The 68,194-nt window shown below is 54.7% G+C and overlaps 4 protein-coding genes across 8 annotated transcripts; 3 read left to right on the top strand and 1 right to left on the bottom strand.

Annotated features, from left to right (window-relative positions):
* Positions 1-211: 211 nt before the first annotated feature.
* MYO1G (myosin IG) lies at positions 212-13,589 on the top strand. 3 transcript variants are annotated; one of them, XM_030307614.1, is made up of 22 exons: positions 303-394; positions 1,825-2,033; positions 2,158-2,251; positions 2,891-3,056; positions 3,231-3,284; positions 3,679-3,774; positions 4,012-4,131; positions 4,696-4,920; positions 5,031-5,176; positions 5,612-5,726; positions 5,840-6,010; positions 6,192-6,262; positions 7,353-7,427; positions 7,620-7,752; positions 8,307-8,473; positions 8,765-8,972; positions 10,517-10,740; positions 11,191-11,335; positions 11,920-12,024; positions 12,179-12,292; positions 12,831-12,985; positions 13,348-13,589. In XM_030307614.1, the coding sequence occupies exons 1-22, from the start codon at positions 303-305 to the stop codon at positions 13,502-13,504; spliced, it is 3,042 nt and encodes a 1,013-aa protein (XP_030163474.1). In that variant the 3' UTR covers positions 13,505-13,589. The 3 variants fall into 3 exon arrangements, with proteins under 3 accessions (XP_030163476.1, XP_030163475.1, XP_030163474.1); XM_030307615.2 differs by lacking the exon at positions 3,231-3,284 and having other exon boundaries at positions 213-394; positions 13,348-13,504; XM_030307616.2 differs by lacking the exons at positions 10,517-10,740; positions 11,191-11,335; positions 11,920-12,024; ... (1 more) ...; positions 12,831-12,985; positions 13,348-13,589 and adding an exon at positions 9,402-10,047 and having other exon boundaries at positions 212-394.
* Positions 13,590-33,351: 19,762 nt separating this feature from the next.
* PURB (purine rich element binding protein B) lies at positions 33,352-41,719 on the top strand. The gene has a single exon (XM_030307610.1). It carries the CDS (start codon positions 33,352-33,354, stop codon positions 34,261-34,263), a length of 912 nt encoding a protein of 303 aa, XP_030163470.1. The 3' UTR covers positions 34,264-41,719.
* On the top strand, positions 37,128-58,737 carry LOC115508670 (histone H2A.V). 3 transcript variants are annotated; one of them, XM_030307612.1, is made up of 7 exons: positions 37,128-37,133; positions 49,143-49,148; positions 53,432-53,509; positions 55,736-55,849; positions 56,549-56,662; positions 57,649-57,778; positions 58,408-58,737. In XM_030307612.1, exons 2-7 carry the CDS (start codon positions 49,146-49,148, stop codon positions 58,467-58,469), a joined length of 501 nt encoding a protein of 166 aa, XP_030163472.1. In that variant the 5' UTR covers positions 37,128-37,133; positions 49,143-49,145; the 3' UTR covers positions 58,470-58,737. The 3 variants fall into 3 exon arrangements, with proteins under 3 accessions (XP_030163472.1, XP_030163471.1, XP_030163473.1); XM_030307611.1 differs by lacking the exon at positions 37,128-37,133 and having other exon boundaries at positions 49,098-49,148; XM_030307613.1 differs by lacking the exons at positions 37,128-37,133; positions 56,549-56,662 and having other exon boundaries at positions 49,098-49,148.
* Positions 58,738-64,955: 6,218 nt separating this feature from the next.
* On the bottom strand, positions 64,956-67,651 carry PPIA (peptidylprolyl isomerase A). Its single transcript, XM_030307608.1, has 5 exons — positions 67,530-67,651; positions 66,435-66,465; positions 66,267-66,355; positions 65,879-66,051; positions 64,956-65,292 (listed from the first exon to the last, which is right to left on the bottom strand). Exons 1-5 carry the CDS (start codon positions 67,596-67,598, stop codon positions 65,160-65,162), a joined length of 495 nt encoding a protein of 164 aa, XP_030163468.1. The 5' UTR covers positions 67,599-67,651; the 3' UTR covers positions 64,956-65,159.
* Between the last annotated feature and the right edge of the window lie 543 nt (positions 67,652-68,194).

Below are 68,194 nucleotides of genomic sequence, written 5' to 3'. Positions count from 1 at the left end.
CACAGAGGGTCCAAGCTTACTGAGGCAGTCAGCAGAAACCTTCCAGAGCCCCCAGTGCCTCCACCGTCGGGAGACCGCCCTCTGGGTGGGGGAACCAGGAAGCAAGGGTGAAAGCCCCTCTCGGGAGGGAGTGGCAAGGGGGGAGGGCAGCCCCTCCCCAGGGCCAGAACCCACTTCCTCCTTTACCACACGCGCCCAGGGAGACAGGCCCAGAGGGCTGGGCCTGCTCCCAGCACCCTCCCCTCTGTCCCTCTGCACAGGAAGGTCGGGGCCACCTGGCCCGGGTGCCTCCCGCCAGCAGGATGGATGAGGAAGGCCCTGACTGCGGCAAAGCCGACTTTGTGCTTTTGGACCAAGTGACCATGGAGGACTTCATGGAAAACCTAAAGCTCAGGTGAACGCAGGGCACCGGGCCCCCTCCCCCACCCCCAAGCTCCCTGGTCCCTGTCAGCCCAGGTTGGGGGTTGGTGCTTACACACACACACACACACACACCCGGACCGCTGTCTGGGTTACTACAGGGGGACCTGGCCGGGCACGAAGGACAGTCCTCCCAGGGCGAGGGTGGCCAGCCAGTGATGGGCCGGCTTCCCAGACCCCTGCCTTCCACACAGTCTGGCTGCCTTCTGCCCCCTCCTGCCCGGCAGGGACCGGGAGGGACCGGCAGGTGCCAGCCCCGACAGGGCACACAGTCTCTCTGGCCGGCCAGGGATCGTGCTGGGTGCTGGGCCCTGCCCTACCCCCCCCCCCCCGCCGAGGGAAGCGAGCAGGCCCTGTCCCGGGGTGTAGCTGAGATGATGCTCAGGGGGGCGCATGGGGTGCTGCAGGGCGTGGCTGCTAGAAGTGACATGGGGTCTGATTTGCCCTGCAGGAGCCAGGGGATAGGGAGATGGGGTGGCCGCCAGGACCCGGACAGCTGGACGGCCAGGGGGAACAGAAGGCGGCTGTGGAGCTGGGGGGCACCACCCGCCCGGCACACGTTGTTGAAGGAGGAGGACAGGAGAAGAGCTATTTTGTCCAGGGCTAAGCATAACCTCACTTCATTCTGACAACCTAGCCCATGAGACGGGAGGGCATCCCCAGCTCCATTTTCATGATGGAGCACTGAACCCGGCCACATGGTTCGCAGGGGGCAGATCGGGCGACAAGAGGGTGTGTGGAGGGAGCTGAGCTGGGGGACTCCCTCTACTGAGGCGGCAGCAGAGGAAGAGGAACCCCTGACAGGGACGGGCCACAAGCTGCTGGGGCAGGGCGGGTCCCAGACTGCTGGGGAGCAGGCAGCCCCGGGTGCCTCCCAGGGCAGAAAGGTCAAGAGGGGGAAGGATGTAGGTCTTGGTGGGGGGTCCCGAGAGGAAGGGCTGAGAGGTCTGAGGACGTGCAGGGGGAGGGGCCGCAGCCCTAGGCCCCCTCCCTGCACTCCTCCCCAGTCCCAGCCATCTGGGTGGGGCTGGGCGGGGGCCTCAGGACGGAAGCAGCCCGAGTCTCCTCCCACTGCCTCCCAGCCCCTTTCTCCTCTCCAACCTCGACCACCTGGCTCCACCTTTCCCAGTGTGGCCTTGGCAAATCGGCCTTTCGTGAAGTGGGTGGTCCTGATTCCTGGTACCCCCGTGGAGAGCAGCGTGGACCCCAACGTGACCCTGCAGCAGGGGTGGGGTTCCAGCAGGATGGCACCGGGAAGTCTCAGATCACCCCGCACCCGCTTCCCACTCTCAGCCCTGGGGTGGTCTAGGGCCCCTCCAAGGTTCCCCACAGCGGCCCACGGCCCCAGCACCTGGGTGTACAACCCCAGTCCTGAGCGCTGAGGCCCAGCCCCTCCTGTGCCAGGTTCGAGAAGGGCCGCATCTACACCTACATCGGCGAGGTGCTGGTGTCCGTGAACCCCTACCAGGAGCTGCCCCTGTACGGGCCTGAGGCCATCGCCAAGTACCAGGGCCGTGAGCTCTATGAGCGGCCGCCCCACCTCTATGCTGTGGCCAACGCCGCCTACAGGGCGATGAAGCGGCGGTCCAGGGACACCTGCATTGTTATCTCAGGTACGTGCCCCGTCGCCAGGGCCCAGGTAGCCTAGCCTCCCCAGACCCGGTGGAGGGGGGTGCACAGGGAACCGGTCAAGGGGAGCAGCCGCTAATTCTGTCTGACTATCCGTCTGCCCGGCAGGGGAGAGTGGGGCAGGGAAGACAGAGGCCAGCAAGCACATCATGCAGTACATCGCTGCCGTCACCAACCCCAGCCAGAGGGCAGAAGTGGAGAGGTGAGAGCAGGGAGAGCTGGCCAAGGGGTGGCTCTGGGTGTAACGCCTAGAGGGGAAGACCCATAAGAGTTCAGTGGGCTCATCTGTCAGGAGGGCTCCAGGTGACCCGCGCAGGCCCTCTCAAACCCCGGGGGAGGCAGGCCCAGTGCCAGGGGGATCCACCGCCAGGAACATGAAGAGGCAAGGTGCACAGGGCCGACAGACAGACGCTGGGCCCTCAAGCTGACCCCACAGAAGGGAGTAGTTGCCCGGACGGTCAGGAAGGGCCTGGCCCAGATGAAGGCCCACCTGTCCACCTCCTTGCCCGCTGCTTACCGGCTGTGACTGGTGGGGCCACGTGGGAGCAGCTTCCTGTGTGAGAGCCCCAGTTCTTCCTGGGCCCTTCCTGTCGAGAGGGCCAAGGTGGAGTTCCGGGGGCTGGGGCCCAGTGCTGGAAATTCTGGGCCACCCCGGGACTGGAGGTGCATGGAGGTGCAGGGCGGGGTATGCTGTCCTCCCTGCAGGCTGCAGGTGCCTGGGAGGCAAGGAGGTGCACTTCCGAGAGCACCTGGCAGGTGGCCTTCCCAGCCCGCAAGATGGGAGGCAGCAGGCAGGGGTGCCGGGTCTGCGGCCTCCAGCCTGGCCCCCCTGCCCCGCCAGGGTCAAGGATGTGCTGCTCAAGTCCACGTGCGTGCTGGAGGCCTTCGGGAACGCACGCACCAACCGAAACAACAACTCCAGCCGCTTTGGCAAGTACATGGACATCAACTTCGACTTCAAAGGAGATCCTGTCGGGGGGCACATCCACAGCTACCTGCTGGAGAAGGTGGGCCCTGCTGCCTGGGGTCCGGGGGCAGGACGCACTTTCTGGGAGGTGCCAGGCTCTGAGGGGGCCCCCTCTGCACCAGGCCTGCCTCACCCACTCTGCCCGCACCACCCTGGGGGCTCTGGGAGGGGTCCCCTGCGTGGGGCCAGGGCCCAGCTGCCCTTCTCTCCTCAGTCTCGGGTCCTCAAGCAGCACGTGGGCGAACGGAACTTCCACGCCTTCTACCAGGTGAGCCAAAGCAGGGGTGTGGTGGCGCTCAGGAAGGCCTTCTGACTGCCCCATCCACAGCCCATTTCCCTCCCGGTCTCCCGTCTGCTGTGATACCGCCAGTTCCCTACCCACCCTGCGGCTGGGGAGCTCCCTGGACACCATCGGTACGGTGTCTACACTGGGTGAGGCCCCCTGAATAGGATCTTCCTGGACTCTGGTGGTGTTTATATCATGCCTGACTGCTGAAGCGGGATATTTCTGTACTCCTGTGGTGTCTACAGCATGTCTGACCGCTGGACTCAGGCAGTGTCCACACTGTCAATGAACTCCCTCGGTTTTGTCCTCCTGCACGTCTGCGGGGGGAGTCCTTGGAGTTCAGAGGGCCTGACGAAGGGGTATGCCTGACCTCCAGGTCCTGCGGGGCTGTGAGGACTCACAGCTGGAAGACTTGCACCTGCAGAGGAACCCCGCCCTGTACAGCTTCACCCGGCAGGGAGCGGGGCTCAATGTGAGTGGGGGTGGGGCTCCGCAGGAGCACCAGGGTGCCCAGGCTCCATGGCGCCAGGTGCCAGGGCACTGGGTATAGGCAGGCGGCAGGACCACAGAGGCCCCGATTTGACGGGGATCCACGGGGAGGAATTGGGGGCTTTGCGTGGGGAGGGGTGCAGCAGGTGAGCAGGCAGGACAGGTCAGAGGCATCACGGGCTCAGCGTGGCACGGGGAGGCTGAGCCCCTCCGTCTGCAGCCCTTGGACAGTGACGAGAGGAGCCACCACCAGGCAGTGATGGAAGCCATGCGGGTGATCGGCTTCAGTCCCGAGGAGGTGGACTCCGTGCGCCGGATCCTGGCCGCCATTCTGCACCTGGTGAGCCCGGCTAGGGGCTGAGGGGCCGTGGTGTCCTAGGGCCACCCCTGGAGGAGGAGACTGGCCTCTGGCAGTCCAGCCCCATAGCCAGCCCTCTCCTGGAGGCCGCCCCGAGCTGGGGGTTTTGTGTGCCCACGTACGGGTCAGGCCTGCAACATGCCACGTCCGTGTCTGGCAGGTGAGCCTGCACTCAGCAGGCTCAACAAAGCTGAGCATCCTGCGGATGCCTCTTGCACCTGTCATTTGAGGTCTGTGTGGCTTTAGGCAGTTGCTCCACCCCTCTGAGCCTCTCTGTGAGGTGGCTTGAAGAGCAGGGGGCACATAGAGGGTGCAGGAGGACGCAGCAGGACCACGGATGTAATGTTCTGGGTGGGAAGCCTTGGAGAAGGCTCTACTGTGCACTGTGGGCCACTCCCTCATCTGGGGCCACTCCCCTGGCAGAAGCCAGGCCCCCCCACACCCCTATCCCTGCCTGTCCTTTCTTCTTCCTGGGTAGAGGTGTGCAGGCAGGCTCCTCTGGGATCTGGGACGGGGAGCCTGACTGTCATGGCTCGCTATCACCAGGGAAACATCGAGTTTGTGGAGATGGAGGAGGGCGGGCTGGAGCAGGGGCATGTGGCCGTGGCCGAGGAGGTGTTGGTGGACCACGTGGCCGAGCTGACGGCAACGCCCCGGGAGTCGGTGATGCGCTGCCTCTTGTCTCGCACTGTGGCCTCAGGAGGCAGGGAGCTCATTGAGAAGGGGCACACGGCTGCAGAGGCCAGCTATGCCCGGGACGCTTGTGCCAAGGTACTCTGGGGGCAGGCTGTGGGGAGGGAGGCGGGGACACCCAGGAGGCCTTCCCAGAGGAGGCAAGGACAGACGCAGCTCAAAGCAGCTGGCTCCTGGCCTACCCCCAGGCAGTGTACCAGCGGCTGTTTGAGTGGGTGGTGAACCGGATCAACTGTGTCATGGAACCCTGTGGCCGGGACCCCCGGCGTGACGGCAAGGACACAGTTATCGGCGTGCTGGACATCTATGGCTTCGAAGTGTTCCCTGTGAACAGGTGGGCGGCCCAACCACCGCATCCCACGCTCTGACCCCAACCTCTAGGGCCGCCTTAGTCCCACGGAGCTCCGCAGGGCTAGGGAGCAGGATGTGCAGCGTCTGTCTGTCTCAGCTGGTCCCTAGCCCCAGGCTCATGCCCCCGAGTGTGCCTCAACTGTGCTTCCCATCCAGTGGTGCCCAAGAAGGCAAGATTTGGGGCTCACTTCCCCCGGCCATGACTCCCAAATCCACTCTGGAGCATTGGCGGGGGTGGGGGGGGGGTGGTCTGGAGCGGGAGATGCTCCCCCACAGTGGGGCACCTCAGGGGAACTTCAGGGGAGCTATTCCGGGAGGGGCCGCCGTGGGTGCATGGGCTCTACACAGAGCGAACAGCCCCAGACGGGCCGGCAGGGCGAGTGCAGGGCGTAACCGCAGGCCCCTCCGCTGCCCGCAGCTTCGAGCAGTTCTGCATCAACTATTGCAACGAGAAGCTGCAGCAACTGTTCATCCAGCTTATCCTGAAGCAGGAGCAGGAAGAGTACGAGCGGGAGGGCATTGCCTGGCAGAGCGTGAGTGCCGGCAAGGGTGTGCGGGGGCCACGGGGGGCGGTGTGCACGGGGGCCCTGGGGCACAGAGTGGCCCAGGCTCACGGGCACACTTGGAGACGCCAGCCGCTCTGCAGGTGGACTACTTCAACAACGCCACCATCGTGGACCTGGTGGAGCGGCCCCACCGTGGCGTGCTGGCCATGCTGGATGAGGCCTGCAGTGCCGCGGGCACCATCACTGACCGGATCTTCCTGCAGAGCCTGGACACGCACCACCGCCACCATGCACACTACACCAGCCGCCAGGTGCTCCTCTGCCCCCTGCGGCCACCCCCGCCCCACCTGTCCCCAGCTGGTCCCTGTCTGAGCCCCACAGGCACCATGCTGCCTGTCTTGGTGGGACCTTGGTGGCCGGGCCTCCCCTCAAGGACGGTCTTCTGTGCCAACCCCTGCCCTGTGCCTTGACCCTGGCCCGCCCCCTCCCCAGCTCTGCCCCACAGACAAGACCATGGAGTTTGGCCGAGACTTCCGGATCAAGCACTATGCAGGGGATGTCACGTAAGGCCCTCTCACCATTTTTTTTTTTTTACTTTTTCTTAGTTTATTTATTTAGTTTGCGAGAGAGAGTACAGCAGGGGAGGGGCAGAGAGAAGGAGAGACACATTCCCAAGCAGGCTGTCAGCACAGAGCCAAGTGTGGAGCTTGAACTCATGAACCTTGAGATCATGGCCTGAGCTGAGATTGAGAGTCAGACACCTAACCGACTGAGCTACCCAGGCACCCCATCTCCCCTTCTTGCACGCTTGAGACGTGCCTGTCAGCAGGTACACAAGTGAAACGCATGAAATGGAGGTTTTAAGATCAGAGCTCTCAGTCCTGCCTGCACCATAGAATCCTCTGGAAGCTTTAAAAGATGCTCTCATCTAGGCCCCACCCCATGCTGGTGCTGGGGGAGGGACACACTATTATGGAGGCCTCCCTGGAGGTGCAGGTTGGGAGCTGGGGGTGGGGCACAAAGGGGCCAAAGTCAGTGTTTCCAACAAGCTCAGTACCAATGCCCGCGGAGTCCTTCAGACATCTCCGTGCTATTTTTACAAATTTACCTGTTGCTCACCTCATCCTGACTGGGACTTGAGGTGGCCCACAGGGAGAGGCACAAGTGTCTACTTGTCCCTCACAAGGACAAGAAGCGGAGAAGACAGTGCAGCCAGAGGTCAGACCCCATGCCCGCAGCCTTTGCCGGAGCCCCAGGTGGAGCCAAGAGTTTGGCCCTGAGCGATTTCTAGCCTTTGTCATCAAAGGGCAAGACAAGGAATCTGAGGTTCTTGGTACCACAGTCAAAACAGACCAATGAGTCAGGAGTTCCTCATTTAATTGCTGCCACTGATACTTACAGAAACTCAGTAGGCGCTGTTCTGAGCATGTGATGTGTATCAGGGCACAGACGGGTTGTCACTGGTCCCAGGCCACACAGCACGTATGCACTAGAGCCAGGGTTCAGTGCCGTGGGCACAACCACCAACTCATATTCCTGGAGGAAGGCTCTCAGAGAGGGGAGTCTTATGTGGGTGTTGGAGGGGGGAAGGGGGGAGGCTGGTGGGGACTTCCTGGGGCTGTCAGAGGCCCCTCACCAGCCCTGCCTCTGCAGGTACTCAGTGGAGGGCTTCATCGACAAGAACAGGGACCACCTGTTCCAGGACTTCAAGCGGCTGCTGTACAACAGGTGTGTGGGCCAGAAGTGCAGGCCGAGCCCCAGGGCTTCAAGCACGACATGCTTTCAGACGCCCAGGTCTGACACCCGCCTCATGGGCTGACAGCCTGAGGTTTAACACGGAGGCCACAAAGCTTACCAGTGGCAGAGCTGGGGCGGGGCTGCCCTCCAGAGGGCGGCTGGGGATGTGGCCTGTGTTTGCAGCTCAGACCCCACCCTGCGGGCCATGTGGCCAGACGGGCAGCAGGACATCACAGAGGTGACCAAGCGCCCCCTGACAGCCGGCACCCTCTTCAAGAACTCCATGGTGGCCCTGGTGGAAAACCTGGCCTCCAAGGTACTGTCTCCTGCCCCTGCCCCCGCCTTGGATCTTTCCAGGTTCTTCTGTCTGTGCCTGTGCATCAAACTGCACCCCCCCCCCCGCCGACTTCTGCACATCTTGGGAAAGGTAGTGTTCACCTCCTGCAGTGAGCTGCACCCCACCCCCACGCCCACCCCCACCAGCCAGCAAGAACCCGCCACAGTGCCAATGACATGTCCTGGGCTGGGCTGAAGCCTGAGTAAATTCGTGGTTTGAAGCCTCTTTCCTGTCCCCACCGCCTAGTGCATGGGCGGGACTCACAGGGACAGGAAAGCAGCTTCTTGGGGAGCTCAAAGTCAAAAGGGCCCTCAGGAAGACCCCAGAGCCCGCTTAGCCACAGAACATCTGGACATTCAGCCTGGCCTCTGCGGAGGCAAGAGGGAGGCCGGCACAGCCCCTCAGCCTCCCCTTTCCCCTGCAAGAGCCCCTTCCCATACACACAGTGAGGGAGTGGGGCAGGGGGCACACCTGCCAGGTGGCCGGGTGGGGGGGCTGACGCTGGTCTCCCTGAGTGTCCTCTGTCGTGGCAGGAGCCTTTCTACGTCCGCTGCATCAAGCCCAATGAGGACAAGGTGGCCGCAAAGCTGGACGAGGGCCACTGTCGCCACCAGGTCGAGTACCTGGGGCTGCTGGAGAATGTGCGTGTCCGGAGGGCCGGCTTTGCTTCCCGCCAGCCCTACCCTCGGTTCCTGCTCAGGTACCACTCCCTGTGACTAGGAGCCCCATCCCCCCAGTGTCTGTCCCCCACGGGCTCCAGTGAGGAGTCTGAGGGGTAGGCAGAGGGTCCCAGACGCAGCCAGGGCCCCTCAGACTCAGACACGCAGGACACTGGCAGCGAGGACCCTTGCAGGACAGGGGACAGGATGGCCGTGGGCTGGAGTGAGTGGCATGTGGGGCGGTGGCATGGGCCAGGTGTGACAGGCCAGCGTGGGGCGACTCCACACCTGTCCCTAGAGCATGGCGCCCACCGCCCTGTCCTGCATCACAGGTACAAGATGACCTGTGAGTACACGTGGCCCAACCACCTCCTGGGCTCCGACAGGGCAGCCGCGAGTGCCCTCCTGGAGCAGCACGGGCTGCAAGGCGATGTGGCCTTTGGCCACACCAAGCTCTTCATCCGCTCACCCCAGACTTTGGTCACACTGGAGCAGAGCCGCGCGCGCCTCATTCCCATCATCGTGCTGCTGCTGCAGAAGGTGTGCTCAGCTGGGTGCCCACCATGGAGAGTGTGGGGAGAAAGGTGTTCTTGGGGGGAGGCGGGAATGGGTGTGCACCTTGGGGGGAGGGGGGAGGGGTGTGCACCTGGAGGGGGGAGGGATGTGCACCTGGAGGGGGGAGGGGTGGGTGTGCACCACCTGGAGTTGGGGGTGTGCGTGCACCAACGGGCCCACAGGCACACCTCCAGGCACCACAGGAATCCCCTTTAGCCAGAGACAGACCAGGACTAAAACTGACTTAATCAAAAAGTATGGCTGTGGTTCAGTTCACCTCAGTCCTTGAGGCTGTCGGTTCCAGGCTGGGGTGGATCCAGGTGCTCAGAACAAGATTTTTAGGAATCTGGCTGCCATCTTTTTATCTTCCTTTTTTTTTTTTTTTTTTAACTTTTTTCTTCTTTATTCTAAAAGTCTTGGGACCTGGACAAAACCATGCATGCTGGTGCTCCAAACTCCCCCACCTACTCCCCGCAATCAGTTGTGTCACCCTGTGACCAGTGTGGTTTTCTGCAGACACCTGCACCCCATCTCAGTTCTGTTCAAGCAAATCATTTTGTTTAGAGTCGTTTCAGGATGTGTATCTAAAGGATGGGGATGCCGCCGTGTCTCTCCCTGTTTAACATTTTAAACCTACTGAAAAGTCAACAGATTTCTCTGATTACTTACTGTCCACCTGGACTGCTACATCCTGTGCCCCTTACCCCACCTCTATGCGTCTGTCCCCACACCCACATTCAGACACTCATACACGTGTATTTCTGTTTTCCTGAATTCTATAAAGTAATGACACCCCCAAATATCTCAGCACACATATCCTAAGAACAAGGATGTCAAACCATGCTGACCTTAGCAGACAAGAAACCTAACGCTGATAAAACATCATCCATATATCTGAATCACACGCAGCCTGTGTTCAGGTTTCCACAAATGTCCCACTATTACTTCTCACATCTTTACAAACCCAGCCAGTGACAACACACTGCATTTAATAATTGTTAGCTTTGCTCTCTCTCCTAACACATACGGACCGTTTTTAGGAACAGGACACAATACCTCTGTCACAGAAACGGGACTCAGAAGGCTCACACTGGGTCCTTGTGGCCCGATGTTTCCAGGGCTGTCCACAGTGCCATCCATCCTAACCTCCATCTGTTTGAGTCTGGGCTGCCTGCTGTGGGGCTCCAGTCTGGGTTTTCATGGTTGTATTCTTGGGGTGCCCCCCATCTTGGGGCCTCCTGGGGTTGGAGGTCAGACCTGGGCCAGCTCAGCTCAGCCCCTCGTGGGGGGAGAAGCACCCACACCTGCGGGTGTCGGATCTTCCTTCTAAGGGTGTGCAGCAGGAGCTCTCCCAGGGGTCAGGCAGAGGCCCCGACAGGCAGGGCCGTGTGCCCACTTGGGAAGCAGCCTGCCGCCAGGTGGAGGTGGCCCCTGGGCAACACAGACAGGTCAGCCTTGCCCAGCAGCAGGCTGTGGGTGGAGGGGGTGGGGGCCTGGCGGGCCTGATGAGAGCCTGGCTGGCCCCCCAGGCATGGCGCGGCACGTTGGCCAGGTGGCGCTGCCGGCGTCTCCGGGCCGTCTACACCATCATGCGCTGGTTCCGGAAGCACAAAGTGCGCGCTCACCTGGCGGAGCTGCACAGGCGCTTCCAGGCCGCGAGGCAGCCCCCCTTGTACGGCCGGGACCTGGTCTGGCCGATGCCCCCTGCTGTGCTGCAGCCCTTCCAGGACACCTGCCGGTTGCTGTTCTGCAGGTGCGAGCCCTCAGCCCCACCCCTGCGCTCTCCCCCACACAGCTAGCGCCCACTGAACCCCCGGTGCCAGTCACCTGCACCTCGCAAGCCCCATTTCATAAGCGGGAAAACAGGAGGCCGTGCACATTAGCTGGGTCCCCACACCCCCACGGTCATCAGCAGAGCCCCGAGGTCTCCTTGCTGGAAGCCTGCAGAGGACGGTGGCTGGCTGGGGCCAGGCAGTGGGGGAAACAGCATCTGAGTAGAGCTCTGAAGGTTGGGCAGGAGTTCTCCGGGAGGGAGCCCCAGCAACTGCTGTGCTCAGACCAGGGAGGCTGAAACACAGGGCGGCCAGGGCCAGGCTGAGAGGCTGGGCCTTGTCCCATGGGGGAAGGGAGTAGAGGCCATGCATGTGAGTTCTGGGGGGCAGGACCTGGGATGGGGTCCATCTGACCACCAGGTTCCCTTCAGGTGGCGGGCCCGGCAGCTGGTGAAGAACATCCCACCTTCAGACATGGCCCAGATCAAGGCCAAGGTGGCTGCCATGGGGATCCTGCAAGAGCTGCGGCAGGACTGGGGCTGCCGGCGGGCCTGGGCCCGGGACTACTTGTCCTCTGTGAGTGCTGGGGCAGTGAAGGCTGGGCACCAAGGAAAGGCTCAAGGCTAGACCTTGCCGGTGTCCACCCCCAGTGTCCTCTCCCAGGGCTTGGCTGTCCAGCCGGCTTGGAGGCCATGCCCCTCTGCCAGCCCCTTGCCTCTGAAGTTTCAGCTTTCCACCCAGAACCAGCTGGCCTGGGCTTTACTGAACATGGTCTCCTCCACCCTCTGTCCCCCACCCACCCCCTTCTTGGGCTCATGCACCCCTATGCCATGGCTCCCCTTGGCCCTCACACAGGCACCGGGAGCTGTGCCCCTGGCCCCATTCTACAGGGGATGAAGGCCAGGGGCTCAAAGTTTTCCCTGGTCCCGTCTGGCCCCTGCCATCCCAGCTTCTGGGCTGGTGGGCAGCAGTGGAGGGCACAGGCCTGTAGAACCTGGGGCTGCACCAGTCCGTGCAGGGGGGCCCCCAGAGAACCCAGGGGAGGCTGCACAAGGCCTCACTCAGCTTGGCTTCCAAAGCGAAGGGTAGCCGTGTGGATTCACCAGACTTGCTGCTGGTCAAGCAAGGACCTCCCTCAGGCAGGCCCCATCTGTCCTCAGGCCACCGACAACCCCACAGCCTCTGGCCTGTTCGCCCAGCGACTGAACGCTCTCCGCGAGAAGGACGGCTTTGGGACTGTGCTCTTCTCCAGCCACGTCCGTAAGGTGAGAAGTGGGGCCGGAGGGCCGCAGCGCAGCCCAGCCCAGCCCAGGTTGGAGGTTTCGGGAGCTGTCAGTTCCACCCCGGTCCGTGAAAACCCGGGCCCAGGGAGAGGAGGCCCTGGGGCGCGACAGGACCCCCAAAGCACCTGTCCCACAGGTGAATCGCTTCAACAAGAGACAGGACCGGGCGCTCCTGCTCACTGACCGGCACCTTTACAAGCTGGACCCGGGCCGTCAGTACCGGGTGATGCGGACCGTGCCCCTGGCCTTGGTGAGCCCCGTGGGGGTGAGGTGGGGGCTTCTGCGGGGCCCCGCCCCTCGAGCCTACCTGGGAAGACCTGAGCTTTCTAGAACTCAGCATCAGCTCAGGGTGGCGGGAAAGGCAGGGGCCGAGCCGTGGGGCCCTCTTCCCCGCACCCCTGTCTCCTGCCCCACCATGCTCTTGCCCCTGTGGGGGAGGGGGTGCTGTAACCGCGTGGGGGCCCACCTGGTGCGTTGGCCACGCCACTGGCGCCGGTTGGACATTAATGGGTGGAGGGCAGAAGGTTCAGTGTCCCGCCACGCCAGCACACTCAGGGTGAGAGCCGCAGGGCAGTGGTGGCACTGGGTTAGAGGCGCCCTTCGAGAACATTCCACCCTGTCCTGGAGCAAGTTCTCTGGAGCAGCGCCTGGGCCAGTCCTCCCCTTTGGGGCGGACCCGGGGCGGGAGCCCGGGCGGTGGGGGGGGGGGGGGGAGCTCGCAGGGGCCGCAGGGACAGCCGGGTGGGGAGGGGGTGGGCGGCTGAACCTAGCTAGCCCTCGCTGAGCAGGTGACCGGGCTGAGCGTGACCAGTGGGCGGGACCAGCTGGTGGTGCTGCACGCGCGGGGCCAGGACGACCTAGTCGTGTGTCTGCACCGCTCCCAGCCGCCGCTGGACAACCGCGTCGGGGAGCTGGTGGGGGTGCTGGCGGCGCACTGCCAGGGGTGAGTCAGGGGCGCGCGGGGGTGGGGGGGGCTCTTCCAGGGGTGAGTCCAGGGAGCGGGGGTGGGGGGGTGCACTGGCAGGTATGAATCTGGGGCGCGCGGGGGTGGGGGTCACTGCCAGGGGTGAGTCTGGGGCGCGCGGGGGTAGGGAGGCACTGCCAGGGGTGAGTCCGGGGCGCGCAGTGGGGGGAGCACTGCCAGGGGTGAGTCCTGGGGCGCGGGGGGCTGGGCACTGCCAGGGGTGAGTCCTGGGGCACGGGGACAGGGGGCGCACTGCCAGGGGTGAGTCCCGGAGCGCACAAGGGAGGGTGCTGCGCCGCGGATCCCACCCTGCCCCTGACGGCCCTCCCGCCCGGATTCAGGGAGGGGTGCGCCCTGGAGGTCCGTGTCTCCGACTGCATCCCGCTGAGCCAGCGCGGGGCCCGGCGCCTCGTGTCAGTGGAGCCGAAGCCCGAGCAGCCGGAGCCAGATTTCCGCTGCAGCCGCGGGGCCTACACCCTCCTCTGGCCAAGCCGCTGACCTGCCGGCCGTGCCCCGCACCCCCCCCACCCACCCAACGCCAGCCCCGCAACGCACAATAAAGGAAGCGTGTCTCTGCCCTTCCAGACTTGCATCTGTGGGTGGACGTCCGCACAACTGCCAACAACTTGGGAAACGTCACCCCAGCATCCTCCGCTGACCCCGTGCAGTCATGGGAAGGGGAGGAAGAGGCCTGGGGGCCCAGTTCGGTGGGGCAGCAAGACCCGGTTCTTCCAGGGACCCCAGACTGGACCCGCTGGATGTGCTGCCCACAGTCCGGGAGGAAAAGTGCCCTTTATGTTCCAGGGCCAGGGTCTCTTTTCCTGTTCCCCTCCCATAAGGCTCCTCGCCTTATCCCTACTGAGCCATGGGGAAGCTCCGGGCTCCCAGGGCCACCTCAGGACAGGGCTGTGGCTAAGCGCAGCAGACACTGTCCCAGCTGCTGTGTCTCTGCTGAGTGCGGGCATTCCAGGCCCCAGGAACCCTCCCTCTGGGACACAAAGGACCTTGAGTCCGGGGCTGTTCAGAAACCACCCAGAGGAAGATGGATACGCCTCCCTCTCTCTGGCCAGTAGAGCGGGTCCCCAGCCCCTCTGTCCCTCAGTGTCCCAGCCCTGCCATCCCCACCCCCAGAAATCTCTGTCCGTAGGTGGCTCCTTCCTCCTGGGACTCACTAAATTTGGGTAGCATCCTTGCCTTGTTGTTCCCAGTTGATATGGAAGGACGTGGCATGTGTCCACCACAGCCACCTGGAAGGGCTCACAACTTCTGAGGCCTCCCCAGGGGGTGCGGCAGGTCGCCACCTGCTGGGTGGGTGGCTTTGTTAGGCTGTTCCTGCCCTGGGAGCCCAGCCGGGAGGCCCATGGAGAGTCCCACATAGCCCGCTCCCACGTCTGTCCCCAGCTCTGGTGGCCTTGGGACAAGCCAGCCCTTCTCTGAAGAGCAAGCTGACGGTGAAGGGTGCTCAGATCCCCTGGGATCCGGAGAGTCAGCTGCTCTGCACAGCGGGTGGTCCCGGCCAAGGCCAGCAGGACAGCCTGCTTTCTTTCCGGGTTCTCTGCGGCTTTGTGAAGGAGAAAACACTTCCTGGCCACATTTGGGGGTCCAGCCCTGCTGGGGGTGCTCCGTGCTGCAGGCCCAGAGCCAAAAGTGGTTTCTCCAGCCTCCAGACAGGAGCATCATGGCTGCCGGGCAGGTTCCCCGGGCTGCAGGGTCTGGACACCAGCAGAGGGGTCAGGAGACAGGCCAGGAAGAGGAAGGTCTGGACCCCTGTATTCAACCTCACATCAGTCTACAAATCCTCCAATTTGTCACGTAAGGAGCGCTTTGCAAATGACACTCAGCCCTGTACCTGCCGAGGTCAGAGGTCAGTGTGAGCTTTATCTTGCTCTGTGACGGGGGGAGGGGACAGGTTCTGTGACCAGCCATCATGTGCTGAGTGGGGCAGATCCAGGCACACACGCCCCACAGCACACCACCCGAGGCACTGGCTTTGCTGAGTCACGAGACTCAGCCTTTGCTGCCCCTCACGGGGCAGGGCCTCGGTGCCCTCTGGCCTCGGGTGGATGTCCGCGCCCAAGCAGGATCCCCCAGACTCCAGGCTGGCCCTGAGAAGAGGTGGGGGCGTCTCCGGGCCCGGGCCTTGAGAAGCCAGAGACATGTGGCAAGGGGCCACGTCGGGAAGAGCACGAGACACAGAGAGAGACAGAGGTGGGGCGGAGGCGGCCAGACCAGCAGTTTTGAGCAGTGGTGGTTTTAAGCCACTACATCCAGTGGTGATGTTTTTTGCACTGTGATAGGTAATGGAAACAAAGATTAAGCTTTCTGACCCATGTCTGCATATCTTTCCGTGTCCCCAAGTCTAGCCAATGAGCTGTCATAAGTTGTCTGAGCTTCTCTGCAATAGTCTTGCACATCTTTTCAATGTTTTTTTTATTTATTTTTGGGACAGAGAGAGACAGAGCATGAACGGGGGAGGGGCAGAGAGAGAGGGAGACACAGAATCGGAAACAGGCTCCAGGCTCTGAGCCATCAGCCCAGAGCCCGACGCGGGGCTCGAACCCACGGACCGCGAGATCGTGACCTGGTTGAAGTCGGATGCTTAACCGACTGCGCCACCCAGGCGCCCCAGTCTTGCACATCTTTATCACATGAATTCGTGGGACCACTGGATTTGGGTGCTGTCGTAAATGATAATTTTTATTTTTTTTTTGTTAACTTTTTAAAAAATGTTATTTATAAAGAATAATAGGGGCACCTGGGTGGCTCAGTCGTTTAAGCGTCCAACTTCGGCTTAGGTTGTGATCTCACAGTTCATGAGTTCAAGCTCTATGTCCGGCTCTGTGCGGACAGCTCAGAGCCTGGAGCTGCTTCAGATTCTGTCTCCCTTTCTCTCTGCCCCCCCTCCCCACCCCCCCACTCGTGCTCTGTCTCTCTCAAAAATAAAATTAGAAAAATATAATAAAAAATAAAAGAATAATACAATAACTATATATCCAATACTAAGAGTGAACCGTGAACATTTTGCCACGTTTGGTTCAATTTTTCCTGAAATATTTTCAGGTTAATTGTAGATACCACACCATTTCATCCCTAAATATATCAATACGCACCTCTCAAAATGAAGCATGTTATCTTACATGACCAAAAGCTGGGATCAAAACTAACAAAACGTGTAATAATTCCCTTATGTCGCTGAACACTTGGTCAACGCTCAGTTTTCGCCAAATGTCCTTTTACAGTTGGTTTGTAAGAACTGTTATCAAAATAAAATCCACATATTTGTCTCAATCCTTATCCAAGCAAAGGTCCCACATGGTAAGCCTCTTTGTTCTGTGAAGTTCTCAGAATCCACTTGTGTGGTCAGCATTGTGGACCCCAAGTTTATAGACGAGGGGCTTGGCCATGGAGAGGGGTTGTCAGGAGGGGCCCAGGAGCTGGGTGAAGACCCCTCCTCCCACAGAAGGGGCCAGCTTGGGTCCTGACCCACCGAGCCGTCCCACTGAGGGTGGGAATTGCTCACGTAGAGGGTGTCCGTGCCTGAAGCATACACACTCCTGCAGAAGGGCCCCAAAATGTGCCCACGGAATGCCCCTGCTGGCTCCTGAGGGGAAAAGAGGGGAGTGGTGTGGGGGCCTGGGGAGGCCAAGCAGCTTGGGGCTTGTCTGGAAAGGGTGTTCACAGGAGAGGGTGGTCTGCCCATGGTCTTGGAAAGACCTGAAACAACGAGAGCGCCTGGCTCACCAGCTGCCCATCGGATGGGCGCAAACCTCCTGGCTGAGGGGAGTCGTCGGACCTCGTCATGGGGCCACACCAGGTGGGCCCTCGGGATGCACTTGCAGCAGGAGGAAAGGGCCCCCCAGGGCGCGTCCAGCCCAAGGGAGGGTCACCAAAAGGAGGCAGGAGCCTTTTATGGGAGAAGACCTCCCCCAGACACCCCCAGCCAAGGTCAGACCTGGTGCTGTGCCTGAGCTGTCAGCACAGAGCCCAATGCGGGGCTCAAACTCATGAACCATGAGATCATGACCTGAGCCGAAGTCAGATGCTTAACCAACTGAGCCTCCCAGGTGCCCCAGCGCTACGATTTTCACTTATATGTCTGGGTCTGTGATCTGTCTGGAATTAGTTTTTGCGTCTGGTGTAAAGTAAATGTACATGTTCATTGGTTTTCCCACATGGACATTCAGTATCTAGCACCATTCGGTGACAGTATCTTCCCTCCCGTAGACCCGAGTCCTACTTTCATTTACCGATGGTGTTTTTGAGTCTACCTCTCCGTGTGTCTGTGTGTTTAGAGGTGGCTCTGAGTATTACCGTGTGCCTATGTGACCCGTCACAGGCCCCCTGCATTGACGTGCCACGTTCCTGTGATCCCCACCCTCCCGTGTTTTCCTAGTGCAAAGACTTATCTTGTGAGAACGGAACTCTCTGCGTCCTCTTCTTTGTGATTTTAATACCTGGATTTCATTTATCTCCTGCATTTTTATTCTCAAGACTTCTAGAATAGTTCCTGCAGGGGAAAAAAAAAAAAAACTTAAATAATACGCAGGGCAGTGAAAGTCACTATCTCCTTCTTGATCGAGGGGATGCCTGGATCGTGCTCCCATGTGGGGGATTTTGGCTTTCAACCTGAGATTATTCAGGAAATAGATGCATTTCTTTTTTTATGCTTTTTTTTAATATGTATTTTTGAGAGGCAGGGACATAGAGCAGGAGCAGGGGAGGGAGTAGAGAGAGAGGGAGACACAGAATCTGAAGCAGGCTCCAGGCTCCGAGCTGTCCGCACAGAGCCCGAGGCGGGGCTCGAACCCATGAACTGTGAGATCATGACCTGAGCCGAAGTTGGGTGCTTAACCAACTGAGCCACCCAGGCGCCCCTAGACACATTTCTTATTGAGTTTTTAATTGTAAATGCACTTGACTTTTATCAGCTCTCTCTCTAGGGTCATGAAGAGGCTTGTCACATAGCATATAAATTACATTAAATACAAGCATTATATTATCATGTTTTAAAATCATCCAGAAGAAATAACACATGGAAACAGCCAGAGAGGCGCACAGTTACCACACAATCAGGAGGACACGCTCTCCTACCTTCGAGGCCCCTTGATACCCACAGACAGGAAGAACAGACCAATGCAAGACAGGGAGCCCACAGCACAATTCCATTCTAAGGTTATGAAATATGGTAAGAACAGCAACAAAAACTGCTGCCCTCCCAATAAGTGTTCTTGGGGTAAATTACTAGGTATCTGGGAGATGTTACTAAAATTAATCTAGGTTGATAAAAGTATCAAATGTAAAAGAAAACTTGATTAATATACATCTAAATAGTTATATTACCTTAGCAATGGGAAATCTTTGTTTTTTAATGTTTGTTTGTTTTTGAGAGAGAGAGCTCTCAGGAGGGGCAGAGAAGGTAGAGTAGAGGATCTGAAGCGGGCTCTGAGCTGCCAGCACATATCCCAACCTGGGTCTCAAACTCACGAACTGTGAGATCACAACCTGAGCCGGAGTCCGACACTTAACCGACTGAGCCCCCCAGGTCCCCCAATGGGAAATCTTTGTAAGCATGAGAGCAAGGCATAGAATGTGACAGAAAAATGTACATGTATGCATGTATGTGTGTTGTATGTCTGTACAGAGCTATGTGAAAAGCAAAATGCTCTCATAAAAAAGAAAAAAAACCCATACGTGAAATAACATGGCAACTGATGAAATGGGAAATCGTAGCATACAGGGGAAGGGTTTTTTGGTGTTTTTTTTTTTAATTTATTTTTCAAACAAGCTCTACGTGGGGCTCGAACTCGCGACCCTGAAATCGAGTCGCAGGCTCCTTCCACTGTGCCATCCGGGGGAGGGCGGCGTACCTGTGTCACGCGTGGTGCTCTGGCAGCCGTGTCCTCATGGTGGCAGGCAGGCAGGCTCTGAGGTGCTGAAGCAGTCCACGCAGGCCCCCAGAGGGGAGTGAAGTGTGGGAGGACGGCGGTGGGGGCAGACCGGCTGCGGGCCAGCGGCTCTGACAGCACCTCGGGGAGCCACACGCGCCCCACAACTGGCCAGCACAGATGGCCCAGAGCCGGGGCAATGCGCAGGCGCAGGGATGTGAGCTGCGTGCGGCAGGCCACCACGCAGGGAGCACCGGGCCACCCTCAGGACCGTGATGGAAACGTAATGCTAAGGAAGGAGGGTCACCTGCACAAACGAGAGGAGTCATACAGAGCAGTTGTAGCTTCCTTACAGTTTTGGGGAGCCAAGAGGGAGACCTCCCCGTGGTGCACTGTGTCCATTTCCTGTTACTCACCCCTGCCCCGGAGCTCATGTCTGAGCGTGGGCTGTGTGTCTTAGGGCGAATCTTGTGAGCCCAAACCACAGCCCTGACTATGCTTGGCGGCAGCCTGTGCTGTGGGTCTGGAAACACATGGGCTGTGGGGGTCACGGTCAATGCCGGGACTGCACCGCTCAGGACCCAGGTTTCCCGACTGAGCCTGTCCTGCCGGGCATGGATTCCAGCCACCTGGGCATCCACTGTGTCCACACCTGCCTCACACAGCTCTAACGGGTACTGGACACCCACAGCCCAACAATCGCCACCTGGGGCCACAGCTGCTCGCAGGGCACCTGCACACTCTGTGGGCACCGAGAAGAGAGACCAGCGTCCACAGGGAAGCAAGAAAGTGCATCAGTGGCAGTGGAGAGTGGCTCACTGTTCTCTACTCTTTTTGTTTGTTTATTTATTTATTTTGAAAGAGAGAGAGAGACCCAGTGGGGGCGGGGGGGGAGGGGGACAGAGGATCCAAAGCATGCTCTACACCGACAGCTGAGAGCCTGATGCCAAGCCTGAACTCGTGAACCATGAGATCATGACCTGAACCGAAGTCTAACACTTAGCTGACTGAGCTCCCCAGGCGCCCCTTGCATTTTCTACTCTGACCACGCTTACGCCTCTCAGCAGGCAGGATGCCTGTCTTCTGCCAGCAGTGCTTACGTAGCAAAGCAGAAAGCCAGTGGTCAGACCCGGGGGACTTGGCTTGCCCTGGAAACCCCAAAGCCTGGGAGCTAACAGTGCAGAACAGCACAGTCCAATGGCAAGAGGGGTCAAGACACAGATGGCATGTTCAGTCTTCCAGTAGCCACTTTAGAAGAGAGAAAATGAGAGGCGCCTGGGGGGCTCAGTCCGTTAAGTGTCCAACTTCGGCTCAGGTCATGATCTCACGGTTCATGAGTTCGAGCCCCCCATCGGGCTCTGTGCTGACAGCTCAGAGCCTGGAGCCTGCTTCGGATTCTGTGTCTCCTTCTCTCTCTGCCTCTCCCCTGTTCGTGCTCTGTCTCTCGCTCAAAAATAAATATTTAAAAAGAGAGAGAAAATGAGCAGGTGAAGTGGATTTTAATCATGTTTTATTTAACACAATCTATCGAAAACATTATAATTTCAACAGGTAACCAGTATAAACATGATTAAAGTTTTTACCCTTTGCGGTACTATCCAACACCCACTGTGTGTTTCCACCGGATGCGCATCTCAGTTTGGACTCCCAGAGCCGCGTGGCTGGTGGAGGAGAGCATGGCCGCAGAGCTCTGGGCCACAGACACCCAGCAGATCATTCAGGAGGGACTCGAGAGAACGGAACAGCAGGGGTGGGAGGGGGAGAGGTGGGGCTGGGGGGGGGGCTGGATCCCCTCTGGGACGGCGCGAGGCCGCCAGGGGGCGGGCAGGAGGCCCTGCTGAAGCGCCTGGTTTCTCCGTCTCCTCCTCAACCTGCACTCAGCTGCTGGACTCACCTACAGCCCTGGCCCTCCTAAAGGTCACGGGCCTCTCCTGGACCCCCCTTAGCAGGTTGTCAGTAGACGGTGTGACCTAACAATGCCACACTTGCGGGGAGGCCACAGGCCCCCTGGGAGGAATGAAGGATCCTGTGCCCACTCCTTCCACATCTGACACATCAGGCCCAATCTGAGTATTTGACCCCAAGTGTAGGTTTACAAGTTATTTCAGAGGCGCCTGAGTGGCTCAGTCGGTTAAGCATCCGACCCTTGACCTTGGCTCAGGTCATCTCACTGTTTCCGAGTTCAAGCCCCACATCAGGCTGTCCGCTGTCAGTGCAGAGCCCACTCCAGGTCCTCTGTCTCCCTCTCTCTCTGCCCTCCCCTGCTGGTTCTCATTCTCTCTCAAAGTTAATAAACTTTAAAAACTAAAAAAAAGGACGTTATTTCAGATATTAAATTAACAAAAATTCCTTCAAGGACATTTGAAGACCTAATTGGCTTTATTCAATGATTCACGAATCAGGCAGCAACCCATCCAGCAAATACAAAGGAGTCCCAAGGAGGGAGCTGCACAGGACATCGGTATCTAAAGGCAGAGCGGGGGCAGAAAGAAGGAAATTATTAGCAAGGAAGGCGTCACTTCCGGCAAGGTGGCACTCCTCAGGGGAAGGGAAGGGGTGTATCGGCAGATTAGCGCCTGGTGCTGACAAGAAATCCCAGGTCGGCTAGTGAGAGGTCACATTTCTGGGGGGGCTGGGAGTGTGGGCAGGTCAAGGTATTGGGTCCAAGAGTGCTGGCGTGGGCCTCAGCACAGGTGGCTCTGTCGGGGGCCTGCTGTCTTCAACACACCCCAAGGTGACTCTCATTTCTCACCTGGGGGAAACAGCCTCTTTCCGCCAAAGACCCTAGGGAGACAGGAAGGGTGATGAGCCTCTTCCCTGAGGCCACTCTCAGATTGTAGTTCCCCACAGGGAGATGCCAAGGCCCTGTGGTCACCAAAGGAATTCGGCACAGCTGACGCCAGACCTGGAAGGGGCCACAGGCCTTCTCATCTGGGGGAAGGTTCTGGTGGCAGGCAGGGGCTTCTCCCAGTGTGGTGGGTGGGCCCTGCAGTGGGGCACCTGGTCCTACTCAGGCCACGTCAGGAGACCCGCTGTGCCACATGGGTCAGAGCCCAAATGCATAGAAAGTTTTCTTTCTTGCTGAGCTGAAATCAGACTTTGTGGCAGCTAAGTCCCACACGTCACCCACCACGGAAGCCCCTTCCACATGAGCGTCCTTCCGTGTCTGGGACTACCTCGGTCTGCCATCCTTCCCCAGCCTCCCACCCCACCCAGCCCCAAATTCTGGCAAAAATGCCTGAGTTCCTTTAAAGTTCCAGGCCCTCTTCCAGCCTCATCAAACTCCTCGAACGTGGCCTCGAACATGGCCTCAGGGCTCTGGTCACCCAACGTGTCCCTGCGTTCTGAGCAGCACGGCACTTGGGCTTTGCCTTTCTTCTTTCTTTTTTGTAAATTTTTAAAAATATTTTAGAGAGAGAGAGAGAAAGAAAGAGAGCAGGAGAGGGGCAGAGAGAGAGAGCGAGCAAATCTCGAGCAAGCTACATGCTGAGCTTGGAGCCTGACGTGGGGTTCAATCCCACGAACCATAAGATCACAACCTGAGCCAAAACCCAGAGTCAGACACACAACCGACTGAGCCCCACAGGCGCCCCTGCTTCTTCTCTTTTTTAAATTATGGTAAAATACACATAATATAAAATCACCATCGTAACTGTGAAGCGTGCAGCCTTGTGGCACCGATCACATTCAACTGTGGTGCAGCCACCACCGTCCAGCCACTGAACCTTCTCATCCTCTTGCAGTGATACTGTGCCCTTGAAGCGCTAACTCCCTGCCCCTCTCCAGCCCCTGGGACTCACCGTTTCAATCTCTGTTCTTTCACAACTGGCTTATTTCAGCTGGCATAGTGTCCTCAAGGTCCGTCCATGCCTTAGCGAATGGCAGGCTCCCCTTGTAAAGGCCAGATCACGTCTGTTGTGTGGACGACCAGTGACAAGCCACGCATCCCTGGCCCAGCACGGCACCGTGGTGCTCCCGCCTGCAGGCTAGCATAATGCTATTGTGAACACAGTGTTTGGGTGTGCAAATGCCTCTTCGTGCTTTCAGTGCTTTGGGGCACATAGCTCAGAGTGGACTTGCTGCGCCACACAGTCACTCTATGTTTGCTTCTTTGAGGAAGTGCCACGCTCTTCCCGTCCCCAGCAGCCCGCACCCCATTTCCTTCTTTTTGTAACAGCCATCCTGCCGGGTGTGACAGGTTCGATTTGCATTTCCCAGATGATCAGTGATGCTGATCATCTTTCCAGGTGCATAACGGCCATTCGCGTATCCTCTTTTTGTTAAAATTTTTTAATGTTTGTTTATTTTCTAGAGAAAGAGACACAGTGTGAACAGGGGAGGGGCAGAGAGAGGGAGACACAGAATCCGAAGCAGGCTCCAGGCTCCAAGCTGTCAGCACCGAGCTCGACACGGGGCTCGAACCCACGAACCATGAGATCATGACCTGAGCTGAAGCCGGATGCCCAACCAACTGAGCCACCCAGGTGCCCCGAGATTTTTTAAAAATAACCTCTAAACCCAATGTTGGACTCGAACTCACAACCCCAAAATCAAGAGGCATATATTCCACTGACTGAGCTAACCAGGAGCCCCTGAGAATTTAAAATAAAAGGAAAAATCACCCACAATTTTACCATGCCTGAATCCAGTGAAATAAAATTATACATTTTCCTTTTTTTTTTAATTTATTTATTTTGGGAGGGGGTGGGGAAGAACATGAGTGGGGTGGGGGCAGAGAGAGAGAGAGAGAGAGAGAGAGAGAGAGAGAATCTCAAGCAGGCTCCAGGCTCCGAACTTTCAGCACAGAGCCTGACGCAGGGCTCTATCTCATGAGCTGCGACACGAGATCATGACCTGAGTTGAAATCAAGAGTCAGACACTTAACAGACTCAGCCACCCAGGACCCCTATTTTTTTTTCATTTTAGAGAGAAAGCACACACACAAGCGAGAAAGGGGGTGGGGGAGGGAGAAGAAGAGAGAACCCCAATCAGGCTCCACACTCCACTCACAGCATGGAGCCCAACTAGGGGCCCAACCCCACGAACCAGGAGGTCAGACACTTGACAGACTGAACCACCCAGGTGCCCCAATTTTTTTCATTTTTAAATTTCCTGTAATATTTTAGTGAGGCTTTAATAAATGCTACTTTAAAAAGACTTCATTTCTATCTCCTGGATTGTAAGTTGACTTAAGCCTGGAAGCAGTCATCTGGAGGGCGTGGGGTGGCATCTGGCTGGTACCCCAGCGGGCAGGCAGGAAAACACTAAAGTGATTGGAAAGAGAGAGAGGGAAAGTGTGATCCCCTGGACCCGGAGGAGTTTGCCCTTTTGTCCTGTGAAGACAGGAGAGTGTCCGGGCTTTGGAAATGAAGGCATTTTCAAGGCTCTGGGCTGTGACTCTGACCCGCGGTGTCGGGCTCCATTTTGGGGTAAGTTCAGCCACAGCACATGCCTCAGGAGCAGATGGCGTAGCCGAGCCTCCAGCAGTGGGGACAGCAGGGCCAGGCCTGAGGGGACCTGGGGGGCGGGCCTCAGTCACATGCAGTCTGAGGTGGAGGCAGGATGGCCAGCTAGAGCCACACAGCACTTGAAGGCACCTGACGGCGACCGGAAGGGTCAGCCTGGGGCAAAGTGGTTAGAGCTCAGAGAGCCATCGGTGCCCCCAAGGAAGATGTGAGGGGCTGTCAGGATCCCCGGGGGGCTGGGGCAAGGGGAGGTGACCAGGTTCCAGGATCCCCAGGGGGCAGCAGGGAGTGGGGCGGGAGGCGGGGGGGGGGGGGGGGTGATGGCTGATGGCTGGGCTCTTGGGATCCCAGGGGGGAGGCAGGGAGAGGTGCCCAGCGTGGAGAAGAGATGCAGGGCTGGGGTGTGGGGACAGCTTTGTGGGAATCCAGGCAGCGAAAGCCCAGGCCACCGTCCACCACAAGGTCCACAAGCTGTCCCTGAGGCCCAGGGCAGGGGTGGCAGTGTGAGTGAGGTGCAGGCAGCATTGGGCGCCCTCCGAGAGTGACCTCCCCAGTGAGAAAGGATCCATTTACTGCTCACTTAACTGAAAAGACACTCATTGCCCCTCGGCGTCTGGGGGATGTGTGGGCAAACACAGGTGTGTGGTGACTGCTGCCAAGGAGCTGGCCGACCTCCACCTAGACCCTGAGGCGCTGAGCACACAGAGGGGGCCCAGGGCCCACTTCCCTCACCAGTGACCCTCAGATCCAAACGTAGTGTGTGTGGAAGCCCAGAAGCTCCCCCAGCCCATCCTCTACTCCTGCTTCTTCCTGCTGGGATGGCCCTGTGCTGTCTTCATAAACTCACTCTCTTTATTCCCCATTCAGATCCAGCAGCCTCTAGATACTGGGGAGTGACAGGAAGTTCTCTGCCCCACTCAGTTAGAATTGGGGTGGGTCTCATCCCAGACTAATTCCATCAGGACATATGGATCCTGGACTCCAGTGTGCAGCCAGGCTGATGGCCACGGGCCAGGGGACACTACAGCATTTGCCACACGCTCGTACATCAGCACACAGGCCATCGCTAAGAGCACCCAAGGAAAAGGAAAGGTGAACCGCAAACAGGAAAAGAGAGCACAGTTGCACTGAGGACACGCACAGAGTTCCCTGCCTGACAGAAACATGGGCAAGAGCCATGAACAGGCAGTTTCCCTGCAAGGAGATACCTAGAGCCGGCACACATGAAGACAGACATCTGCCCCTTGTACATCAGGGAAACACCAACCAAGGCAGCAAAGAGGAAGTGTGTCTCATCCATTCCAGGGCAGACCTGAAGCATCTGGCAACACCAAGCGCTGGAGAGGCTGAGGGCCAGGGGTGCAGACATGGCGAGGGGCAAAATCAGATCAGAGGCTGAGAAGATCACTCAGCCTCTCATGGGCCCAACAGCTCAGGAAACCACTCCTGGGTATTTACCTAAGCCCCAGCCCCAGCGTGTACCCCAGAAAAACAAACCCCAGAGCACCCAGCCTGTTTGTGACAGCAACCATCGCCCTGATGCCACGTAATGGTGGCATTTTCCTACAATGGAATATTATACAGCAGTGAATGTGAGTTGACTCTAACTAGATGAAAGATGGTGTGTGAATCTTCACACCATAATGGGGAGTGAAAAAATTCAAGTCCAGGAGACCACTTATGTGATGGCTAATTTTATGTGTCATCTTGGCCAGGCCACGGTGCCAAGATATTTGGTCAAATGCCAGTCTAGATGTCATGGTGAAAGTGTCGTTTAGATGAGATTAACATTTACATCAGAGGACTTTGAGTAAAGCAGATCACCCTCCATAACATGGGTGGGCCTCATCCAATCAGTGGAAGGCCTTAAGAGAAAAGGACTGAGGTCACCCAAGGAGGAAGGGAATTCTGCCTTCAGGGGGCCTCTAGACTTGGGATGCAACCTGGGTCTCCAGCTGCCCCCTGTCCTGCAGACTGGACTTATCAACACCCACAATAGTATGAGCAATTCCTTAAAATAATCTGTCCTACTCTCTCCCTCTCTCGCAACACAGGCACACCTCATTTAAATGCACTTTGCTTTGTTGCATTTCACAGATGTTGTGTTTTTTTGTTTTGTTTTGTTTTGTTTTACAAATCTTAGGTCTAGAGCAAGCCTGCACTGAAGAAGTCTATCAGCACCATTACAGCATCTGCTCATTTCTTCTCTGCAACGCATTTTGATAATTTTCATAAGATTTCAAGCTTTTTTAATTACTATTTTTATCTATTATGGTGAAATGTGATCAGTGACTGTAACTCACTGAAAACTCAAATAACAATCAGCATACTTTAGTAATAAAGTATGTTATAGGGGTGCCTGCGTGGCTCAGTCAGTTAAGCATCTGACTTCAATTCAGGTCATGATCTCACCGTTTGTGAGTTCAATCCCTGTGTCAGGCTCTGTGCTGACAGCTCAGAGCCTGGAGCCTGCTTCAGATTCTGTGTCTCCCTCTCTCTCAGCCTCTCCCCTGCTTGCACATGCATGCTCTTCTCTCTCAAATTTAAATAAACAGTAAAAGTAATAATAATAAAGTATGTTTTAATTAGGCCGTGTATGTCCTTCTCATGCATAACGCTACTGCACACTTAACAGACTGCAGTCCAGTACAAACATAAATTTTTGAATGTTTATTTTTGAGAGAGAGCACGTACACATGCAAATGAGGGGCAGAGAGAGAGGAAGAGAGAATCCTAAGCAAGCTTCACGCTCCGTGCAGAGCCCGACGCCAGACTCGATCCCAAGACTCTGGGATCATGACCTGAGCCAAAATCAAAAGGCAGATGCTTAACTGACTGAGCCACCCAGGCGCCCCCATTTTGGATCACTTAAAATTTTTGATCACTTAAAATTTCGACAACTAGAATTTTTTTTTTTTTTTACTTTTTATCTTGATATAATTTTAGACCTGTAGGAAAGCTGGCAAGCAAGCATGTGTCCCACTCATCGTCTAACTGCCTGCTACCATCGTCCTACGTCGGCTCTGTCACTGTGCACGTACGTGTCTCTTTCTGAATCGTCTGAGCATAAACTGCATCCACAATGCCCCTTTTACGTATAAATGTTGCACGTGTATTTTCTAAACACAAGGATATTCCCTTATATAGCTATGGCACAGCGATCAAAGTCAGGAAATTAACATAATACTGTTATCTGATCTACGGGCCTATTCAGACCCCCCAGTAATTTACAGTGAAGAAGCACCAAACCACAGGTTTTCACATCCCGTCTCCTTTTCTCTGAAGCAGCTCTGTGTCAGCCGTGCACACCCTGTGTCCATGTGGTTAGCTTGCAGCACGTTGTGGGGTTCACTTGAACCTCGCGGCTCCTCCTGCAGTGTGGGCTCATCTGCTGTTCCCTCAAGCCCAGACACAGGGTCTGCATTCTTGGTGGGGACCCCACAGGGACACATCCTCTCAGTGACCACAACAGTTGGCCCCGAAGTCGAGGGGCCCTGTTCCCCGGGATGCTACCCGTGGCCCCTTGTCACACTACTCTGGGACCAGGCATGCATTCACTTCACTCAGTGAGCCTTCCTCCACTGGCGATGTGTGACTCAATCATCACGATGCTGGTGGCTTAATGGCGCTTTTCAGAGTCCGTCTTCTCTGCTTTATCACTGGGCTTTCCTTTCTCTTGTGTGTTTGTCTCAGGAGGTATACACACATTCTTGTCTCACCCAGCAGCTTATCATCTGTAGCTGTCATTACTTAGGTGGTGCTTATGTTGCCCCAGATGGAGCCGGCAGGAGTGTCCTTTTGACATGTTCCCCCCACCCCCACCCCTCGTACTCTGAACAAGTGCTGCCTGGCACAAGATACTCCAGGCTCAGCCTGCACTTTCTCTCCTCTAGCCCTGGGGCCAGACATCTCTCTGAACAGCTCTGGTTCCTCTCAGTAGAGAATGGAATTAAGAAACCAAGATCAGGGGGCACCTGGGCGGCTCAGTCGGTTAAGCATCTGACTCTTGATCTCAGCTCAGGTCTCACGGTTCATGAGTTTGAGCCCAGCGTCCAGCTCTGTGCTGAGCATGGAGCCTGCTTGGGATTCTCTCTCTCCCCCTCTCTCTCTGCCCCTCCCCTGCTCACACTCTCTCAAAATAAATAAACAAAGAAAGAAAGAAAGAAAGAAAGAAAGAAAGAAAGAAAGAAAGAAAGAAAGAAAGAAAGAAAGAAAGAAAGAAAAGAAAGAAACCAAGATCTGTGTGCTGGGTGTGCTCACTGCCGCTGGGATGTCCTTGATTTTAGGAAACACGTGTAAGTACATTTGCCCACACTTACGTGTATTCGTGCATAGATTTCCTCATCCGTCTGTGTCTGCATCTGTGTGTGCTTGTATGTGTGTGCACATGCACACACTTGTGTGATGAAAGCACGAGCTCATACTGCTACCTCAGATCTGAATCTCCTCCTGCCCATGTTTGTAGCTTGCTTCTGGCTGTCAGCGTTACTGTGGGGCCAGAAACCATCCTCTCCTGATCGGGCCACCTTGCGTGGTGCTCAGGCTTCGGCATCACCAGCCTGCAGGAGGCCCTCATCTGGCTGAACAAAGGACAGATGGAGTCACCAGGCAGGGGCCTGGTGCTGAGCCAGACGGCCTTCTGGAAGGTGCCAGGGAGGCAGAAGCAAAATCCCCAGGAAGCTCTGGGGCGAGGGCAAAACCCTAGGATTTTCTGGATGAGATGAGAAGCCAGAACAGACGGCTGCTGTCCAGCTCTGTGGAAAGACCACAGGAGGCGAAGGGTCGCTGGGAAAGGGCAGATGGGTCCCCAAGCAGCTGGGACGGGGCTCCTCACACCCTGCTGTCCCCCAGGAGAGGCCACCCTCCCTCGAGGGCATGAGTGACTGGGTTCAAACACGAGTGACCCTGCTTATGCCCCCCCCCACCTGCTTATTCATAACCAGCGAATACAATCTCCAGGTGTCCTATTTCTGGGGATCTTGCTCCTTTTCCTTTTTTTTTTTTAAGGATTTATTTAATTTTATTTTGTTTAAGTAGGCTCCAGGCTCAATGTGGGGCTACAACTCACCACCCTGAGATGAAGAGTCACATGCCCTACCGACTGAGCCACTCGGGTGCTGCGGGGTCCTGTTCCTCTCAAGTTTCTTCTGTTGAGGGTTTCATCTGTCTTGTCCCACAAACATAGTTCCCCCCACAGGCAAAAGCACTTCTGGGGTTGATGCGCGCATGCTCTCGCCTCAACGCTGGCCCCAACAGAACGGGGAGCCTGCAGAACGGGTCTGCGCACAACCAGGAAGAGCACCAGCAAGGGCAAGGCCATTCTGGAGCTCACGGGCTGGTGCACGAGGCCTCCTCCCTGCCCAGGGTGGCGCACTCAGGGCCAGGAAGCAGGAGTGAGGCCACTCATCCCTCCAGCTCCTCCGAGTGCCAGGCAGTGGAGGCTGGGGTGCTCTGAGAAGGAGCCTAGGCTCCCCAGGCTGCATGGCAGAGCCCGGTGAGCGCGGGATCAGCAGGGCTTGGCGAGTGCGCTCCAAGCTGTGCCAGCCTCCAGGAGCGCCCTGAGAGCTGCATTTTCCAGGCCAAGAGGAGCTACAAACCCTGGAGAGCTACTGTATTGACTGATAGGCCCCAAGACTAGAAACTGTGCCTGGAACTCAACACCAGGGCGGGGAATCACAGAAGACAGGTGTCCCCAGAATGACAGCAGGTGCGGGCCTCTGCCCAGCAGCATGAGGCAATCTCCATGTCTGGCGCAGGAAGATGTCACTGGAGGCTACGACGCAAGCCGGCTGGATGCCGTGACCAGAGCATCAAGCCAAGATGCAGGTGCACATGGGGTGCCGGCCGAAATCTTGGCGCCCACAGGAATGGCACCCCCAACGCCGGGGCATCGTGCCTGCACCTTACTCTCAAATGGTTCAGGGGTGAGAAAGAACAGAGAGAGATGAAGGAAAAGTGGGAAAATATTGACATTTGGGGGATCTGCATCAAAAGTATTATTCCTGAGTGGTTCTGTTCCAACTTTAAGCTTAATAGGAAAAACAACGGGGGGTGGGGGTGGGCAGGGAAGGAACCAGGAGAAGGGCCGGCCATCTGAGGCCACAGACCCTGGTCCCCAGTTCCTTGCGTGTGTCCTCAGCCCTGGCAAGGCCCGCTGCCATCTGCGCCTCCCACCCAGCGCCAGCTGCTCACAGTGGCTGCAGGAAGCAGTGTGCTTTGGCCCCAGCCTCAGCCAGACCAGCTGCTCAGGGGGGACTCTAGTCGAGCCCAAGCCTCCCGCCCAGCAGGCGGCCCCCACTCGGGCCCTGGAGCAGGTGCAACCTTTGGCCCAATGCCCCATCTCCTCTCCCAGAAGCTCCTGTGTCTCTCACCCGCTCTCCCTGGTCGCAGAAGAAAAAGGACGCGTCCTCACCCACCAGGGCTGAGCCATTCCCTCTATGCCCAGCTCCTGGCAGCTGCAGGCCCTCACTTCATAACCGCCCCACGTCCCCCAGCCTCAGAGCCAGCTCGGGCCTCTGGAAGCAGCCTGATGCCCCCCTTGACTTGCCTCCTTCCCCACCTGCACTCCTCCTTAGCTCAGTGACGTCTGGCTTCCACTCCCCCCAGATGGGGCATGAGAGACAGGATTTAGAACTGCCACGAGCCATCTCTGCTCCACCTCTTAGAGCCATAGCATTCTCGCCACCCTCAGCCAGGGCTTGTGGGAAGCCAACATACAGGCTCAAGTATGAAATGTGACATTGACTCCTCAGCCTTTCAACCCCCATCTGGTCTGCCTGCCCTGCCCCCCCCACAGCCTCCTGGGGGCTCAAGTCAGACCCACCCTGTCTGCCTGTGGCTCCCCAACCTGTGCCCCTCTGCTCAACTTAGCTTGTCTGGGTCCCACAGCTGCCTAGAGGTCTCCCTTCGGGCAGCCGGCCAGCTCCTCAAATTTAACATGCCGACCGACACTTGGGCCCACTCTCATTTGTGCCGGATTTGCCAAAAGGCAGTCGCAGCAGGTGCTTAAGGCCACTAAGAAGAAACAAACTTCTGGGGAAAGAATTTGACATTCCAAAGATGCATCAAAGTGGCCCATCTAGTGTACCAGTCACTGTGACTTGCATGGGGCAGGACCCCGAGGTCTCTGTTCGGTTCTCCCCATCAGCCCCCGAGCTGGCCCTCCCCAGCAGCCCTGGGCACTCTAAACTCAACTTTACTCCTGTTACATGTCCCCATATCTGGTTTTTAATCCTGACTCTTCTCTTGCCCCAAAGGCACGTCCCATCTCTGCTCCCTTGGGTCTGCAACAGTCGTTGCCTCCCATTCGAGCCATCTTGCTGTCCTGTGCCATGGGTCACCTCCTAGACATACAGAGCAGACATGTCACACTCCTGTTCACACAGCTCTGGGGCTCCCCTTTGACCGAAGCCCAAGCCTTTGCCTACAGGTCAAGGCGCTCCCACTGCGGTGTGTACCACCCCCTCCTCACAGACCGGGCCCGGGCTTCAGTCAAACCAGACTTCTCGCCATCTGGGAACATATGTTCCCTCTGCCCCAAATAATCTCCATCCATCTCCACCTGTCAAGATCTGTTCTTGTTCAATAAATAGCACTGGGACAATTGGCCACTGAAAGGACATTTTTTAGATTCTCTGCTTCAGAGTATACGCCAACATTTATTACAAACTAGAATTAAACATAAAATATATACAATGTAATCACATGTATTACACAACCAAACTGTAAAACGTCTGAAAAATATGAGGTTATCAAACACATGAAAGGGAACAGCATAAGCTTAATGAAATTCCAGAGTAAACAGGCAATAGATGTAATTCCAGAACCTCAGTCATCAGAGGCAAGCTGACGTAAGTGGGCAGAGAGCAGCGCGCCCTCCGCGCCGCCAACCGAACGGGCCCGGGCAGCGCGGGAACTCGGTGGCTCGGTCAGCAGGAACTCAGACAAGGAACCGCGCGCACGTCTTCGACGAGGGTCTTGCATGAGGGCCGGGTGAGGTCTGGCCTTTCATTCCTTCCCTAGCTCTTGGGCGTCGTGTCCTCTCCAAGCCTGAACCTTTCCGAGCCCCAAACCTGATGTTTTTGGGCTCTCCCGTGTTTGTTTGATAGTGATCACCCTGATTTTATTTTTGATTTGGTCTTTTTCACGAACGGAGAAGGGCTGATTACTACGCAGCGCGCGGTTTGGTGCTTTGCACGCGTTATATCACGTGCTTATCGCTCCCGCTTAGCACGCGGAGGAACCCGTCACCGTGGCGACGCTCATTTCCCCAAGGAGCTCCCGCACCCGGCCCGCCGCAGCCCGGGGACACCCACGCCCCAGGCAACGATCCCGGGGTCCGGCAGGGGCCGATCCTCAATTCCGCTCCCCTTCCGCCCTCGCAGCGGCGGGATGACGACACCGCGCGCCCACGTGATGCGAGCGCCTGCCACTCCCTGGCCGTTGCCCAGCAACACCACCAGGTGGGCTTTGTTCTGAGTACGGATGGCCCGGGCATTCCCGCACCCCGCCCCCCCGCCATGTCCTTTACTTCCTCTACCTTTAAAAGTAATAACAATCAAAACCGCGGCACTGAAGCACCCCTGGGACACGCGACCGCAAAAGGGGTGCACAACACCTCCGCCCGCGGCCTCCCGCGCCCTCCCCAACCCAGGACGTCCTCCCCTTCCCAGTGCGCCGTGCGCCGTGCGCCGCTACGTCACTGCCTCGCGCCCCGCCGCTGCGGGCGCGGCGCTTCCGGCCGCGAGGACGTGTGGGCGGGGGCGGGTGGCGTCAGGGGGCGCGCGCCGGAAGCTGGCGGGAGCCAGGCGGAAGTGGCTGGGCGGAGCGCGGGGCGATGGGGGGCGGCGGCGGCGGCCGGCGATGAGCGGCGGTAGCGCGTGAGCGGCCGGCGGGCGAGGCTGGGGGCCCGGGAGAGCGAGCCGCAGGGCGGAGGGCGGGCGCGAGCGCGGCGGGCGGCGGCGGCGGCCGAGGCGCGGCGGCGGCGGCCGAGAAGATGGCGGACGGCGACAGCGGCAGCGAACGCGGCGGCGGGCCCGGCGGCTTCCAGCCTGCGGCCCGCGGCGGCGAGCAGGAGACGCAGGAGCTGGCCTCAAAGCGGCTGGACATCCAGAACAAGCGCTTCTACTTGGACGTGAAGCAGAACGCCAAGGGCCGCTTCCTCAAGATCGCCGAGGTGGGCGCGGGAGGCTCCAAGAGCCGCCTCACGCTGTCTATGGCGGTGGCCGCCGAGTTCCGCGACTACCTGGGCGACTTCATCGAGCACTACGCGCAGCTGGGCCCCAGCAGCCCCGAGCAGGTGGCGGCGGCGGCGGCGGGCGCTGAGGAGGGCGGCGGACCGCGGCGCGCGCTCAAGAGCGAGTTCCTGGTGCGCGAGAACCGCAAGTACTACCTGGACCTCAAGGAGAACCAGCGCGGCCGCTTCCTGCGCATCCGCCAGACGGTCAACCGCGGCGGCGGCGGCCCCGGGCCTGGCGGCCTGCAGAGCGGCCAGACCATCGCGCTGCCCGCGCAGGGCCTCATCGAGTTCCGGGACGCGCTGGCCAAGCTCATCGACGACTACGGCGGCGACGACGACGAGCTGGCGGGCGGCGCGGGCGGCGGCGCGGGGGGTCCGGGCGGCGGCCTGTACGGCGAGCTCCCGGAGGGCACCTCCATCACGGTGGACTCCAAGCGCTTCTTCTTCGACGTGGGCTGCAACAAGTACGGCGTGTTCCTGCGTGTGAGCGAGGTGAAGCCGTCCTACCGCAACGCCATCACCGTCCCCTTCAAGGCTTGGGGCAAGTTCGGGGGCGCCTTTTGCCGGTATGCGGACGAGATGAAGGAGATCCAGGAGCGGCAGCGGGACAAGCTGTACGAGCGACGCGGCGGGGACGAGTCCGAGGGCGAGGAGGTGGACGAGGACTGACGCGAAGCGCGCTTCCTCCCCGATGGGCCCCCTGCCCCACCACCGTCCCCTTGGCCGGAGAGCCCCTTTCGCCGCTCATTCCCCAGGGAGCCAGTGGAGGCGGAGCCAGGGGGGCCCCATCGGGAGAACACACAATGAAAAATTATACAGTTAATTAAGAGAAATAACCACAAAAGAACAGTCGCGAACAATTAAAAGCAGCAAAGTTCCAAGGAGCTGACAGCAATCTGAAAAAGAGGACAACCTGAGCAAAATCGTTTCGGCTTCTGTTGTTTCCACCTGAGGTTTCTGAACTTAACCAGGGTAGCCCTGGAGGGGTCAGAGCTTCACATGCCCAGGCCGTTGATGACAGCTGAATTGGTGTCACGCCTGGGTGTCCTGGCCTGACCATCTCTCCAGACCTCACTGTCATGGTGTCGATCCCTTCACATTCACTGAAATCAGCATATTGGATCTGGGTCTTCATGGAATTCTTGAGAAGGGAGAGGCCTTTATCTTTATCCGATTCTGAGAGTACAGGTTTCACGCAAAGGAACGCGGCTCCAAATAATCATGGACAGGGCAAAAGAGCAAATCAGGAAGCCACCAGGGAACGTAGAAACCCATTGGGTTCTGTCTAAAATGGCTTTGCGTGGAACCTGGACCAGTGGCTGTCTCTTTGCGGAATTGTTTTTCTGGATGCAGATGGAGTCAGACGTCAGTCCTTCAACTAGAATCTGTTACTAAAGGATTTTAAAAGTTGGCAGAATTTCTCCGAAGATCAGAGCAGTTTTACACTGGGGATTGCTGAGGCAGACGCAGGAAGAAATCTGGCATCAAGCACAAGGAGGACGGAGTGGATGGGCTGCCGCTCACTTTAGTCCACTCCAGGTCTGCAGACACCGAGGTCCTTACCCAGAGATGGTTTAGGGGTGAATGAGAGCCAGGTGCCCGTGGCTGCACCGTGCGAGGCCAGCGAATTATGGCTACTTCGGCTGTTTGGGCCACTGGTTGGCTGGATTTTAAACCGTAAAACTTGAAGATCCCTGCAAAAGGAACCATGTGGCTACGAGCCTGAGCTTTAATGGAATGTACGTCCTCCCGGGAAAGTTGGGGATAACCAAAACTGAAGTCTTCATCTACCTTCAGTTGAATCTGTGGATTTGCTCAAACACTAAAGATCCTCAGGTCCAGAATTCCAGCATCATCTATTCTTTTAAAGTAGATTTGTAAGAACTTGATCCATTGTTTCAGTACCTCACAATCGAAGTTGGCAAATGATGGATGAGTGATTCGAGCCGTGTGCCCTTCGGAAGCTGAAATCCATCTGCATGGGGATGAAGAACGTGAAAACGCTATGTCCTGGAAGCATTTTTATACCATCTTGAAATTTCCACAAACTGGCCCTTGGCCAGTTGACCCAGCTGTTTTCCAAGAATAAAAGTTGGGGTTTTCAAGGATCGCCTCTTCTATATTTTAAATGGATTTTCAGTAAAAATGATTTTTACTAATCAAGTTAATCCCACCCCATCAAAAGGTATTTCTAGAAGTGTCACAGACCTAGGTGACTTTGAATTGAACGGGAGCTAACGTTCTTTCCAAAGTTTGTAGGTCTTCCTGTGCGACACCTTCTCAACCGGGAGGCAGGTAACCCCCACCTCCATGATCTTAGTATTTTTTTTTTTAACTGCATGCCTGCCCTTTATTTGAGCTGCCTTTTAATTTATTGCGTACCCTTTTTATTATCTTATTTTGGTATTATTCAATCTATACAATCTTTTTGTATTTATTGGGAAATAAGTGATCTACAGAAAGGTCGTTTTCACGCATTGTGGCCGAGAGGGAGAGCAAGAACTGTACATAAAATTAGGCTTTTTTAAAAATTAGACTGATTCAGAATACTGTCGATCTTAGATTTTTTTTTTTAAAGTGGAAGAGCCACAAACAATGGTGCCCTTTTCAGACTATTTCTCTACTCTCATCATCCACAGTAGACTTTTTAAACAGATTTTTTTTAAAGCTTTTCCTTTTTTTAAAAAAAACTTTCTCCGTTGCAAAGAATGTTTCCTAAATTGTATGGGAGCAATAGTATTTTTGATGTTTTAATGACATCCGTATACTTGTACTGTATTTTGTACTACAAGGCAGCTGTTTTCAATAATGTCCTGCTGTATTTACCTATGTGTTTTGAGTGTTTATTTCTTTGCTGCGGAGAACAAATCCCTGCATAGTTTTGGTAAGGGCGCCGAGAAGCTGGCATGAGGTTTGCAGAAACTGTTTTGGTTTCAGACTTCAAGGCAGCGATGGAAAGTAAGGTTGCAGCTCTCAGTTCATTGCTGTGACTTTTTCCTTTTCAAACCATGTACGATTCCCATGCAGACCGACGCGTCTGCTCACTTCCGCGAGGGTTCCCGTCGCCCAGCTGCAGTGAGCCAGTTCAGTTCTGCAAGGGTGCAGCGCCTCTCCTTTCTAAGGGGCGGGTTGTCTTTTCTTTTCGTTCGGCTGAATTGCAGTCCTAGCCTTGCCTTTCTATTCTGTAGAAACGACAGGGTCTTCGCAGTCCTTCACCAGTGGCTACTAAGCTATAATTAGCTGAATAGAAAGAATGTGGAAGTGGTCTGAAGCATATAGACTATATGCCAGGAGCACTACCATATACGGCATCAGCTTTGGTTACCAGAGAAATTTTCTTAGTCATTAGACCATGTAACAGTAATATATCATATGTAAATCTTTAGATATCAATTTGAGAATCCTCCAAAAACAGGAGCAAAGAATGCATAAGCTATGTGTTGGAAAAAGTAATTTATATTAAAATTTTGACCTGCCTATGTAAGATTAAGTGGTAAATGTCATAGTGGTGGGTTTTTAAGTCTTAGCCGATCTCAGAGGTTGGTTCCTCCTGCAGGGGTGGCTCGGGGCCTCCCTCCTCCCTGCAGGAAGGTTACGGGAGGGAGGGCGTTGATTAGCTGTGGCATTTCACCGACCCTCATTCCGCTCACTGATCTGGGGCAGTAGAAAGCCTAGAAGCACGGAGGCCGTTCCTTTGATGTGCGGTGGGTCCGAGAAGGCTGTTTTGGAACTCGTTCATAAACCATGCTCATTAAGGAAAATCTTGGTTGATTCTGGCCACCACATGGCCTTACAGATGGGGAGACACCCACTTTTTTTTATCTTGTGTTTTGTCATCTCCTACGAACAGTGATTTTTAGGGCTCATTTTTTTTAACTTTGGCAAACATCCCAGCGAATCACATGTTCCATCCTGTTTCTGAGAAGCAGGGAACTAAAATCCCCTTTCAGACAATTGCTAAATCATTTCTCAAACTACTTTTGTTAGAAACGCGAGAAGTCAAATTTTAGGCACAGGATCAAGAGAGCCAAAGTCTATGACGAGATCCTACGACTCCCTTTTGGTTTCTATCGTCCCTGCTGTCGTTCAAGCAGGACGGCCATCCTCGGCAGCACAGAAAGGCCCCCGTGCACGCGCTCTGCCCAGGGCGCAATGTCCATCGGCACAGCACCCCAAATCCAAGTAGAAACCAAACGGAAAACCCAGACACCCTATGTTGCTGCGGGAGGCATGTAGATGGTATAAGGGACTGTGGCCGCGGCGCACACGCGGCCACCTGTCAAGTCACTTTCCATAACTTTACTGCAAAACGATGGAGAAGCTTCGGGTGCGGGCAGCCCGTCGCCTCCCGCCACCTCTGTTCCCTCCGTCGTTCTGCAGTAGTCGCAGGTCTTTTAAGAGACGCGAGCTTCAGTTTTCTCAAAACAAAACAATTCTCCTGTCTTATCCGAAAATGCAGGGTTGTGGGCAAAAGAGGCTGGTTATAATAATGCCCTCATATTGAGTGGTGTGAAAACGGCTGCACACTGCAGGCATCGTGGTTGCCGAGGACGCTTTGTTACGCGTGACCTTGACTGGCTCTACTGGAGGGTAGTGACCCACGCAAGGTATGGCAAGGTAACCAATCGTTGGCGTCTGCCTTGCTCTGAGGTGGATGAGCTGGAGGAGAAGCTTGAGTGTGTAAGCCGTGCACATGAGTATTCTTCACTGTAAATTGTGTTTTCGTTTTTAACCCAGTTGACGGTACTTTGTCCAATGCACAACTGATCTCTCAGTAGATATTCATTTGCAAATAGCGTGGCCTTGATCAGTGAGAGGGAAGGGGAGAAGTGACTCTGCGTGCAGGCAGGTGGTCCCTTTACCAGGGGGCCGCCTGCAACACGCTTAGTGGCGAATGCGCTTGCGGTTCGTCTCCTTTCTGACTGGGGAAAGTTCATGGTTTTGACCCTGGAGGTATGAATTCAATTGAGTTGTCTTCTATTTTTAGGAAGTATCAGAATTGCGCTGATAAGTAACAAAGTAGACTGCTTTGGTGTCCAATCTCAGGTTTTAGAATATATATAGTGGTGTGAAAACCCCACTGTTAACTCTTAAAACAATTTTAATTTAATACACCCTAAGAGTCCCACGCACGAGGCCTGCTCAGAGAGTAAGACCTCACCCGTTTTGCTCCTTTTCCACTTTGTACTTCACTTGAGAAAGTGTCGATGATTTACATTGTATATTTCCATTAGAACCCCGACATATTTCTCAAAGCTAAAGCACTTTTTGATAATGAGATACATGGGATCTTTGTGTGATGTGGGTCACGGTTTCTCAGGCTCCCTTAGATAATCTGCTTATGAATATTGTTCTGTGTAAGAAGAGTGAAAATCTTAGCTGATGTTAGAAAGTTTGTATTCTTGATCCAGAATGCGTTTTGCTAGCTTCCAATGCGCGGGAGAGTAGACAATGCTGCGTTCACGAGGTAATACGTTACTTTCCCTTAAGCCTTAAGGTAACTTTTTGTTTTTTTTCCTGTCAACAACAGCACTGAAGTTCTAGTAAGTGAATGAGATGATCAGTTTCCAGGGTTGCTTTTAGAGTACTGTAAATCAGCTAGTTGTCTTCCTAAACAGTTACCATCCCCCTTCAGTAAACTGGATGGTGGGCGTGTGGGTGGGCTGGGGAGATCGTTCGTAGAAAAAAGAAAAGAAAAAAAGAACCACGTAGAAAAAAGAAAAGAAAAAAAGAACCACGTTTACCTTAAGAAAAATACAGACACAAAGTTAAAACCGTGCATGTCAGGGCCCTGTGTGAAATTCCAGACATACATCATGTCCCCGGTTGTTAATCCAGAAAAGCAAACTCCTTGATTTTCAAGTCTGTGCCCAGAAGTTTCCAGAACTCAAGCTCGGGAACGGGGAACGGTGGGCTCCCTTCCTGTATCTCAGTTCACTCAAGTCGCTGTTCCCAGCTCTTGGGCTTAAAACATTTTCATTACTGTTATTTTGCTAACTGTGGTCCAGTTGTCAGTATGGAAATTGGACTTGGGGAAAACAAAAAAAACAATCCACTTGTACCGTGAAGACTTACTACTCTGGAGGTTTCCAGTTAACACGTGTTTCCCTGATCCAAGTAAGACTTTTATGAATGTATTGTGTATTTCCTGATGAAACAGGGAATATGCCATCAGTGTGATCACCCTTGCTCACCCCCCATCTCTTAGGTTTCATTTGAAAATCTGCCTCCTCCTTCCTCAGATTAGACATTCCGACTGGGACTGGGAAAGCTGGGTTCAGACGGCAGCAGACACCATATTGGTAGTTTCACCGCTCGGTGGGGCTTCTGATAACAGGAGGGCAGAGCTTTATTTGAAGCAAAAAAAATTTTTTTTCTCCCCCCCCCCCCCCAGAGGTGATTCTGACAAATGGTTTTTTGAAAGGGTCTGACTGTACTTGTGATTAGCATGAAGGTTTGAGTCTAGGAGCAGATGTCATTCCCTACATGTAACATGTCCGCTGATGTGGATGAGGGGGAGGGTTGGTTCTGTGTTTAGGGGTGATGAATTGTGGGGCCACCGTATCCCGAGAGAGTGGTAGATCTATCCGTGCTCCTCGTGCACGAGTATACTGTAGGCGACACGAGCCTGTCTTTTTTTTCCTGCCTTCAGTAACTTCAACAGCTAACTCAAGAAAAGTGAGTTAGACTAGACCTCATTTCCTATAGGCAGCTGTCCATCCCCAGCCTCACACTGTGTTGTAACATCAGGCGAGGTCAAGAGAACTCTGTTTGGAAACAGAATGGCAAGTAGTGGACATAACAGCAGCAGGGAGGGTCCCAAGAGAATTGAAAAAGAGGACTGTATCACTAAGCACACTTGTAGGGATTGGTTACAATTTCATTGTAAACAGCTCAGATGTGGGGCACGCACCCTTTCCTCCCAGCCCACCTGTCTTCACATCCCAAAACTCTCTGGATTTCTAGAAATTAATAGGTGCAGCAAAAGTCCAAAAACTGAAGTTGAGTCAGTACAGAGCTTACTTGTAGAGTCTGTATTTTACACGTTGTGGTCGCAGGTGAGTCTATTTGGTTGTTTTTCAGTGATTATCAATATTTGAGTAATAACTAAGAATATCGGTGCATTTGAACAGTTAGTGGGGATTTACTCTTCCTTTTGCTCCTTCATGCAAGTGTTTTTCTAGGATCACTTCTAGAAGTCCATTTGTCTTCTGATAGGTCTCCAGGTAACACTGTCCGTTCTGTAGGCACCTTCACTGCCAGTCATGATCACCAGGGGCTTCCTTAGACCCGAGTCTCCCCTCCAAAGTTGGGACTGATGTCCTACCGGTAGAGAATCTGCAGAAGTTGTTGAAATGAGTTAAAACCAAATCTTGACAGCAAGAGACGGAGCTTCCCTGATCTAGACGGACATCTAGGTATTTTATTGGGGGGATGGCTCCGGTCTCTGTGTAAATACCCACATGCTTGTGCGTTGTGCACCAAGTGTGTGTTCCTGTGTATGGATTTGTAGAACTGATTTCTGCTTCAAGAGAAGCCGCACCTTTAATTTTATAAGGTCCCCTCCACCTGTAACCCTATAAATATTTGTAAATAGAACACTAAAATCTGTAGCGTTAGGATCAATTTGGGAATATCTGCTGAGAGACCAAAAAGTTCATTTTTTTAAGTACCTTGGTTAAAGAGTAAAGATTATTCCTCTTATTTTTCAAAAGAAGAATGCACTTTAACAAACAGCTGCACGGGCGATTCTGACAAACCCGTGGAGCGCAGTGCGGTTCAGAAATCACACTTCCTGGAAACCGTTCAAAAGCAGAGTGTAGACGGGCTGCTGAGCTCACTGCCTGGAGACCGGCGACTCCGGTGCCAGTCGGTCTCCAGACAAGCAGGGCTGCTACAAAGGCGCAGCGAGAGCACAGCCAGAAGCTTCCGGCAGGCCTGTGACAGGCGGGTCCCGTATTTACCACTAACTAGCAAAACTGACAGAAAAGCAGAGAGAAAAAAAAGTGTAAGAATCCTTACTGCTGGTGTGCACTCCTTACAATAGCGGATTTTGCAAATGGAGTTTTACAGTCTATATTTAAAAATTGTATGTTTGTAACAAATAAAGTATGCAGAAAAGTGAATGACAGTCTTGTGCTGGTGTCTGATTTAAGGAATCAGGTGGGGACCGGGAGGGAAAGACCACTGACCGTCCTTGGGCTCGTAAGTGGGTCTGGAACCGGGTGCGTTGCCACCCGAAATGACCTAAAAGCCAGTGCAGCTTGCATCCCGGAGGCGGCTGGGGAGGCCCGAGCCCCTGGGTTGGCGGCGGGGCCCCCTCCTCGGTCAGCAGTCTGTGGCAAGCCAAGGCTGCAGATTAGTTTCCGCTTTGGTTCATATTCCAGACAGGCTACTACTTGCTTCCCCACCAGATTCCCAGTCCACCGGCTGCTGGGCCCTGTCCCTTCCAGTGGTGGCCAGAAGCCGCTCCCAGGTGTACCTCACTGTCCATCGTAGCTGAAGGTAAGGGGGGCGGGGAGCAGCCTTACCCCACCTTAAAGGAAAAAGACCAATGCTCAGTCCCTAGATCCCAGTCATGCTTCCTAAACCTTTGGTCTGAGGAAGCCCCTGTACACTTACCAGAGGCCCCCCCAGGAGCTTTTATCTGGGAGGCCTGGGTCAGCTGATACCCATGGTATTAGAAGTTGGATTCTCGTCCAAGCAAAAGTACACATCCCACCGGCTGCCAGCAGCGGCGCCTCAAGAAAAGGCCAGCGGGTGACAAGGTGAGGCGGGTGAGCACCAGTGTGGCGGGGAAGTGGTCTTGACCCGGATGGCCGTCTTGTTGGATGTGAGGGATGGGGTCAAGGGACTAGCAGGGCGTGTCATCCCCCAGCGCCCCGGGTTCGTCCGGATGAGTTAGAGGCCCCGGCCACGAGATGGCCCCTGCACCCACCCACACAGTGTCCCTGGGACTTGAGTCCCTGGCCGTGCCCCGCGAGCCACAGAACCGCTGGGGGAGCAGAGCACTGATGCCCAGGCACCACCCGGGATCCCTGCATCAGAGTCTCCGGGACACGCACGTGGTGTTCTGTGAGCTTTGCTCTACCTCTGTAAGTGCCCCAAGGGACCCTCCTGAGTCGGGGATGGGAACCAGTGGCCTGCGGTATCGCGGGGCAAAGAGAGAAGGTGGGTGAAGGGCCGGGAATGTCCGCTGCAGGAAAACAAAATACACCCAGGATGGCGGAGGAGGTCCCAGACTGGCTTTACCCTGTGACCCTGTGCCTCTCGACTGCCCGCAGCTCCACCCACACCCGCTCGCAGCGTCCGCAGCCCTTCCCGGGGAGGCCGGGTCCCCCGCCTTTGCCCAGGGTCCCAGGCCACTTCCCAGGAGCTGCCGCTGGTGCAAGGCCGCACTCTGACCCCTCGGGGGCGCCTCCGCGGGCGCGCAGGTGCCGCCGCCGCCCCGCGAGCTGCTTTTCGGGAACCCTGAGCTAGCTTCTGTCCCTGCCTGTGTCACACACTAACAGTGTGGCCCTGGGCAAGTATCGGACACAAAGTCGAGGCCCCGCGACAGTCTGGTGTCCAGAGAAGCCCCCTGGCGGCCGCAGCCGGAATCTTAGCGCTCGACCGACAGCGAGCCCCACGCGCTAAGCTAGCGCACCGGCTGCGGAGCACAAGGTCCGCGGCGCCCCCGGACGGGCAGCCAGAAGACTGGGGGGCTTCGGGAGACGTGGGGGAGCCAAGTCCTGCGCCCCGCTCTCCGGAGGCCAGGCCGCGAGGCCGCGCGGGGGCGCAGGAGCACCTCCCTCCTCGGGGACCAACCGCTCTACCTCAGATCCCCAGGCGCCTGTCCCCAGAGCCCAGCGGGGACGGCAGAGGCGGGAAGCCGCTGGGAACCCACTCCGCCCGTCCTCCCGCGCCGCTCTTCGCGCCCTGGGTTCCGGGAGGGCGCGAGCGCACCTGCTCCGGGCCTCCGGCAGGTGGACCGGGTGCCGAGGCTCCTCGCCCGCGCTTCCCGCTTCGGAGGCTATGGAGGGGCGCCCCTGGGGGCCGAGCGCCCCAGTCTCCGCAGCTAGGAACCAGACATCAGCCAAAGCAGCCTTCACTCCTCGCAGGCCGTATTCCCCACGCAGGAGGAAAGTTCGCGTAGACCTCGCCGGTGACCGGTGTACACTTCAGCGGGCCCAGGTACGGCCTCTAGGCTAGTCCGCGGCGGGAATGAGTCCACATCTACACCGGTTCTCTTCGCTGCGGCCCCACTCCCATGCCAGGAGCCCGCGCGTGCTCCACTGAGCCTTCCAGAACTTCGTAGGGCTCCTGCAGAAAAGCAGGCGGAGGTAGAAGGGCCGGGACACTCACCAATGCCTTCAGGGTATGGTATCTCAGAACAAAATTAAAATATTTCCCTAAAGTTAAAAAGAGAAAGGTGCCGATTTCGTTCATTTGTATCAGTGGCCAAGAAATAAAATGCTGTGGTCTTGGATCAGGCTGAGCCCCACTCAACCGGGAGCATCCGCAGCACCCTGTGTGAAAATTGGGTTTCCCTGGCGGGGACACAAATGGGCCCAGAGTCACACTGCAGGAGTGGACTGGGGCCAGACAGGTACTTCCTACCAACCCAGTGAGAGGAGCCAGTGGACTTGAAAATAGCCCGTTTATGCTATTTTATGGTTTTTGCATCCTAGGTGTCAAACTAAGAAATAGCTAAGTTAAGTAAGAAAGGGCAGTGGTCTGTTACTTGGGTGTCCATCAGGATTCCCGGGGCTGCTTCACAAGCCAGAAGCTGGGGAGGATGGACTGAAGTTGTAGGAGAGGGCTTGGCCCCCACTGGGGCCTTTTCCCGGCTTCCCTACCTTCCTACTCCCCAGACTGCCAGGAAGCCCCCCTGGACGGTCCCACCCTCAAAATTGCCCTGCCATTTGCCCATTTACTAAGCGCCTCTTAATCTGTGGGCATCTTTTTAGCGGTTATAACCTCTACACTTTCTTACACTTTGTTTTATTATAAACATTAATTCATACTCTGTTTGACACATGTGAACAGTGGAGAATCACTGTAAAGAAACAGAAATGAAATGTTCTCTCTTTCTCCAAACCCACTTCTTAAAGGTCACTACTGTTAAAGAATATAGTACCTTTTGAAAAAACTTGATAATTTAAAAACTTTTTTGAAGTTTATTTATTTTGAAAGAGAGAAAGAGAGGGGGGAGAGAGAGCACATGCAAGCAGGGGAGGGGCAGAGAGCAAGGGAGAGAATCCCAAGCAGGCTTTGCGCTGTCAGCACAGAGCCCAATGCGGGGCTCCAACTCCTGAACCGTGAGATCATGACCTGAGCTGACGTTGGACGCTCAACTGAGCCTCCCAGGCGCCCTAATTTTTTTTAAATCTCAGCAGTTAAGTGCCTACCACATTTATGTATATATTGAAAAAAGTGTTCAATGATAAAAAAAAAATCCATGTTAGGTATGTGGAATTTGAGATACAAAACAGATGAACATAGGGGAAGGGAAGGAAAAATAAGATAAAAACAGATAGGGACACAAACAGTAAGAGACTCTTAAATACAGAGAACTGTTGCTGGGAGGACGTGGGGGGGATAGGCTAGATGGGTGAGGTGCACCTGTTGGGATGAGCACTGGGTGTTGTGTGTAAGTGATGAATCACTGCATTCTATTCCTGCAATCGTTATTACACTACATGTCAACTAACTGGGATTTAAATTAACACGTTATTATTACGTTGTGCCACCAAGCCAACAGCCCCCATGCAGAAATGGAATTGAAAACTAATGTTTCATTACTTTAGGCTTGATTCAGACTCAGGCAAATGCATCCTCCCTGGTGGTAAAACAAAACATTTTGAGCCTCTGAAGTTGAGAGAAAAGTGTCTCTATTTCGTGAACTCTGATAAATGGAGAGATTGCTGCATTTCTGATCCATTTCATATTTCCTTTCAGGCAAACAACTTGCGTTTCCAAGTAAGTCATTAAATGAAGGAATGCTCACCCTGGGGGATCTAGTTGCCCTTCGATTTTGATTTCGTGTTATGAGACTCTTGTACAGTTTAGGAACATGAACATTTTTTGTTTTTTTGTTTGTTTTTGTGTTTGTTTGTTTGTGTTTGTGTTTGATTCTGTGACATACAGTGTTTCCCCGACCGTAACAACAGGTAGCAAAAGTAGTTGCTTCCTACCTTTAAGCTTTGGCTTGGAGCTCAGAGCGAGCCTTGATGAATATATACATTGTGTCCCTAGAATGCACACACAGTTCAGAATACAAAGGCAGGCTCCCCACCCTCAAGAATAAATAATGCAAGAAGAACGCACGTTAGGTTCTCAGGAAGACAGGCAGACGGCAGTCCTCCAAGGCCAGGAGAGCTGCTGTCAGCAATGTGGAATGTTCTAGTGCGGCAGCTGCTATTCCCTGGCTATGAAAACCCAGCTGGGGATATCACTCAGGCTAGTGACTCATCAGGGCAGGAGGGGTCTCATTTGTCTGCCCAGCTGACACCACACCTTTTGGGGGTGGGGGTGCTACAAACTTGCTTTGGATGTACGTGCTTCACTCTGCCAAACCCTCTGGCAGCTCAGGTGTTCTCTTGTGGATGGGACCCAGGATGAAACAAGTCTGTGGGGAACTCACTGCTGTGTTTCTGCACTGCACCTGCCAGTGAGCCTTTGGAGGCTACACTTGGCGGGAGCCAGCTCTTGCTTCCCCTAAAAGCTGTTCTCACCCACCCGCCAAGGGCCAGGGCCTGACATCGAATCAAGGGCACATTCTAGAGCAGGGCTGTGGGCACAGTCATTCTTACGGTCATTAAGCCCACAGTGGACCTTGCCAAGCACCCGCCAAGGCCACACCCCAGGCCTTCCCAGGAGAATTTGGCTGTCCTTTCCAAGAGTGGCCAAAAGAAGACTTCTTGATAATATTTTGGAGAGTATCTCCATGTTAAAGTGAATTTAAGATTGAACACAGGGGTAAAACTCCTGGAATCTGTGTAGTAATCATGTAATCATGAAGGCTTTCTACTCGAGAGGCTAAAACACGGTCATTTCCCTGGCAACATTGGGGAAATGGATGTCTGGTATAGGAGGACCCTGTCCGTGTAAATGTATTGTTGACTCAAAAAATTACAATTTTGCAAAGAAGAGCCATTGTGTGGAGTCAGGTGTCCCAGGAAACAGACTTGGACGTGGGGATTTGCCTTCATGGGGTTCACTGTGGGTGGCTCCTGGTGACATTGCTATGAGAAAATGAAGAAAGCAGCATTAAACAGAATGGTGATGTTGAACAGCAATGCAGTTCAAGCGGGTCGGTGTCAATCACACAGCAGACTCTGAAATGGAAAGGCTCTTCAGAGTCGAGTCAGAGTAAGGCAAAAGAGCCGGGCACCATTACCCCACACCCACTGGTGGCTGGTGACTGGCTGCCCCCACAGCACTGATCCCTGGGCCATGCTGTTCCCTCTGGCCAAGCACAATTCCCTAGAAGACTGCTGAGCAGCGACCAGTCAACACTCAGCTGCTGATGCAAAGGTGCCTCTGTGACTGTGTGTGAAGCTTATTCTCAAATTGTAGGGCACACAGATCCCCTGGGGGGCCTGATGGGCCCACCCACAGTTTCCCACTCAGTGGGTGTGGGTTGGGCATCAGAACCTGCACTTGCAACAATTCCAGGGGACCCCAATGCTGCTGTGTAGGAACCACACTTTGAGAACCATATACTGTTATCTGACCAGGTTAAATCCTGCAGGTTGAATAACCCGACATGTGTGGTAGTTTATCACTTGTAGATGCTAATTCCTACAGTTCCCTGGTTAGGCTGGTCTTTGTGAGCCCATGCCACCCGCTCTGCAGCCCTGGTTCACTGGAAACCAGACTTGATTCGCTGACACACGTCCTTTATAAAATTGGTAATAGGCAGGTTCTTTTTACAAATGCGGTAAAGTTCCCACCTGATTTTCTTCTGTCTGTGGGCCTCAATCTCCATCCAGTTCTCCCAGCTCTAAACAGGATGCAGAGATGGGGAGGCGGATCACTACTGTTTGTGATGAGCGCCAGTGTCTGTCACCCTAACTGCACTGTCCTCCACTCTGAATCAAGGACTTGAGAGCCGAGGGGCGACGGAATGAACTGGCGGTTAAGAAGTGACCCAAGTGACCGTGTATCGGACATGACCCCGTGCTAGGAACAGGACGCTTCCTCCTAGGTTGCTGAATGAGCGCTCACCCCAACGCTGCGCGGTGGGCACTCTTGCGGGCAGATTTAATGACCACACAGGCGTGGGCATACGCGGTGCCCTGCGCGGACCACGCAGCCAGGGAGCGAGGGCTTGGGGTCAGGCGTCCCCACGGGACGCACCGCCCGAGCCAGCGCTCAGAGCTGCGCGAGTTTGCGTTCCCCCCGTTCCCCCCGGCGTGTTGGAAGGCCAGGGTCTGCAGGTGAGCGCTGGGGGTGGGGGTGGGGGAACGGCCAAGATCTCAGTTGAGCTCGGAGAGCAAGGGAGTCACCGAGGGCGCAGGGAGAACCGGGGTCTGCAGGTAAGCGCTGTGGGTGGGCCGGGGGCGCGGGGAGGGCGCCCGGGCGCGGCGGGAACCTGCTCTGGAGCTGGACTCGGGGTTGCAGGGTGCTCTCCTCTCCGCCACCCCCGCCCGCACCGGGACCACCCGGACTTCATGAGGAAGCCCCCACGGGAATCTGTGGGGTCCCGACCGGCGGTGCGGGCGCTCCCCCTCCCCTCCGCTTGCCCCACGTCCCTGCCCTGCGCGCACGCACGAACCCCGGGCGGGAGCGCCGGGAAGAGGGCGCCTGCGGCTTCGGAGAGGGCGGCGAGGGGACAAAGGCTGATGCCGGACGCGGGAGAAGGAAAAGACAGGAACATCCCTGCGGGGCCCGTCCTGAGAAGGTCGACCGCTTCCCCTAGTCTCGGCGCTTGGACGCCCCTGAGAGCCACAGGATCGCGAGAAGGCGCGCGCGCGGGCGACGCCCACCGCCACTTCCGCCCAGAACGCAACTCAGAGACTACTCCCCGCAGAGAACGCGCGGGAAAGCGGCCACCACCTCCAGTCACCCCACACATTGGCTAACCCCGCTGTCGTTCCCGGCAACCCGCCTCCCCTGCTCGCGGGCAAGGTTCTCATTGGCTGAGTTCTGCCAGCCGTCCGTCCTCATTGGTCCGCCCCTCCATTCATCCGGCCCGAGCCTTGGAGACAGGCGGAGAGCGGCGCGTGGCCCCGCCCCCGCTCGCACGAAGGGCGGTCCTTGTCGGGGCTGGAGGCCCCGCCCCCGTGGGCCGTGTGCAAAAACAAACAGCCGTTAGGGAGGTGGTGCCGGGGGCGGGGCCGGACTAGAAGGGGGCGTGCGATTGGGCGGCCGCCGGGGTTCAAATTAGCAAGGAGAGCGGGGATTGGTCGGGGCGGCGCGAAGCGGGTACTGGTTATTGTCCGGGCTCCGGCGGCGGCGGCGGCGGCGGCGGCGGCGGCGGCGGCGGCGGTCGGTGCTGCGGAGCGGCGGCTCGGCGGCGGCTCGGCGGCGGCTCGGCGGGAGCGAGGGCGGGAGCGGCCGAGACCATGGTGAGGGCAGCGACCGGCCGGGCGGTGGCGAGTGGCGCTACCTGTTGAGGCTGCGCGGTGCCGCCTAGCCCGCTGTGGCGCCGGCGTGGAGCGCAGGGAGAGGGCCCTGCGGCCGGCCTGCGTCCCGGGCGGGTGGGCGCTCCCCGTGTCCCCCGGCGCGGTGCCTCAGACCTGCGTCCCTCCACCAAGCCGCTAAAATTACGGGTTGACCGCGGGATCTAAAAATAGCGGCGGCGGAGACTTGTCAGCTAGTTGTTGGGATGCTGACGTCGGGGCTCCGGGAGCAGGTGCCCTGCTGGAAGGAGACCCGGTGTCCGGCAGGGAGGGACCCCCGTCCGGCGCTCCCTCGTTCTCCGGAGCGCGGACCCCAAGCCGATGCTCCCTCGGTCCCCGGGACGCGGACCACAGGCCGGGCCCCTTCCTCCCCGAGACGCGGACCCCCGACAGGTGTCCCTTATGCCCCCGGGACGCGGACCCCCGACATGTGCCCCCTCCCTTCCCGGGATGCGGACCCCGGCCGGTGACCCCTCCGCCCCCGGGATGCGGACCCGCGGCAGCTGCGGGGGGTGGACGTGCCCAATTCGGGGCCGAATAGTCCGCTGGCTTCTCGAGTGCGAGCTGACCCGGGCGGAGCGCCGGGCAACTTGGTGGCTGGCGTCCGGAAGGTGACCGCGGCCCCCACACCTGGCAGAGTCATGACGTCTGTTGTTCTTAAAACCGTGATTTCACGCCTGCCTCCTTAAAAAGCAAATCAGACAGTAAACAGGATGGATTGGACACAGGCTGAAGTTGCCTATGAAGAGTCAATTCGGGCTTTTGCGGTTTGGTGGCTTTGGATTGGTAACTAGTTCTTATTTCCTGATTCGGCCCTGGAGGCACGGTGATTGTGATTTTAGATTCCTGCGCCTGTTGAAAGGTTTTTACATTTTATTCCGGGACAGATAGAGCTGAAACAATTTCTGTACTTGAGGAAGAAGTGGGAATGTGTTATGTAAGCCAAATTCAGAAATCAAAAAATTCTACAAAAACCTTTTTATCGTATATCAGTGTGATCAGAAATTATTAAAACATACAAGGCATCCTGTAGAAACCTAGAGCTTCTCAGTCCCCTCTGTTAAACTTAAATCACTGTCTCCTGCTAAACTGCTAAATGTGAAAAACATAGGAATTTGTTCTTAAACTTTTTTCCTGCTTCTAATACGTGCCAAGACCTGTATTTTTTTTTTTTTTATGTCGTTCCGGGAAATAAACATTAAATCACCTGAGGCGTGCAGTTGGGGGGGACTATGTGCAGTTGATTTTTTTTTTAGCTTAAAAATTTTAAGAAAAACATTATAAAGGGGATATGCCATTTCATTGCTTATCCTCTGCTTCGAAAATGTAGATCCTTGAACAGCTTGCCCGTCTTGTAAACCAGTTTTTTTTTTTTTTAAACAGGGAAGCCATAATAGACTTAAATGGTAAAATTAAACAGTCCAAAGAAAACAGTAGTTTCTCTCTCAAGTCAGATTCTTGGTATTCCCCCGCGCCCCCGCCAGAGGCAAATAGCTTTTCTAACGTATTGTGTGTTCTTCTGGAAATCTGTGTGCACACATACTCTGCGTAGAAGACCCCATGTTTATGTAAGGAAAAGCTCCCTGCACTGGTACATACTTTGCCTTTTCCACTTAAGAGTTTTGTGGGTGTTTATGACACATATGTTTGTCTCATTTGTTGAAATGGCTGCATAATATTTTCCTTTTTTTATGTGAAAGAATTTTTAATGTTTATTTTTTTAATTTTTTATTTTTTTTAACGTTTTATTTTTATTTTTGAGAGACAGTGTGTGTGGAGGAGGGGCAGAGAGAGGGAGACACAGAATCCAAAGCAGGCTCCAGGCTCTGAGCTGTCAGCACAGTGTCCAACGCGGGGCTTGAACCCACAAACCCCGAGATCATGACCTGAGCGGAAGTCAGACGCTTAACTGACTAAGCCACCCAGGCGCCCGTTGAGTATTTTTTTTTTTAATGTTTATTTATTTATTTTGAGAGAGAGAGAATCCCAGGCAGGCTCCGTGCTCAGCACAGGTTCATGGGGCTTGAACCCATGAACCATGAGCCAAAATCAAAAGTTGGAGGTCCAGCCGAACCACCCAGGCATCCAGCAGGTTTGGTTTACTTTTCATTCATTGATTGACCTTACCAACAAAAAATGATTTTATTCAGGAATAAAAGAGAATTGCAATGTGGGAAAAACAAGCTGTGAGCAAAACCGTAGGCAAGTCCTGGTAGGATTACTTTTTGTTTTTCTTGTTTTAAACCTCAACCAGCCAAGTATTTATCTATCTATCTATCAGTCAATATGAGAGAATACTAACACACACACACACACACACACACACACACATACACACACACGAGGGGTGGGTGGGGGAAGGGCAGAGAGAATCCTAAGCGGGCTCTGCACGGTCAGTGCAGAGCCCAGCATGAGGCTCAGTCTCACAAACTGAGATCATGACCTGAGCCAAAAATCAAGAGCAGGACGTTTAATTGACTGAGTCACCCAGGTGCTCCTATTTAATTAGTTATTTGAGACAGAGTGAGTACAGTTGAGGGAGGGGGAGAGAGAGATAGAGACCCAAGTAAGCTTCATGCTCAGAGCAGAGCCCCCCACTTGGGGCTTGATCCCATGACCCTGGGAGCTGAAATCAAGAGTTGGCCCCTTCCCCCTGCCCATCCCTTGCTTACGTACTTCCTCTCAAAAATAAACATATTTTTAAAAATTAAGAGAAAAAAAAGTTGCTCCCTCAACTGACTGACCCACTCAGGTGCCTGAGGTTTTTTTTTTTTTTTTTAACTATCTATTGATAGTAGGATTTGTTTAACCCTTTTAGTGTAAGTGGTTCTTTTTTTTAAATATACATACTAAAACTTGCCATTTTAGCCATCTTTAATGTGCAATTACTGATGTTAAGGACATTCAACACTGTTATGCAGCTGTCACTGCCAGTCACCTCCAAAACTTCTTCCCAAAGTGAGTAACTCTCCATTCCAACCCTGTCTCCAGTCTCCTGCAACTACCATTGTACTTTCTCCCCCTCTGATTTTTTTTTTTAAATTTTTTAATGTTTGTCTATTCTTGAGAGAGTGAGACAGAGCGTGAGCGGGAAAAGGGCAAAGTGAGAGAGGGACACAGAATTCAAAGCAGGTTCCAGGCTCTGAGTTGTCAGCACAGACAGAGCCCGATGTGGGGCTGCAACTCCCCAGCTGGGAGATCATGACCTGGGCCGAAGTCACCGCTTAACGACTGAGCCCCCCCAGCTGCCCCCCCACTTCTGATTTTTGACTAGGTACCTCATATAAGAGGAATCCTACAACATGTGTCCTTTTGGGATTGGTTTATTTCACTTAGCATCACATCTTCAGTTTATCTGGCATAGGGCGTACCACAATTTCCTTTATATAGCCGAATGCTGTTCCATGGTGTGTGTACACCCCCTTTTGTTGATCATTAGTTCCTCAGTAGGCCCTGGAGCCCTTTCTGTCCTGAGGCTGTTGTGGACTTGCCTGTGTGTTGCTGCATTGAGTCCTCTGCCGGTTTCAGTTCTTTGGGTAGAGACCCCAAAGTGCAGTTGGTGGGCCGGATGTTAATTCTGCGTTTAATTTTTGGGTTTCTTCTAAGGTGCTTTTTTCTCTCCCAAAAGAGCTAACTTCTTTTTTTTTTTTCTTAAGTTTCTACAGTTTTTTTTTTAATGCTTATTTATTTTTGAGAGAGAGAAAGTGTGGTGGGAGAGGGAAGGAAAGAGGGACAGGATCCCAAGCAGGCTCCACACTGACAGCAGAGAGCCCGCCATGGGGCTCGAACTCACGAACCATGAGATCAGGACCTGAACTGAAGTCAGAAGCTTAACCGACTGAGCTTACCCGGGCTCCCCGATATGTTAACATTTTTAAAAATCACTACGTTATGAAATATTTCCAGCATGAAAGTTATGTTTACTTGATGAAGATTCTTCGGTGTGAAATTCAAGAAAAATAGGCAAACTTATAGAAAACTCAATTTAAATAAGAATTTAAGGTTTGACATCATATTTACATAAGTTAGTAAATAATGATATAACACATGTATATTTGAAATTGAAGAAAGGGATCACTTATAAATGTATATTTTTTAACTACCTGAAGTAAAAGTGGAGAAAATTGTTTCCCAAATGTTTTTGAAATAGCATTTTCGAGTCTTCATCTGGAGGTTTTTTGTTTTGTTTTTTTTGTTTTTTTTTTTTTTTTCTTTTCTCTTTCACTTAGGCTGGAGGCAAAGCCGGAAAGGACAGCGGGAAGGCCAAGGCTAAGGCAGTGTCTCGCTCGCAGAGAGCTGGGCTCCAGGTAATTGATGCCGTCATAATTCACGACTGGGTTATTTTCTTCATTGTTGTAATTTAGAACCCATAAATGTTTCATTACTTGCAAAATTATACTTGTACCGCTGACCTTTTAATGAGAGTGAGTGGTCAAAAATTAAAATCCCAATGCAACAGTCTTTTAATTTGGATTCTTCCAAATGAGAACAAGTTATGAAGCGGTGTTAAATGAGCTCTTAAAATCTGTTATTTCTAGATTATAATTATGTTCCTGTTTTTGTTATAAATTGGCCCCCATGAAAGTAAGTATGCCGTGATTTGTCTTCCGGGGATGGTCCGCGCCATGTGTGTTCACCCTGAGGCAGACAGAGCTTGGGGGAGGACCGGGCAGTGCACCTGTCCCCTGGATGTCTCCCCTTGAGCTTCCTTCAGTTTGAGCCAGAGTGATACGCTTGAAACACTAAATACTTTCAAACTTCACGCATTTGAGTTGTTGCAACTTTGATCCACAAACTCCAGTGGTTCTGAATGAGTGAGAACCGCTCCTACCTAGAGGAGGAGACTTTGAAACAGGACGGTTTGCAGGCCAGACTGTAAGGTTTGGGTTTTCTTCTTGGCGGTGGCGGGGAGCCACTGAACTTTGTGGAGCAGGAGAGTGACGTGAGCCAGGGGCACCGAGGGGAGGGGGAGGGAACTCCCCCTAGAGGGTGACTAGCTGGGCTCTCCCTGAGCATTGCCGGGGGCAGGGGCGTCAGTGACCAACAGTGACCCTTGTCCGCGAGAGGGCAGGTGATGAGGGCAGGTGACGGAGGCTGTGCCGCGCTTTAGGACTGAGGTAGGCACACCTAAACCCCGTGCAGCAGAAGGAATAGAAGGCACATGTGCCTCCCGAGAATGGACAGGGAGGCACAGGGGTTCTATAAGGCTTAGAAGCACAGCATCAGAGGAGTTTATGTTGTAGCAAGAATGCGTCAGGAGAGAAGTTGAAGGTGAGTCATTTGAAGTTCCACCAAAACATTCTCAGGAAAATGTCTCCAAGTTGTAGATTTGAGTCCCCTTTCCAAGAGGAGTGATGAAAAGAATTACAAAGTTGAGATCACATGTGTAAATTTGGGAGCTCGTGCCGCAGTGAGTCTGGTCACAGAGGACAAGAGGGGAACGGGGGGCCTTGGGCGGACCCCACATGCAGCCTGGGAGTCCCGGGAAGGCTGGGGACCGGCCCGAGGGCACAGAGAGGCTCGAGTCCTTGAGGATTGGATCTAGAAATGGCTACTGGATTTGGCAGTTAAAGTGCCACCACCTACCTTTAAGAGCAATGGCAAAAGCCAAGGTTGGGTTAGAATAGAACAGGTGACAGGACTTGGGGTGCCTGGGTGGCTCAATCGGTTGAGCATCTGATTTCAGCTCAGGTCATGATCTCGCAGTTTGCGAGTTTGAGCCCCGCATGAGGCTCTGTGCTGACAGCCTGGAGCCTGCTTCGGATTCTGTGTCTCCCTCTCTCTCTGCCCCTCCCCTACTCGTGCTCTGTCTCTCTCTCTCTCTCTCTCTCTCAAAAATAAACATTACAAAAAAATTGAAAAAAAAAAAACAGGTGACAGGACAGTTAGGTGTCCGGGATTTGCTTTTAAGTTTTGCCTTTGGAAAGGAAAGCGAGGAACCGGCTGGAGTGGGGTTGTTTGCTGTGAGGCTCAGAGGACAGGTGCAGGGGGGAAGGCTTGGGGGTGGGGGTTGAGCTGTTGTGGTGCTGGCGTGGCGAAGGGTCACAGAAAGTGCGTGAGAAGGGGGCCATGGGGGCGACATGCCTGAGGACACATTGGAGAAAGTTCTGTCCTGGGAGAGTCCCCAGGAGTGTTAGCATAGCTGTCAGCCGCAGGGAGGGAGCCGGGAGCTGGCCACCCCACCCCCACCCCCAGGCTGCGAGGCTGCCGCCGAGGGGTCAAGGGTCAAGTCTGGCACCAGCACACACCTGGCCCCTCCTTGGGCTGTGCTGTGCCGGCTGCCCGTCTTCAGAAGCTAGTTCCTCAGACCCCCCCCCCCCCCCCCCCCCCCCCGCACCGGGTCTCTCCCCAGGAGGGCAGAGGTGGGACCTCTAGGCCCTTACTGCGACACACAGGTGCTAGCAACCATTCCTTGTTAAGTGGGTCTGACTTCTCTGATCCGTGCGAGTTCACGGTCCGCTCCGCCTTTGGTCTCGCTCGGTAGCGCGCTGGTAAGGCCGCGGTGCCTCCCACCTGGATGCTCTGTCTTTCAGTTTCCCGTGGGCCGCATCCACAGACACTTGAAGACCCGCACCACGAGCCACGGGAGGGTCGGCGCCACGGCCGCGGTGTACAGCGCCGCGATCCTGGAGTACCTCACGGCCGAGGTCAGTCGTGCGTGGTCCCGGCAGGTGCGCCGGGTGCGGAGTGGCAGAGCCCACGGGGGAGGGGGCGCCTCCTCGGCACCCAGCCCGGTGGCACCCAGCCCCGTGTGGGAAGGACCTTGATGCGCTCATGCTGAGTTAAGGCAGGGTCCGTAGCCCCACGTCTGCGGGAGGTGATGGGTGTCTGGTGCCTGCGGTACTCCGCTACTAAGGAAACGAACCCTCAGCGGGAGGTTTGTGAACTGAAATCATGATCTCTTCGTGAAGATGGGGTGGGGGGGGCAGAGTTTGCCAGGGTGATGTACATTACACATCCATTCTGATGGTGGAATTTGGTGGAAGAGCAGACGAACCCTCTTCTCTGCGTGGTTGCCTGCGTAGACTGACTGCCAAGACTGCGTAGTCTTGGCCAGTGTGACATTGCAGGAAGATGGGCTGATTGGGTGAAATTCTTAACACCTGGGTGATGGACCAGCCTCTTGTAAGGAGAACCCCCTGAAGACTGCGACCGCCCCCCATCCCTGCACTATCCGCCCCAGTCAGGGCAGGATGAGTAGCAAGCAGGTCAGGCGGTTAGAAACAGAGGGAAGTTCTTCCCCGCAATCGTGTGGTGGGGACCCGGACTGAAAGGTGGGAGTTTGGGGTGTGTGTGAATTGTTAATGCCGTCATCTCATTAACTTCATCTGGTCCCTGCACTCCAGGCGGTTTCTACGGTGTTAGGTCCTGAGACAGGGACACGGGGCCTCCCCCCACCCCACCTTCTCCTTCAGCCTTACACCAGTTTGTGTTTGGTGAGCAGCAGACTTTTCAGGAAGGTACACGTTTCATTCATCACGTGGAGGCATATTCTTCTGACTCAGAATGTTCCAGGTCTCATCCAGACTCCCATTTTCTTTATTCCCAGGAACTTTGAGTACAAGTTTTTAGGTTAAGATTAGACCATGAGCATTTATGTAAGCAGTCAACATATTTTCAGGTATTTGTGTTTGGGGCGTTAGTCATAGTAGGATGCAAAGAAAATACTGAAATCTAAAGTCAGTAGCTTCATACTAGGGTCACTTGGAGCTTCCAAAAGATACTGGTGCCCAGATGGGTCAGAGTCTTGGGAGGAAGAAGCAGGGGTCCCCGCTGCTTCTGACATACACGGGGACTTCCCACCGCTCTGTTTAAGCGAGGCTCTGTGGAGTTTTTTTTTTGTAGGACTTCCATCAAAGGTTTTATAATGCCAGTATATAGTCTGTAGAGGCAAAACAAAACAAATTAGAAATGCAGTTTTTATGGCCAGCTGGGACTTTGGAATTGTTTTAGTTGAAAATTCCCATTCTAGAATAAAGGGCTTCTAGTATATTGCCTCTAGATTAGGGACCCAGTGATGTTAAAAACTCTGAATAAGAAATTATTTTTTAAACTTTTCTACAAGTACTAAGAAATAAGTTCCGTCCATTAAGGGCTGGACAAAAATCGACTACGGGGCCATACTGAAATCACGATTTTCCTCGATGTTCGCATTTGGAATCTTGGCTAGGGAAATAGTGTTATCCCTTGCCCTTCTTTCTGGAGAAGTGGGCTCTTGCTCAGGGGTCTAGCTCTCCTGCAGAAAATGAATATAAGAGACCCTAGCGAAGTAACAAGATTCCTATGAAAGCATCAGAAATGTGAAAAAGAAACCCGCATTACCGGCTCATATGCATTGCGTGTCTTCTGTGCAGATACCGTACAGGTCTGTGTAGCTATAACTGCAGGTCTGCGCTGAGCCTCACGCGCTTGAGCCTCTGATGCACCGTCTCACGGTGCTTTGCAGGTGCTGGAGCTGGCGGGTAACGCCTCCAAGGACCTCAAGGTAAAGCGGATCACCCCGCGCCACCTGCAGCTCGCAATCCGCGGCGATGAAGAGTTGGACTCCCTCATCAAGGCAACCATCGCTGGGGGTGGTACGTAGGATCCCCACTCCCGCCCACTGGCTGTTGGCCGTTCTGACATCATTCGATCAGTGACCCTAGAACTCATACAGACCTCGACTCCAGGATTCCAGGACTCCAGGGGTGTTGAGTCTGTTACGCTACAGTAAAGGCTCCTTTACATTCTGATCCCAATAAATGCTATGGCCAGATACAGCACTGCTTTAGTTTGGCACATTCCTTGTCTAAATCTCATAAATGATTCTTAAAACCTGGGGTTTTAAATATTTCCCATACCCTTGTAGCGGTGTCTTAAAGATGATCCTGAGAACCTGCTCTGTGTGATGCCCTTGAAAGTCAGGGCTGAGGTGATTGAGTGAGTCAGGGTCAGTGAAGGTGAAATGAACACCTGAATCCCTTCCGGGTCACCTTCGGAGAAGCTCTTGAAAGCTATGCTTCCTCTTCCCCAAAGTCCATAAAAGCGGTGTTTTATGTAGTTTTAGGGGGGTTCCCAGACCTCAAGAGAGGGAGGCCTTGGCGTGGGTGGGTGTGTGAAGAGGGCCATCGGCAGACTTCATGTCTGGGGAGTTGCTCTCCGGGGAGGCCCCGAAGTGGAGAGAGCGCCCGTGGAGAGTCGTTCATATGTTTCCGTTCCCTTCCAGGTGTGATCCCGCACATCCACAAGTCTCTGATCGGAAAGAAGGGACAGCAGAAAACCGCGTAGAGCATTGTTTTAACCAGCCCCTTCCTCCCGTCATTGTACTGTAACCGAGACAGAAGAAATAATGGGGACATGGGGGGTTTTTAAAAGAGGCAGATGGAAAAGCTTAGACAATTACTGTAGACACGATAAGAGACATTTGTACGTTCTTAGGCTCAAAGTTTGATAAAGTACCTTTCCAAGCGGCAGCGCTTGTGTGGTGATTGGCTAGGTTTCTCCCGTTGTGTTTTATACAAAAACGGAATTGATAAACCATTTTTTACAAAAAGAATTGGTCTCAAAACTGTTCTGTTCGTGACGTGTTGGAAATATTTTGCTCATACTTTGAAATTTTTTAGATTTCAAATCGGTTATTCTATATTCAGGATAATCTGAGAACAAATTGGGAATCTAGATTTACCAGGATTGATACCATATCACCGTGTGCTACCATATAGTAGGTGCCATCCACTTGTGGTACAAACCGTCGTGTTACATACCCCAAAAGAAGGAAAAACGGCCAAGTAAACCGTGGGGCGCCATCAGCTGTGGGACGCTCCCCGATCCAGAGATGCCGGAATAGGAAAACGCATGCGTTTAGGATTAATGACCTAGGGTAGTGGACCACTGAGCACTTACCATGGCAGGCCCTGAACTGAGTGCCTTAGTGATCCAGACTTTACTCCCCCCGCTTTTAAAGATGCAGAAACCGAGGTGCCCAGAAGTTACTTGCTGGAAGACATTTATCTAGTAGGTAGGACTCGCAGGGCTGGGAGACAGGCCTCGATTCGGCGAACTCCGGAGCCCACACTCTTACCTGGATCAAAGTTCAGTCTATAAGTTTTCTGCTTTTACTTAAACCTCCAGCTTTTAGTGGTCTTCTGTTGACATAGTAACATCCAGCAGTTGGTGCCCTATTTAAAAAAATATTTTACTTTGTCAGCTTTTAAGTAACTTGTAAGGTTTAATGTACCAACTAATAGTCCGTCACAAACTGTCTTTTTCCGCTTAGAAGTCTTCGTTAAAAAAAGATCTTTCAATGTTTTATAATCTAGCTCTATCAAAACAAAGCTCTCATTTTAAAAAAACTTATTTTATTATGGAAATTTTCAAAAATACAGAACAATAAAGAAAAGAGTATAACGAACCCCCGTGTACTTACCCTCCACCTTCCAACAACCCTCCTGCGGTCAGTGTTGTTTCACCTGTCGGCTCCCTGGTGGGTTGGTTTGAATCCTGTTTCAGGCATGACTTCCTGCCTTATATCTATACTTAAGTGTGAGTCTCTAAAGATGGGGCATAATCGCAATCTTAAAACAGCATTTAATGTTTTATTTTTTAAGATTTTTTTTAAACTTTATTTGGCGGGGGAGGGACACAGAGAAAGAGGGAGACAGAACCCAAGCAGGTTACAAGCTGTCCGTGAAGAGCCTGATGTGGGGCGCAAACTTAAAAACTGAGATCACGACCTGAGCTGAAGTCAGACACTTAACCAACTGAGCCACCCAGGTGCCCTGACAGCATTTTATAGTATCTGACCTATTTGGTGTTCACACTTTCCTATCAATTTGTTTATGGTTGGTTTGAATCAAGATCCAGACGTGTTGTGGATCTTTTTTTTTGTTTTTGAGAGAGGGAGACAGGATCCGAAACAGGCTCCAAGCTGTCAGCAGCACAGAACCAACATGGGGCTCGAACTCACAAACTGTGAGATCGTGACCTGAGCCAAAGTTGGACACTGAACCAAGTGAGCCACCCGGGTGCCCCTTTTTTTTTCTTTAAGTTTGTTTAATCTCTGCAGCCAGCATGGAGCTCGAACTCACAACCCCAAGAACGAGTTGCATACTCTACCGACTGAGCCAGCCAGGTGCCCTAGCTTGTTCTATATCCTAGATTTTGTTGATCCCTCTTGTTTCTTTTCTATTTTTTTTTTAATTTTTTTAAATGTTTATATTCATTTTTGAGACAAAGACAGAGCATGAGCGGGGGAGGGCAGAGAGAGAGGGAGACACAGAATCCGAAGCAGGCTCCAGGCTCTGAGCTGTCAGTGCAGAGCCCAATGCGGGGCTCGAACCCACAAACTGCGAGATCATGACCTGAGCCGAAGTCGGACGCTCAACCGAGTCCTGCAGGCACCTCCCCCCACCTTGTTTCTTTTTAATCCATGGGTTTCTCCTCCCTTTTCCTTACAATTTTTAAAGAAACGGGGTTGTTTGTGGAATTTTCTCAGTTTTACTGAATGCATCCTGCTGGTATTTGAGATGTCTTTCCCCTAAATTTCCCGTAAGCCGACAGATCTTGAGGGGTTGGCTTTTGTTGCGTTTTGCTTTTTCACAAAAATAATTCCCAGGTGACACTGTACTCCCTACGGTACCTCGTCGGGGGGCACCTGGCACCTGCCATGTGAAAACTGCCAGTTGGGCTGTGCCAGCCACTCTCCTGGAAGGGGCCTGTCTCAGCATTCCACGGGGGGCGCCGATGGAGGACACGCTTGCCATCCTTATGCATCCAGAATTCCTGCCGAACTGCTCTTTGATTTACAAGGCAGGAATAAGAAAGAACATTTCAATTTTGGATTCAGTTAGCACGTATTTTGAGGTTTCTGTGTTGAGTGGGCCCGCGATTATCCTGTGAAATTTTAGTAGTTTCCAGAAGCCAAAGTAACAATAGCAAAGAAGGCAAAATAGAGAAGAGTGACTTTTACTAGAGTTTTCTAGGTAATTGCTTCAGATACCGGCCTCCCTTTGGCAGTTGCTTGTGGTGTTCCTAGAATTGTTTTCAGTTTTTTAAAGAGGAATTTTTTTTTTTTAAGATTATTTTAAGAGAGAGTGAGTAGGGAAGGGACAGAGAGAGGGAGAATTCTAAGCAGGCTCCGCGCTGTCAGCACAGAGCCCAACGTGGGCTCAAACTCACAAGCCCGAAGATCATGACCTGAGCTGGCCACGCAGGTGCCCCTTGTTTTGTTTTCTAATGGAGACGAAGTCAAACAGCTGGGCCCCGCCCTCCACCCCCACAGGTGGTCCTTGTTGCCCTGCATGTACCTGTCCCCCACCCTGCTCACGGGCCTGGGCCTGTGTTGAAGTCCGTCCCCTCCCAGACTTTGTGTTCCCTCTGTGGTGCCTTAACAGGTGTCTCCAACAGAAAACTTTTTTTTTTTTTTTTTTTTTTTGAGAGAGAAAGAGTGTGTGTGCGCGCACGTGCCCTTGGGAGCAGGGGAGGGGCAGAGGAGACAGAATCTGAAGCAGGCTCCAGGTGCTGAGCTGACATCACAGAGCCTGCTTAGGATTCTCTCTCTCTTTCTCTTGCCTCTCTCCTGCTCACACTTTTTGTCTCTCCAAATAAATAAATTAAAAAAAATATTTTACCATATTTATCACATAATTATTTTATCACACCATATTTTATCACATAAGTATTCATCAATGGCCCTTATTTGCCTGATGTTTTATGCTCTTTATCTATTGAGAGAGAGAGAGAACGTGAGTGGGGGAGGTGTGGGGGGGCATGAAGCAGGGTCTGAGCTGTCGATGTAGAGCCCGACACAGGGCTCGATCTCATAAACCCTGGGATCATGACCTGAGCCAAAATCAAGAGTTGGATGCTCAACCGACTGTACTACCCAGGCGCCCAGGAATCATTATTTTAGATGCAAATAGTGGTATTTTGGTTATGTTAAAAATGCAAATTCGTATCTTTTAGAGACAAACTATTTACTAGAATATTTGTGCCTATGATACGTCTGGAATTTGCTTCGAAACAATCCAGTCAGAGAACAGGGAGGAGGAGGGGAGGACACGAAACAAGGTTGGGTCTCAGGCCGCAAAAATATACATGCAGACACAGGTGTCCTCAAGTGCCTGCATGTGACATGCGCCAAGTCAAATAGTTAATAGTTAAACGAGTGCAAGCTGGGAGCTCACAGGTGAACTGTACGGTTGTGAAAACGAAGACTGTTCCCCCTGAGTTAGGTGGCCAATTGCATGGACGCGTCGACCTCTGCTGTCCCCAGACCCTCTTATAACTGCAGCTCACAAGGAAGGGCTCACAGACCCCTGGGACCACCAGGTCCAAGCAACACAGGGCAGCTCAGAGGGGCTCCTGCTGGTCAGACGGGGGGTGGTTTGAGTGTCGAAAATTGTATTGTTTGTAACAGGTTCAGTAAAAATTCGTGAGCCCTTAGTAACTGGAAGAGGGAGAGATTTGAAATTGTTTTTACAACTATAGAATAATCATTGATTGAGGCAAAGATCGTTCACGGGTGTGAAGGCAGAGCCATCAGGCGAAAGGTCTGGGAACGGGGTTCAGACCGAGGCAAAGTATCGCCCACAGATTGCCTTCTCGCTGGGAAGAGGACACAGTGCCTCTCAGGGGGCTGTCTGGTGAGTCGGCCTGAGGTCGCGTGCACCCCCCAGGAGGCAGGATTGCGTACACAGTCACCCACAAAGTCTTCCTGCTACAAATGTGGAGCTTGTGTCTAAATTGAGATTCTCGGCCTAGCTTCCAGTTTACAGAGAATCCAGGAGCTAAACAAGCAGGGGACAGGAACGGGTGGCAGTGGGCAGCTCCAGAATCAAGCACGTTCCTTGAAGTCAATGTCCTGAACCACTTGAGGAGCCAATGACATAGAAAAAAGTGGAGGCCAAAGATCTTACATATTTTTAGTATTTATTTTTGAGAGAGCACAAGCAGGGGAGGGGCAGAGAGAGGGGGACAGAGGATCCAAAGCAGGCTCTGTGCTGACAGCAGCGAGCCCAATGCTGGGCTTGAACCCATGAACCACAAGATCATGACCTGAGGCGAAGTCAAACGTTCAACTTACTGAGCCGCCCAGGTGTCCCTAAAGAGTTTAAAAAAAAAAAAAAAAAGTACATGTATGGTGTATAATTATAATCTCCATGCAATTATTTTTTTAATGTTTACTTATTGAAAAAGAGTGGGTGCATGCATGCTCCTGAGAGCAGGGGAGGGGCAGAGAGAGACAGAGACAGAATGCCAAGCAGGCTCCATGCTGCCAGCACAGAGCTCCACATGGAGCTCGACCTCAGGAACAATGAGATCATGACCTGAGCCAAGATCAAGAGTTGGATGCTTATCTGAGCCACCCAGGTGCCCCTCCATAGTTACGTTAATAATAGAAGTGACAGTGCAAAGGTCGCCTGATGGCTCTCTCTGGCTCTCTCCCGCCTGGCGGCTCTCTCCTGCCTGGCGACAGCCTGAAACAGCCGGAAACCGATGCACAGAGCAGGGGAAGCGCGGCCTTTGCACTTGCAAGTTCTTGGCTTGGGCCTTTCTTTCCCTCACTTGGTAAACTCTCCAGGAAAGCCACTCGGGACCGATGAGGTCTCATTATACACGCTAACACCACGTTACCAACTCTTGGCAGCTGGCCTGCCTGCCCCTTGGAAAGCTAAGTCGGGCACCACTCTACTTTGGTTACCTTTTTTTCCAGTACCCAGCGCGGCGCATCGGTGTCAGACACTCGGCGGCGGAATACACACAATCAGTGACTAGGCAGGTGTGATCGCGTGCTAGAGGACAACTGTGAGGTTGGGTTGATGAAAGCCTATCACCACCTGGACACAAGCCATCCATGGACATTAAAGGTCACTGCAGTCACCCAGGGAGCAGGGGAAACGGGACACACCCAGAGGCACAAGCATTTGGTGAAGGAAGCAGCCAGCAGCCCGACAAATTACAAATTGCAAATTCTCACACCATCAGGACAGAAATGGCTCTGGGTCAAGAGCCCCGGTGGGGAGGGGCCCTGCAGGGAGAGGAGGGTGCCCCTCAGCCTGTGCAACTAGCTCTGGTCACCAGTTTGCAGCCCAGTTAAAGGGGGAAGGGCCTCTCCTTTGCCAAATCTTACAGCTTGTGACCATTAGATCTGCGTGACTGAGTGACTGTGGGACCTTGAGGGGGCCAGGAGGGGATCACTGTTCGGGGAGAGCAAGGACCGTGAGTCACAGTACCAGGCACCCCCACAGGCCAGGGTCTACCAGACTTTGTCAACAATTCCAGAATTGGACTTTACTGCACACCTTTTGCCCCGATTCTATACCCCCAGACTAAACCGGATCCGAAGACCCTTCCCCAGAGCCTGAGGCCCAACACTGTTTTTTCCCTGCTGATAAACAGCACAATTAACATCTCCTAACACCCTTTTCAAACTTCATCAAAACCAAGAAATAATGGGGTCTTAGGAGAGTGAGTGGCGCATTCATTCTCCAGTGTTAGAGGGATTCTCCACTTACTGTGGTGCCAGTCCACGTGCCAAGTGCAAATTTGTCCCCGCTCCCCTTAAAGGAGCACCTGTCCCGCCTGCCCGTGGTCACCACCTCCCTCCCAAAATCCTGGCTCTTTCCTTCCTTGCCCCCACCCACATCTTCAACACCCCCCACCCCAGGACCTTTGGGCCAGGGAAGCAGAAATGGCAGCTGTGGAATCCAGCAAACTGCAGTGTTGCCAAAAATGCGAGCTGCAGGACCCCCGTGCCACACAAGGACAGACAAGTGTTGTTTAGCTTTTATTTCATGATCATAAACTTCACTCTGCAATCCAGCTAAACTTGGAGGGGAGTAAGGAGGACACAGGACCCGTGGAACTGCGGCAGGAACACAGGGACTCTAGATTTCGAGCAGATGGGGGCAGAAGGGCGCTCTCCCGAGCTACAGAAGGAATGGTCTGGTAGTTAAGATAAAACACGAGTCAAATTTATTAGATTTGTCCACAGTCAGCAATGGTGATTTTCTTGCTGGTCTTGCCGTTCCGGGACCCAAAGCGCTCCATGGCTTCCACGATGTTCATGCCTTCCTTCACCTTGCCAAACACCACGTGCTTACCATCCAACCTGGAAACGAGATGGAGCGTCAGCACTGGTGCCCAGGGGCCACTGAGCCTGCGCCGCACCCCGAGAACAGAGACCCACAGAGCAGTACTGCACCCCTGGAAGAACAGCTGGAGGCCGGGTTACACAGTCGTCAGTACCAGTTAATGTGGATCAACACTGAACACCTCATCCTTCTAACAGAAACGGCAACACTATAGGTCACCAGGTGTCAGAAGATTCTCCAACTCCTGTCAGAACTCCCGAATTTACAATGGACCCCTACAAAAGGGCCAACACCCACAGGCCAAGGAGATCTAAGTACTACTCTTTTGTAGTTTGTGTTCACTTGCTTTTTAAGTCTATTCCTATTGTTGTTAATTACCTCCACCCCCAACTTGGACACAAAGGGGTGCATGCTCTGCAGACCGAGCCGGTGGGCACCCCACAAGTACTGGTCTTAACTACTCAGCTCAGCGCCCCGTTGTGCTATGCTCGGTATCTTGCTTTCTCCACGGACCCCCGTTTTGGCTTTCTCACATCCTCCCACACTAGAAACAAGGCCAGGCTGAAGCGGGCAGCACTCCTTGCTGCAGGGATCTGCCCTTACCACTCGGTCTTGGTGGTGCAGATGAAAAACTGGGAACCGTTCGTGTTGGGTCCGGCGTTCGCCATGGACAGGATGCCAGGACCTGTGTGCTTCAGGATGAAATTCTCGTCGTCAAACTTCTCCCCGTAGATGGACTTGCCTCCAGTGCCATTATGGCGTGTGAAGTCACCACCCTGTGGAGTGAGCAAAACCTGTCACTTCTGGCAACAGCGTCAGAAAACAAGCCAAGTCTGCAGAGACCTAGCTTCAAACTCAAGTTTAAATGGACTAGAAGGTGAAGCCGGACCAGACTGGCAGAAAACAGCTCCCATGCACTCATGCTGCCTTCTCCTAGCTCTAGCTCAAGCTCAAGGACCATCACCCAAACCAGAGTCCATGAATTTCATACCTGGCACATAAATCCCGGGATAATCCTGTGAAAGCAGGAACCTTTGTAACCAAATCCTTTCTCCCCAGTGCTGAGAGCACGAAAATTCTCTATTAAGAGACAAAAACATTGGTCACACACACAACTAAAATCCGAACAGGTAACAGTGAATTAGACAAGACAACTAACCTGCTGTCTTGGGAACTTGGTCTGCAAACAGCTGTAAGACAAGACGGAGCGTTACTTCACCACACCTGCCCCCCACTGCGGCTCACGGAGTCTCGGGGGAGGGGGGGGGAGCTCCCGAGCACGAGCCCACTTTCTCACCCTAAAAGAATGCTTCTACAAGAACCACTGGCCCCAAACCTGAGCCGCTACCTGAAGCCTCGGGGCCCTGTGGGGTCGCGCAGAGTAACAGAGACCGTCCCCCCCCCCCCGACCCAAATCCAGCACCAGACAGGACTCCACCCCCGGCCGTGCAGCCCGTGGGGCGTCTCCCACGTGCCCCCGTCCCCCACCCCCACCCGAGCACGACCGCAGGAAACCGGCGAGGCTCCCGCAGAACCCCTCCCGCGCGTGAGGGGCGCGTCCTGGCCACACACGAGGGGACGAAGCCCGTCCACGAGGACAGCTGTTCAGGCCTCCACGAACCGTTTCGAACACGTGCGACCAAACCCTCCCTCCGGCTGCGGAGCAGGCGCCGCCATCTCAGGGCCGGGAGTTCGGGCCGCGCGCGGGCGTACAGCCCACTCAACACAGAAATCCGCGGGCGTCCGTCTCAGCCCGCACCCTTTCCGCGCGTGAACGCCACCCCCTCCCGGCTGCCCCGTCCCCGCCCTTCTCGCGGGGCCGCCCGAGCCCCCGGAGGAGAGCGGGGACGCGCACCCCGAGGGCCGCGGGCTCCCGGGAGGCGGCCAAAGGAAGGGGACCGTTAGGCGCGGGCGGGGCCGGCGTCGTCTGCGCGGGGCGGGGGCGCCGCTGGCTTCCGCCGGGCGGGGCCGGGCCCGCTTCCGCAGTGCGCCCGCCGCCGCCCCCCGCCGCCCGCACACCCCCGCGGCCGCGCCTGCGGGCACCGCCCTCACGCAGCCCCCACCGCGACCCCGCGCGGCCTAAACACGTGCGCGCCGCCCCGCCTTTGTCCGCCGCCGCCCCTCCCCCGCCGCCCCCGGCCTCCCAAAATGGCCCCTCATCAGGAAATGGCGCCACCCGCCCGCCCGCGCCCCCCGCCCGCCGCCGCCCCGGAGCCGCCCGCGCCCGCCCGGCACACCCCGCCCGCCCGCCGACCTCGAAGGAGACGCGGCCCAAGGGCTCGCCGTCCACGGCGATGTCAAAGAACACGGTGGGGTTGACCATGGCTAAGAAGCACGGGCAATTCCGGGGCGGCGGCGTCTGCAAGGCGGCACGAGCTCCGCCGCGGCCTCTTTTATAGCCGCCCGGGCCCCGCCCACGGCCGGTCGCGCGCCCGGACCCTGGCCAATCGCTACCGCTGGCCGGTCGGAGTGATGGTGTGGCTGGCCTATGAGCTGAGACGGCGCCGGCGGGGCGGGCCGGCGGCGCGCGTGCGCGTTGGCGGCGCAGGCAGGTTCCCGCCCGCGGGCTCCGTCGCGGTACTGCGGCGTGGGGACTGGGATGGGGGCCGGGCGCGGGGACGGAGGCCCGGGGGACCGGCGGAGCCCGAGGGCGCGCGGGGAGAGGGGTCTGCGGCGCGGGCGGACCCACGCAGCCCGGCGATCAGGGCGTGTCCCCATTGCGCAGAGGGGGCAACTGAGGCGAACGCAGGCCTCAAGGTCGCGCCGCCCCGCCAAGGTCGCCCGGTCCCGGGTGACCCCGCTACCCCGCATATGTCTGGGGGCTCGGGGGGGGGCTGGGACATCGCCTCTTCCGCGCACGGGAGGTGCCGTCGTCCCCGTCTGAGAAGTTACGAAATGCTTCCAAAATGCCCTACTTTC

Source organism: Lynx canadensis, chromosome A2 (genome assembly GCF_007474595.2).
Source record: "Lynx canadensis isolate LIC74 chromosome A2, mLynCan4.pri.v2, whole genome shotgun sequence".
Taxonomy (NCBI): Eukaryota; Metazoa; Chordata; class Mammalia; order Carnivora; family Felidae; genus Lynx; species Lynx canadensis.
This window is presented reverse-complemented; position numbering and strand designations above follow the sequence as displayed.

Coding starts and splice junctions, on each gene's coding strand:
- PPIA (XM_030307608.1), bottom strand. CDS start 67,598: ATGGTCAACCCCACCGTGTTCTTTGACATCGCCGTGGACGGCGAGCCC. Junction 66,466..67,529: donor TGGGCCGCGTCTCCTTCGAG/GTCGGCGGGCGG, acceptor CTTGTCTTACAG/CTGTTTGCAGACCAAGTTCC. Junction 66,356..66,434: donor CCAAGTTCCCAAGACAGCAG/GTTAGTTGTCTT, acceptor GTCTCTTAATAG/AGAATTTTCGTGCTCTCAGC.
- MYO1G (XM_030307614.1), top strand. CDS start 303: ATGGATGAGGAAGGCCCTGACTGCGGCAAAGCCGACTTTGTGCTTTTG. Junction 6,263..7,352: donor CACTATGCAGGGGATGTCAC/GTAAGGCCCTCT, acceptor CTGCCTCTGCAG/GTACTCAGTGGAGGGCTTCA. Junction 12,986..13,347: donor CTGGCGGCGCACTGCCAGGG/GTGAGTCAGGGG, acceptor GCCCGGATTCAG/GGAGGGGTGCGCCCTGGAGG.
- LOC115508670 (XM_030307612.1), top strand. Junction 55,850..56,548: donor TGGAGTACCTCACGGCCGAG/GTCAGTCGTGCG, acceptor CCTGCACTCCAG/GCGGTTTCTACGGTGTTAGG. Junction 57,779..58,407: donor GGCAACCATCGCTGGGGGTG/GTACGTAGGATC, acceptor GTTCCCTTCCAG/GTGTGATCCCGCACATCCAC.
- PURB (XM_030307610.1), top strand. CDS start 33,352: ATGGCGGACGGCGACAGCGGCAGCGAACGCGGCGGCGGGCCCGGCGGC.